Raw genomic sequence first — 72,089 nt, 5'->3', positions numbered from 1 at the left:
TCGAGGACGAATATCAGTTTACTATTATTGTTTCATACTTTGTTTATTTTCAATTGATGAAGTTATTTGGGGATATGTCCCATCAACTCTACAGTTCAGACAGTTTAGAGGCGTTTTAGACGGACGTATTAGTATTAAGTTTTTTGTATTATGATTATTCATAGATGTATTGAACCTTATGGCTAGTTTTCGTATTTATTTCTGAGATTATGCAGTATACAGGTACAGATATCAGTAAAGGATGCTGTGGTCCTTCGAGATCATAAGTAGTGTGACGTCTCGGGATGGGATCTCGGGGAGTTACTATAGGTCATCGGAGTAGAAGGAAATTGCCAATAAGATTTTTCTATTTGTTAATTATCAAGGGCTCACTATGAGGGAATGCCCGTTGCCTATATGTTCTATGTATGGATCGACTCAGGAAAACCAATGCAAGATGTTTCATCTCATTCCAAATTCAAATGATTCCATAAAGGTGGGTACTCCCTAATGTTCAGGCGCACTATAATGGTCTAGTCTCAATCTTTTGCAAAGAATCATGCCAAGACGATATACCGAGTAAAAATTATGCACCCTTCTATTGTTAGTGTTTATCAAATAATCTCGTAAAGGCCTATGACATGTGAGTTTCAAAAATGATCATTTAGCTAATACGTAGAAGTGCAACTATGCTATTGCTACAGGTACTTTTAAGCTTGAGGTAAAACATAGGAATGATATATATACAAACAAAGATTCTATCCTCGTATTTCATGATAATTATATTAATGATGATAAAAAAAAAAAAAAAAAGAGGACATGACACAGGGTGGTACCTTAGTGGCAAGGGAAGGTTTAGATTTACATATCTTTAGTACTTTATTAGCTACATTAATATTTTGATCCCCAAATAATTCAAACCACGGAAGTGTAGCTTTTATTTTTTTAACCATCAATGTTTGCTATCCAATGGGAAATCAATCAGCTAGAAAGATAACATACATGTCAATCAATGACCCATAGGTACATTTAATAATTTATTCAACTAATTTTGACTTTTGCCCAAAATTAATCTAATTTCTTAACAAGAATTCAGAATGAATTCTTTAGTTTCCAACTTATAGAATTCAATACCAAATTTTTTCGATTAGTAGGTATTCCAAACAATTCCACTTTTCTCCTGATTCCATCTTTTCCCTTTTTCCTCATAAACACATTTCAAAATGTTGTGCAAAAATACAGATCAAATAATAATCGACAACTAATATTATACCCCAATATTTATTCTATAATTCAATTTGAATATGGAGTGAATAAATTATCTTTTTGGAATTAACCCCAACTTGGGTTCTTGATAGAATTTAAGAAATTATTTAATGAAAACTAGATAGGATAGTCGTGATATTCCTTGCCTTTATAGGAATTCTTTCATAGCTTTATACTACCAACTTTGATTATTTGGATTACTTTTCCTTGTTTATGTGAAGGAAAGAAATCAGAGGAGCAGTACGTGTTCTTTTTTCTAGAAATACTTCTAGTGAAGTGTAAATACTCCCTTCCCTTTGTCTACTTAGTATTCCTTTAGGAGAAATATTTATAAAGTGGACCCCACCACTTTCTAACATTAACAATTAAAATAAATATGGGACTACACTTTGATTTCCTTACCATATTTGGTAATAGTACACTCTATAAACACAAAGTACAATTCCTTATCAGGTATGTGTACCATTTAATAATTATTTATGGACCAAAAATTTCACTTGTCTAAAGCGCTAAATTAATTTAATTTTCTTGGTGGTGCTACAGTATATCTTCAGCACTAAAACGTGATATGCAGGACGAACAACTGATAGATGTAGAAGTAGGCTAGCCTATATGCCACATCACCATACTTCTGAAGGATCTCAAAAGGGCCAATAAACATTGGACTAAGGTTTCCTTCATTATTTCACCTCATTTCACCCTTCATATGTGAAGATTTAAATAAAATTCAATCTACATACATATATGACACATCGCTAGTTTGACGATTTATATGATTTTTCTACTTACTCTGAGTAGCCAGTAGCCTCTACTAAATCAGTCTCACATGATCCATAGAATCCCTCAACATATATATACCCCTATCCCTCATATCGAAAGAGAAAACCATCCTATGGGGGATCTATACATTCGCCCATACAAAGCTTCAAAAGGCGTCATCTGAATACTGGAATGGTAACTATTGTTGTAGACAAACCTCGTAGGGGAAAGTACTAATCCCAATGACCTCCAAAACCCATAACATATTCTCAAGCACCTAAAAAGTCTTGCCAGACTGGCTGTCGATTAGAGAATGAAACATTATGCTCAAATCAAGCTGAGCACCCAACTCACTCTGAATAGTACTCCAAAACCTGAGGTAAACTAAGTACCTCTATCAGATACAATAGATACTGGGACACCATATAGATAAACAACCTCTCTAATGTAGAGCTTTTCTAACTTCTCTACTATATAATTTGCCTTCATATGTATGAAATGTGCTGATTTGGTCAACCGATCAACCATCACCCTAGTAGACTCAAACTTCCTCTTGGTCGGGGGTAATCCAAATATAAAATCCATGATGATTTGTTCCCACTTCCATTCGAGAATGGACATTGTCTTCATCATACTACCCGATCATTTATGCCTATGCTTCACTTGTTGGAAATTCAAACACTTAGCTACAAACTCTATAATATCCTTCTTCATACCCCCTCCCCTACCAATAATGTTGTGTTGGATCATGGTAGATTTTTTATGCCCCTAGGTTAATGAAATATCTAGAACAATAAGACTCATTCATGATTAATCAAACCCAGCCTCCCACTTTCGATATAGAAGCTCAGCTATTAATACTTAAAACACCATTAAATCAAGAGACGTTTCCTTCACCTCACCACTCAACACCTTACAATGAATTACCCTCAAACTATTATTATCAACTCGATAAGCTCAAATCTGCTCCATCAAAGAAGATCTAGCCTTAACAAAAGCTAATGCATAGTTGGGTATCAAAATATCAAGCTTAACCAATTGGTTAGATAAAGACTGAATTTCTAAGGCTAAAGGTCTCTCCTGAGTCAAGAGATAAGCTAAACTCTTTATATTAGTCTCCTTCCAGCTCAAGGCATCCGCAAGCACATTAGCTTTACCTGAATGATAAAAAATTATGAGAGCATAGTCGTTAAGCAACTCAAGTCAACATTGATGTATCATATTAAGATCTTACTAGGTGAAGAAATACTGAAGGCACCGATGATCAGAGAAAATCTTGTAATGAGCTCTATAAAAGTAATGTCTCCATGATTTCATCACAAATACAATTGCAGCCAACACTAAGTCATAGGTAGGGTAGTTCTTCTCACGAGGATTCAACTGATGAGAAACATAAGAAATCAACTTACCTTTCCGCATAACATAACACCCAATCTAACTGTAAAGGCATAAAAAATTATGGTAAAGCCCACACCCTTCTTGGGCAAGGTTAAGATAGGAGCCGAAACCAACAACTCCTTGAACTTTTGAAAGCTCTCTTACTTGACCACTGAAAATAATCCTTTGATAAGTCAACTTGGTCAAAGGAGCTATAATAAACCAGAAAGCCTCTACAAAATACATATAATAACTCACTAAACCAATGAAGCTCCAAATCCCACTAGGAAAAATAGGTTTATCCTAATCACAGATCGCTTCTATATTACCCAAATCAATCATAATGCCATCCTTGGTCACTACATAACCCAAGAAGGATATAGAATCCAACCAAAACTTGCACTTGGAGAACTTGGCATATAATTTCTAATCTAATAATCTCTGAATTATCGTCCTCAAGTGCCTCACATGGTCAGCCTTATTCTTTGAAAAACCAAGATGTAATCTATAAATACAATCACAAAGAAGTTAAGATATAATCCAAATACCTAGTCCTTAAGCTCCATGAATGCTGCTGAGGCATGATCAGTCCAAAAAACATGACTAAAAACATATAATGATCGTACAAAGATCTACTATTCAACAGGTGATAGATAAATCTCAAATAAATATTGAAAAATATCGAAGCACCCTCAAGTCAGTCAAAGAAATTATCAATCTAAGGAAAAAAATACTTGTTCTTAATTATCACTTTGTTCAGTTATCGGTAGTTAATACACATGCACGTAGAATAATCCTTCTTCTTCACAAAAATGATAGGAGCACCCCAAGGACATACACTAGTTCTAATGAACCCTACACAACATATCATGTAATTGCTCCTTCAACTTAGTCGGGGCCATCCTATAAGGAGAAGTGGATATGGTCTTGGTGATCGGCTCAACATCAATTGCAATATCAAAATCATAGTATGGGAGTGTACATCAAGTTTGTAGCGACCACATTCATAAACTCACGAACAACCTAAATAGAATCCAAGAAAGGCAGTAAGGAGACACTAGTATGGCAAATAAAGGCCAAATAAGACAAACACCCCTTCTCTGTCATGCGATGATCACGTAGAAAAAATATAACCCTCTTTAGGCCCCAATTAAGAGTACCCTTAGTATGATAGAGAGCTAATTAATCCTTACCCTAGATAATATCAAAATCAACCATATCTAGGATAATGAAGTCCACTTACACAAGATTAGTACACCTAATCCATCACTAAAGAATCTCCTACAGAAGTAGAAATATGAGAGGCAAAATCAAGTACTTATAAAAAACATCACAATTAGTATCAAAATATGTAGACATATAAAATAATATAGACATAGGGTCAAATAAACAAAAGCAGATTCATAGCAAACTGGGATGATACCTGTAATAACTGCATCTGAGACCTCTACCTCAGGTTTCCCAGGTACAACTGTAAGACCTTGGAAAATTCTAAGCTTAACTCAGTATTATAAGCTAGCTAACGGGTCCCAGACTTAAAAAATTCTAGCTAAGTATTCAGACTTAGTATTATTTTGGCCTCCATAAAATGGAAAATCTATTTTGCAGCCTCTATCACCTTAAAATGTCAATCTTTAGGTTGATTCATGATCAGGAATGTCAATAGGTGTTCTTGGATGAGTCATATTTTTCAAACCTCGTTTGAACCATGTTTGGGAATCCAAAATAGTGAATCGATACAATCTCAGTGCGGCGCGACAGCTATCGCGTAGATCAATATTTTCCTTGGCTCCTAGTGAAAATTTCCAGTGAACCGACACAGACCAATGCAGCGTGTTGGACATCGCATTGATGCCAATGATGCGGCACATCGGTCTGCGCATTGATAGTCTGGTTTTTAGTAATTAAAGGCCGCATCCTTAGGGGGTATTTGGGTCTTTTCCCCACCCCTATTCAACCTTAAAACATGATATTTAGCCCTCATTGAGCAAAATGTACTTATTTTCTCTCAAATTTCTCAAGAACAAGAACCCTAGGTTATTTAATTTCAAAGCCAAGGCTCAAGTTTTCACCATTTTTTCTTCAAGAATTTAGCAACCAAGGTATGTCAAGTGTTCATCCAAGGGTTCCTTCCACCCTTGGAGTCCAAGAAACTCTTTTAAACTTCAAGTAGCTTGATTTCATGCTTTCCATGATTTGGATTCAAGTGTATTCATGATTATAATGTTGATTGGATTTCTATTCCATGACTAAGTGTAAGATTATGTGAAAACAACTATTATGTATGTAGTATCATGTGAATTCATGTTAAAGCCTTGAAATTGTGATGCTCAAGTGTCCATTAGTACTATGTGAATATACAATGCCTTCCAAGTGTTTGATGAGTTGTTCATGAGAATTAAATAATTAAATTATATATTGTTAGCATGTATTCAAGTTCATGTCATGCAAGTGTTTGCTAGAATGTCCCAATGAATGAATAATGATCAAGTAGTTTTTTATCATGTTTCAAGATTGTGCCATGTCTTATAATTTATGCTATCGAGTCCTGGGGATATTTAATACCCAAAAAATTAGATGATTACCTAGAGCCATGGTAAGTCTCAGGATAGTATCAGTCATGTCATGATCAGTAGTACTCTTATTCGTTACAGAACTCAAGAAAAACTCAGTAGACTTAGTATCAGTCCAGTCCAATTCAGTATTTATTTCAGGCCTCAGTAAATTCATCGAGTTAACAAAATTTAGTAGTATTCTGTTAGTCAACAAAACTCAGTGAACTTAGTTTAGTTCAGTTAGATAGTATAATCAGTAACTGTTCAGTCAAGCCTAGTGTGAACTAGAAATCAGTTTAGTGTCTATTCAGTTGAGGTAGGATTCAGCACCAAGTTAACCCAGGGATGGGGGTATTCCTGCCAGTAAAGGGTTTGACCCTTATTAGCAATCCCTGTGTTACAGAACTATATAGCCAGCATAGGTTGAGATATCTTCCTGCTGGACTAGGGTTGATACATCTTGTACGAGTTTTGTTTCCATTGAGGGTTGATGAAAGAGCTTCCTGTCAGAGAAGGTTAACTCACAGTTGTCTTTAACCATGGTATAGTACTGACACCCTTCCAATTGGGGTTACAGGTTGGATCCCAATCTATTCAAAAAGAGGTATGTCGGTTAGATGATTACCTCCTACAGTCTCAGTTTTAGTTCCAATCTCAGAATAGAACTCAGTTTAATTCTATAGATTTAGGACTGCCAGATACAGTCACTCAGTTTAGTACGGAACTCAGTATAGTTCCACAAGATCAAGACTATTAGATAGAGTCACTCAGTTATCATCTACACAGTATCAGCAAACCCAGATATCACTAAATTAATAATTCAAAACTCAGTATCCAGTATTATCATGATCTCAGTTACAGTATAATTATTCATGTATGTACTCCCATTTCGTTATATTCATGTCATTCAGTCTGTATTGTTCTTGCATATGAACCCATGCATTTCAGCCTACCTTACTTTGCATAAGTACTGATGCATACCTTTTTTTGTTCTATAATGTTTTATATCATAGGTTCAGGAATGCGGGCTCCCGATCATACTTAGCAGCTCAAATATTTAACTGACATAGTTAGTGGTGAGTCCTCTTAGTTCAAGTACATGATGATTATTTTAGTAGTTCATCTTATTTTAGTAGTTCGGAGTTAGTTAGGGACTCCTCCCATCAACTCTATAGTTTAGACAGTTTAGAGGCTTTTTCAGACTAGAGTATTTTCAAGCAGATGTATCAGATTTGGTATTTGTTATACCGTATTCAGTTTTATTACAGTATTAAACCTTATGACATGTTTTTAGCCTAATTTCTACATATTACAGTACTATTATTTAGTTATTGCAGCAGGTACCAGTCATGGGTTAGCTTGTGGTCTTTTGGGATTATGAGCACCGTGTAGCATCCGGGGTACTGACTCGGGGCATTAAACAACATAAATTTATCCATGTTGGCTCCTGGACTAAGCAAACCTACGACCACTACCATGAGCTCACTAAGCTGTACGTCAAGCACCTTTATTACCACCCCTACTACTCTATGAATCATCTCTAACTACAAATATAAGGGGTAAGGAAAAACAAAAGTTGAAAACCCTATTGGGTAAGACCAAATATATGCCGAGGACCATCCTTCACCAAATGAACAACCTCCTCACATAAATAATTCCCTCTACTACCAGAATTAAGCTAAGGGGTCAAACAATAACTAAAATGACTGCCCTGGCCTGATAAACTAAAACTAAAATCTCTTGTATAACCTAGCGCCTGGCTACTTGGAGCCTTAGAAATTGAAGGCCTACCACCTGATCCCTATATGGCTACTTGAACTAGCCTACTATGACAACCACGGGAACCTCTACCAGAGAAATCCCTACCTTGGAAAGCATGAGATCCTAGTTAATCAACTCAATCAATTTAGTATGTTCTATAATACTTTAGAAAAAAGCTCTTAAAACTCACCCTATTGGCACACCTTTTTGGCACCTCCCTGAGATCCTAGTTAATCAACTCAATCAATTTAGTATGTTCTATAATACTTTAGAAAAAATCTCTTAAAACTACAATTTAGGCTATAGCCAACTGATAAGTGTCATCCAATCCCTTGACAAACATCTTGATCATCTCTGCCTTAGTAGAGATTTAGTAGGGATACTAGTGGTGGAATATATGGATAAAGCATAAAAGAGTGTCTCATACTTAGCAATAGATATGTACCCCTACTACAGGTGATCAAACTTATCTCATGTCTAATCTTTCAAACTACAAGACACGAATCTCTCCAAAAAAGACTTATAAAACTAGGTCTATGTTATAGAAGGCAAACTGAAGGACTACAACTGAAAAGAGACCCTCATAACTTTCTGGCAATAACTGTCAACTCATAAGTCATATAAGAAACACCATGAGTGTCATGACTCAAAATAGGCATGTGATGGCACATTTGCACCCTCTAGTACAGGTAAGCCTATCCCAACCCAAAAATATAATTTTAGAATAAAGAAGTGAAATACTAGAGAAACAAACCAAAAATATAAATAACAAAGAAATAATATTCATGATACATTCTAGAGTCTAGTTGTCACTAATACAAGCCTTTAATACAGATTTGAATAAGTATACGAAGATATCTTGTATGCGTAAGTAAGCACTAGATAGCAAGAGAAAGATTTAAGTAAGCTTGAAGTGGATCCTCTACTACTTCGATCTCTACAACGTTAATGTAGTAAGAAATGATCTACAAATTGATACATGAACAAATACATACACGGAGTGTAGAAAACAAGAAAAAGGAAATAAAAGCAAGGGTGAGTACAAAAATCCACGTGAACTCAGCAAGCATTATTGATAATCGATCCTAATCCAAGTGACGGCAAGAACCACCACTCCGGCTATAAAGGTATCCAATGTGTCTACAACCCAACAAAATATAATACTTAATCCTACCAAGGTAACCCAAAATAACGATTAACAACCATAACTAGAATAGGGTAGGAATTATAACCTAAGTAAGTCAACACTAGCCACTTCATGATCCACAACTAGAGAGAAACATTTATCAAGAGTACTCACTACACAACATATATATTTAAGGCTTAATCACATGATATCAACAAACTATTATGGGATCAAATAAGAAGAGAGAGTATATAAAGATTCAATAACATGCTATCAAAGGTGCAATCCAACTATCTCTCAAGTTAAGCTATATTCTTACCTCAACTCTCATAATATCTCAACCCTAAATCCAAATAAGATGGTGTAAAGTAATGCAATGAAGTGAAATAGATACTCAAAACACAATATCACAAACAAGTTTCTAACACGATAATACAGTATAAGAGCAAATACTAACAAAGTATTAACCATACCAAGAAGAAAAATGCAATGCAAGTGATGCATTGCAATGTAGTGATGATATGATATGATATACTCGAGGTTATCAAATAACCTCCATACACACCTACCGAGAAAATCTCCTAAGGTAGATCATGGGGAGTTCGCAACCCATATACAATCTCAAATACTAATCCCAGTCTTAATAACTATTTCTCCTCTCTGGCTCATGGACTACCAAAGAGGGTTTTTAAAGTGTCACATTTCTATCAAAAATTAGTATTTCCATAGTGTTACCAATGTATCATGAATGTATGTTTGATATGATGATTTAATGCTTACAACCAAAAAAGAATAAATATCTCAAATCCCTTTATCACATATACACATGTGCTCAGAATCCACTCAATATTTCAACCATCCATGATTTAACATAAGCAATGTATCATTGGAACAATCATGCATGTAAGGCATCATTAATGTTATTTTAAGCCCCCACTCAGGCATTATGTCAAATACCAAGGCACAAAATACACTTACAAGGCCAATAATATCAGATAAATCCCCCACACAGGAAATACACAACCAATATCATTTTGAGTCACCAACCATAACAATATAAGACCTCACGCAATTTCACAATAATAATAATAGATAATTAAGCCCCCACATGGGCATACGAACCTAATTAATTGTTCAAGCCTATAGATATTTCACATAAGTTCCACATGGAAACACAAAATAAATACAAATCCCAATGAAAAAAATATTGTGAACTACCCAAACCTAGCTCATTAATATGTTAAGCCTCAAGAACCAATACGAGCTCATTTATAATTCAGGCATTATTTAAGGCTCGATCATTCTATCATTTCAATAATAACATGATTGTCTCATAGAGTTTTCTAAACCCCAATCATCATAATAAAGGCTGCTATAAAGGTTCTAAATCCCTAAAGTAATCATCTGATAATAATAATCCAAACCAAAGCTATTAACTACAATTTATTCTAAGGATATCTACAAGAAATCATACTAAGACAATAAACTAACTAAAATACATTATTAAAACTTTGGTACCTGTGGAGATGCTCTCTATATCATCTAAGAGGGACCCCAACCTAAAAAAATAAAAATATACCAACAATCAAGTAAATAACATATAAACACTTTGGAAAAAGATCAAGGTACATCTCAACTTGCCTTAACAAAAGATCCACAAATACAAATACTGTACAAACCCCTAATTGAAAGCTCAAATCTTTAAAAACATCTCCAACCATGAATAAACTATCAAATATGATATCTACAAATCAAAAAAAAGCCAATGATACTGATATTGACAATATTCAAGACAAGTCTAAAACGGACCCCGAAAATGAGTTTAAAAATGAAAGGAGTAAAACCATAATTTTATTTTAGAAAAAAGTTCCACATACTCATAGGAGTCTACATCTGAAAATTTATACAAAAATTAGGTTCAAATCAAAGAAAAATAATTTTCAAGCTTTACCAGCAAAAATCCTTGAAGCCCATTTTCAAATCAAGAATTTAAAGTTGTTTTGGAGATAAAATTAAAGGAAAATTATAAGTATAATAGTAGGAAGATTAACCATGTAAGAAATCTTGAAAAACCCTTTGGAATCGTCCAAATTTGAGCTCCCAAACCCCCAAAATGAAAAAAATGGGGTTTTAATTCTCAACTTGAATAGAAATTATTAAAAATAAAATATAAGTTCTTGTAAAATAGAAAAAATGGAAATATGATTTGATAGAAAATGATTATACGAGAAAAGCATATCGACAATCACCAAAATCAAAGCTTCCCAGCTCCAAAATTGTCAAAACAATGAAATGAGCTCAATTTTGATCTTAAACTCAGCGATGCCTGCTAGAGTGGCACTTTGGCCACTAAAGCATCCTTGTAAAATTTTCAAAGCACCACTAAAGTAGTCAAAAGAGCACTTTAGTGGTCGGTCAAATTATCAATGGCAGCTAAAGAGGTCGACCAACCACTTTAGTACCTATACCCGCACTAACAATTTCAAAAGCTTGTTTTTGACCCCCTAAACTCATTCGAAACCCTATTAACATGATCCAATAAGGAAGATTGATTATAAAACACATTTTGGATCCAATGAAATCATCATATTTACAAATAAAGTTTATTATCACAAAATTAATCCTCGGGACCCTATTTATATTATTTTTGAACCAAAGTTCAAAATAAGATCTGAAAGGCACGAAACTAAATCAATCCCACTACTAACACAAATTCGACATTCTGAATCTACGAGCGAAGTCTATTTCGCTATCAAACACTCAGATTCTTATACATTTACCAAAGTCAACGATTAGCTCTCAAAGCCTCACAATGATCCCAAACTCTTCCAAAACCTTCCTAAAAGCCTTGGGAACTATGCCAACCATTCCCTCAACCCTTAAAATTTATAGCACAACCACAGGGAGGGATAAAATGTTCAAAAAAAATAAAATAGAAAATCATCCAAATTTAGGTCATTACAATGAGACTCAAGGGATCCAAGGTTATGCAAGCTCTCCTAATAGAAAATCTAAAAATTCATAAGTGTCCTATCCAATAGCATTACTAAACTTGGAAGGGTCTAAGAGAATGAATATCTCAAACCTCTTTTGATCATCAGAAGATATCACTAAACCCAAAACAATAAGAGAAAGAGTGAGCCTAGCAGATAATAAATCAACACATGAGAGTAAAACATGTAGGAACCCTTGGGGGTTGCATCATCTCAGGTAATCAAACAATAGAGTGCTAGAAAACTAAAAATAGTATAGGAAGAGTAAAAACACAAGATTTTTACGTGGAAACCCAGGAATGGAAAACCCACGTCATGCCCTCACAAGCACTAAACAAATCCACTATAATCAACCTCCTAATTACAGTCTAGATTTTATCCTACCTTTAGGCTCCTTTTGCTAGTATCAACTCTACTACAAGCTCAGCTTGGTAACTCTACCAAGGACCCTCTCTACACTAATTAACTATAATCAGTCTCACACTTAGGCAACTCTACCTAAGCAGTCTCTACTCAAAGAAAAAAGTCATTACTCTTATTACATGAGTAATTCATTTACAAATCAGAACACACTCAAGAACAATTTCTATTTAAGCACTCATAAATCTAAGAACTTGAGTCATGCTGGAATTGCGTTTTTGCTGCCTCACTTCACTTTTTGTATTTGCAACAAAAATATTTGATGAAGAGGCATCTTTTTTCTTTTATAGTTGAGTGATGATTAGGGCTAAAAGATCATTGGACCAGCTATCCTAATTAGTATAAAATAGCACCTACAAGTTTCTTACACAAGAGGACTAAATTGTTCAGACAACGCATGCCAGCTGTATTGTACCTTGCACATCTAAGGACCTGGTCCCTTGCAGTTCGCTTCTCATCATCAAAACTTCATATAGTAATTTTCCCCATTTTTGATGATGACAAACCAAACATACAATTTTAAGCATCAATCCACATTCATCACATTTAATCAGTGTGATTACTACTTGAAGATGAATGTTCCCCCTATCATCATGTTTCCTCCATCATCATGAAACATAAGGACCTGGTCCCTTGTTGTCATTTGCAGCAAAAACCTCAGATTTGTTCCCTGTGATCACACACCTTCATTTAGTGTATTTTCACACTTCCCCTATACTTGTACGCTTCACCCTATTAGTACATAATATACTTCCCCTATCAACATATTATTCATATTTATCTGATACCTTGTCCCCTACTATATGTACTTATTATTCCTTATTTTTGTGTCATTGAAAAGAATTAATAGTAAACCAAGATTTTTGTACAAGACTATTAACTCATGGCCATTGGGGCAATACTAACATGAAGAACAACTTAAAGTAAAGGAAATCGATGAGTCACTCAAGCAGAAATTCATTCATTATCCAGTAAGATAAGTACTAATACAATGCACCCAAAACATATAAAAAACTATTTGTAAAGGCCACTATAGGGATGGGAACTGGAAACTGACAGAAAAGGATTTAGGTAGAAAGGGGTTTAAGGAAGTGGGATTTGATTAACATTCCTAGTATTGCATTCTTAGAATCATAGGCATCCAACAACCATTTGGTGAGAGTTTTTACTTCAACATTCAATCCTTGTACTTTATCATTTAACTCTATAATTTTGGGCTTGAGTTTTCATTTTCTGCTTGAAGTAATTCAGTGGAACAAGGTCTTTCTGAGGACAACTTTTGATGTTGGAGTTTCAGGTGCACTATTTTAGTTTCCTTTACTTCTAACACGATCATTAACTCTGCTATTTCTTTGTTCAGTCTTTCTTGAGCAGCCAATAGTTCTAATCCTTAACAAGTGCTTCTTCATCTAAATGGATAACTATCCTAGAACTTAGATAGTTAAGCTCAGCTCATCTTTTGAGTAGTCCATGGTATAGTAAAACTCTCTAACTTCATTTTTAAAAACCATGGGAGATGATTCTTCAAGTAGGTGAAGCCACCCTTGATGCCTCACATACTAGACCTGTGCTACCATCTATAGTGTTTCATAGATTTTTAGATCAAACACTCTCCCAGTGAGCACTTTCTCCGTATCCAAGACAACATTCCTTACTTCTCTAGGGACAACTTTTTCTTCCTTTTTTCTTCTTCTATTTGATTCACTACTCGATTATTTCTCTTTATCAGCTTTTCTCTTCGTGGGACTAGTTCTCTTAGAGACTCTCTTCCTTTTCATAGCTATGTACTTTATTCGTCTTACGCCATGACTCCCAGACTTTGGATTAGAGGACCTGGTCCTTTCATTACCATGAACTTCTAGTCTTTTCTTCTTAAATGCAATAACAATATAAGTATCAATATCCTCGTATTCTCCAACCTCCACCACTTTAAAATTTACCTTTGTTACTATGATAGATTTCTCGAGTCTTTCTCTTTTGGTGGTAGAAGACTTACTTTCCTTCATAGAATCTGCTAGCAATTTTTGTTTAGATCCCCAAGTGGAATAGGATCTAGTACCTTGTACACCAATGTCAATTATTTTTCCTTTTCTCTTACTGTTTGTCAGTCTATTTATTTTCAAAATTAGAGGTTGTTCATCCTCATCCTCTCCATCTTCCTTATTTGAAGGTAATACCACTTCTTTATTTCTAGTCTCTTCATTATTTTCCATTACATATTGCTTCTCAATACTTACAGAGCTTTTGTTTGGATTACCAACAAGTAGAAGTAGATTCTCAGCTCCATGTTTGTGTTGCTAAGAGGACAAAATCACTTTATAGGAATTTAATCATCACATATTTGAGAAAGCCTGGATGTTGAATCAGAGCAAATAGAGAAACCAGGTACTAGCAAGTTTTCTAATTTTTAAAAACCTACCAATTCTTTAGGATGAATGGGAATTCACGGGTCATTAGAAGACTCTAGTTTGTTTAAGGAAAGGGAAATTTCTGGTTGATAAATCTCCTATTAAATTGGAGAGTTGATGTCAATATTTAAATCTTCCAAGTCTAACTCATCAAGAACTTTAATGGATACAAGATTATCAACAGGAATTTGTTCACTTAGGGATTTGGGGATTTTAATAGTAGGACTGATGGGCAAAGTACTTTGTGACTCTTGAGGATGATTAGTGGATAATTCTTTTATAGGGTTTGAAGAAGATGGGATTTCAACTATTTTGAACTTTAGAGAAGGAAGAGAAAAGGACCAGTTCTGTTTAGGAAGAGAATAATATTAGGAGTTAATTGAGGATAAAATAAGAGGATTTGGATTTATAATTGAAGAGATGGCCATTTAACATTTAAGAGATACTCTTTTGGAATAGATACGTCTGATGAAAATGGTGTGACTCTTCACATTTTAACAAAAATTGTTAGCTTTTGTTTATATGTCCTTTTTAAATAGAAACTTTATAAAAATTTTAAGGCACATTATTTTGGTACTCACCTGAGAGATAGGAACAGGTCCCTATTTTACTTGAGTGAATTTTCAACTTATGGTTGCAACTATTTTCCTTCCAAAGATGTCCCCTTAGGTGTATACCTGTTGCGCCCAAGCCATATACAAGTGTATGTGGTCTCACCAAGTAGTAAAATGGCCCTTTATAAAACAAGTATCGATCCCACAAGGACTTGTTTTAGAAACTATCAAATTTGATTTTAATGGTTGATATTAAAGTAGTTCAAACATGACAAAAAGAGTTTTTGAGAATTATGATTTAAAAGTAAAGTAAACAATGCGAGAAAGTAAAAGTCTTGGACAATAAATAAGGAGACGCCCAGGATTAAGGCTCTACAAACAATCATACTACGCTATTGAACTTTATTGGTTAGATTACTTATTTAGGTTGTTGATTCTCATAGTTTATAGTAAGATTGTTGTCTCCCGATCATCTAATCTTCTACCTAATTGAATATTACAACTATATCATTTATTGGAGATGTAATAATACATTTAGAAGCATTAAGATGTCATCCTGCTCTATTTACCCCCACATTCTATCGTCTTATTCTCTCTCCCAAGCTCACAAAGACTACAATGGATGTATTTTAAGGGTAGATAATCCTTAAAATAGTTATAAGAAGAATAAATAAATAAAAACATATTATAACCAATCAAAACCAAAACAGTTCAAAGAAATAGTAATCATGTTCTTGGCCTTAACCCCAAAAAAGGGCTTTTAGCCACTCATGGACATAACCATAATCCAGATAAATGAATACATGACAAAAAAAAATCTAAAGTAAATAAAGAAAACCCTATTTGAAGTGTTTTCCATCCCCTCTCAAAGTTTTAAAGCCGTCCAAAGTGTATAACATCAAGTTCAAGTGTCCTATTTATAGGAGGACAAAACTATAGACTTTTGAACTAGGTCCACGTTGCGGAGCTCATAATGGGGTGTAGCGTGGGAGAAACACCCTCATCAAGGATACACAATGTTATGGTTCCATTAGGAAGCTAACAATGTGAGAAACGAGCTCAATATCCATGACTTGGGTCAGCGACATGCCATGGACACCCAAAGTGTTTGTTTTATGTCAAATCTTGTCCTGTGCCTTTGTTGATCCATTCCAAGCCTTTTTGTATTGTTTCCACTTGATTTACAGCTTGTATATCATTAATATATCATCATAATCAACTCAAAAATCATCCTATTGAATTAGAAACCACAAATTAGAGCTCAAAACAACAAACAATCCATAACGGTGAACTAGATATTAAAGCTAAGAACTAGTTTCGACCTATTAATCTTTAGCTTAGTGTTATGACTCTTGGCTTGATTTAGTTGAACTTTAAACATTATAAACAAGTTTTTCCACACATATTTACACAATCATACCCTTAGTAACTCGGTATAATCACTAGAATCCGTAGAGATCAACTAGAAAAACACCTAGCTCAAGCTAGTAACTAGTTTTCTCATTTGAACTCTAAGTGACCAATTTAAGTACAAACTTGTTTGGAAATCACCTTAAACATTGTAATCAATTACTTACACGCTTATATGATCATTCATAACATTATTAATACACTAAGAACACAAGTAGTCCTCAATACAAGGCTAAATAAGAAAGAATAACAATGCTAATGTGCATAAATTCACCTCAGATCATCACCCCACACTTAAAGCCTTGTTCATCCTCAAATAAATCTTTACTCTAAGCATCATAAGATGAGGAAACTCTAAACTTCTACTACAATCATGACACTCAAGCTAGTACTATAATGACTACATTGAATGCAAATTTCTACACTAAGCATGTTAAATACACAATTGAAAGTTCAAGAATACTACTCCAAAACATCCTAGCCTCAAGAATTGACTCACCTAGTTGGAAAGCTCATACATATTGTTCAATTGAAGACATCATACAAGTCACCCAACTATAATTAAATATGTACCCTTACACAAGATAGTTACCCATAATAAATGCTATTTATTACAAATTGGGTACAAGAATCAAATTACGTTCACTCTTACCAAGAATGCACAAGTTACACAAGATGAACAATAGGCTTTCCCTTAGTGTAGTACTCCACTAATATTAGAATGATGAAGCTTAGGATCAAATAGGTCTTTAAAGGTTGTAATGTAGGCTAAGGAATGGGTAGGTACTATTTTGATCAGGAACAATGACTATCTTCCCTAAGTGTTTTAATACATCACACTTTTCATTCGACTCACTTTTAACAACTAATTTCCATCACTTTTGTCTACCCCTATCCTTTGTTTTGCCCTATTTTATTAAACTTATTCACATACAGTATGGAGGGAGTATTTTCTATTAATTTATGATTCAATTTTTACCCTTCCTCACACCCACTTTACGTTACGCACCCCTATGATAGCCACCCTCAAGTTAAGTGATCTTTCTTAGTTGAGGTGCACTATGTCCAAGGAATACTAAGGACAAAATAGGTTTATTGTAATACAACTGGTATAAAAATGGGAATTTTGTTAGCACAAATTTCTCTAACTCCAAACCACAACAAATTAATTTCACACACCAATAAATATTACTTTAGGGCCTCGCTTTCACCTTTCTCCTACTTGAATTTAAAACTCCTTAACTGAATTAATTTTACACTAAAGAGCTTAGGTTATTTGGATCAAATTAAGGTCCATTAAATAAGGGGATACAGGTTATATATGAGGCCGTCAAAGAAAATAAGCTAAAGGCTTAATGGACTTAATAACTAGGATTATGCACAATGGTATGTTTGAAAAATGATATAAACATGGCTATCAAAGAAATGCCTATATCTTCTCTTAAAATCACACTCTTTATTTCACATTGCATATATACCAGGAAAGTTCTAGACATTGCATGCACCAAGGAATACACAACAACCTCACACACACATGAAACATGCTCAACTCAAGTAGGATTCTCATAGACTCTCAACTAAACAATCACATAAATTTTATTATTAAGCCAACAAGTACAAGAGTTATAATCATGAGTCTAACAGTCTCAAAAGTAGTAATTCATACAATCAACACACTTTTACAACCAAAACACTTGAATCATATATTCAAATATAGCACCAATAAGAACATCCCACTTATTCATAATACTAAGCAAACTGAAACTCCTGAATCTGAAGAAACATGAACATGCAAATAAGGGATATGTAACTTACCAGTGACTGTATCAGGAGGACTCTCCTGATCCTGTCGGGACTAAAGTACATTAAGGTTGTTTGGGTGTTGCCCACTGATAGCGCTGGAATTTGCACTATGCTGATTTGGGTGATCGAACTGAGCTAAAGAGCGGAGATGACTCTGATAATCTGACTGGGGGCAATCTCTGACCTTGTGATCTAACTCACCATATCTGAAACACACACCACTGCTGGCTCTACACACACCCTTATGATGCTTACCATATTTTTCGGAAAGCGGATGAGTAAGAATCCTGCTCTCACTACTCTGGGCCTTGGAGCCTGATGCCTCATTCTTATGGTAATTTTTTAACTTTGATACTGAGGCAATAGCTGAAGAGTGAACTGGGGATGAACATTTTTGACACAATTGAGAACGGTTACCATCCTTTGTCTCATGCCGAGCAAAACTATAACTACCTGTTCTAGCTCTCTTACTTTCTCTCTCCTTCTTCTTAAGCTTCTACTCTTCAATCTATTAAGCATATATCATAAGCCTAGATATGTCCATGTCACCAATCAACATCATAGTTCTACACTCCTTAACCACTCTACCTGATACCCCTGACATAAACTTACTCATTTTAGATCAACTGTCTGCTACTACATGGGGAGCTTACCTGGCTAACTGAATGAACTTAAGGGAGTATTCTATTACACTCATTGTACCTTGTCTGAGATTGATGAACTCCAACACTTTGGCTTCTTTTTGCTCTATCGAAAAGAACCTATCTAAGAAAGTTGTAGCAAACTCTTCTCACTCTATGGGCTCAGTATCTATACCCCTATCTACCTTCTACTGTTTATACCATGTATGGGGTATATCTTATAGCTGATAGGTGGCTAACTCTACGCTCTCACTAAAAGTCACTCCCATGATATCTGCAACTTTTTGAACTTGATTGAGAAACTTATGTAGATTCTCTTTGTACTTGGAATTGGTGAATAAAGGAGGATTCACTCGGGTGAAGTCCCGAATCCTGGCTGTAGGAATATTGGCCACTGGATTGGCTGGAACAGTAGTTGGCTGTTCATTCTGAGCTGCGACTGAACTAGATAGAGTAGTGAATGCAGTCCTGAATTCTGCATGGAAGACATGCTCATCTAGGGGATCTGTCTAGACTGGCTGAGGTATTGACTGACTTTACTTTTCCCCCTTCGTTAGCCTTTTTAGGAAGCATGATCTGTAAACTAAGGGAAGAAGCGAATTAGATTGAGAGTTTAACTGGAGCTTATGCTCACTGGCACGACATGAATACTGAAAGAAGGAAAACTGTTCCTAAAACATCTCATAGCCTCTTTCACATAAGTATGGTGCACAACACACCTATGTACAAGACTCTACTAGATGCAGCTTTCAAACTTTCTAGGACACTATTGAACCTTAGGCTCTGATAGCAAATTTTTAACGCCCCAAATCTGATATTCGGAACTCTACACGATGGCCATGACCTTGAAGGACCACAAGCTAACCCATGACTAATATCTGTACCTGTATACTGCATAATATACCACAAAATATGGAAACATAAACTGAATGGGCATAAGGTTCAAAACTGAATGAACATCTAATAAATAATGTCTAAAAATAGTATAACAATACCAAAGCAAATCGGAATTAACTGTCTAACATGCTATAGTCTAAAAACCTCTAAACTATCTGAATAAAGAGTTGATGGGAATGTCCCCAACTAACTCTGACTACTGAAATAAACTGAATTAGTAATGAAATCATCATAACCTCAAAAGATGAGGACTCACTGCTAACTCTGGTTGCTGAACTGGGATGCTACTGGTTCTCTGGAGATCGTGCTTCTAAACCTATGGTATAAGACACGATAGTGCAAATGCGTCAGTACTTTAAATGTACTGGTACGCAGGTGAGGTAGACTGAATATAATAGGTTTATATGCATGAACAATACTAACTAACTGACTAACATAAACGTGAGAACACATGCATACATACGTAACGGTAACTAAGATTGTGCTAGGACTGAATACTGAGTTCTGACTACTGAGTTTTACTAATAACATGGAATTATTGATATCTGAGGGACTGATACTATGTTATTGATACATGAATAACTGTGTCTAACAGTTCTAATTATGAAGAACTGGTCTGGTTAACTATATCTGACAGTTCTGAAGATGAATACTAACGATATGAGTTTTGATAACTGATAAAACTAATAATGTGAATGACTGTATCTGAAAGTACTGAATCTGACAGAACTAGTTGAGTTTCGTTCTATATCTGAGTTGACTGTATCTGACAGTCCTAAAATCCGAAGAACTATCTGAGTTCTTTTACGGACACTGAAACTGTAACTGTGAAAAGTGATCATCTAACCGATATACCTTGGAACTGAACTAGTGGGATCCAACCTATAATCGCAGATGGAAGGGTGTTAGTACCGCTTATTGGTAAAGACATGTTATGAGTATACCCTCTTTAACAGGGAGCTCTTTCGTCAACCCCTCCTGAAAGGTAACCCAAATGAGACGTATATATGTCCCTAAATGCATAGGGTACATCTCAACCTACACTGGCTACATAGTTCTAGAACTTAGGGATTACTTTTAGAGATCTCAGTCCTATCTAGCGGGTGAGTCCCCAACCCTAGGCTCGCTCGATGCTGAATCCTACTCCCATCTGAAAGACACTGAACTGATTAACTGAGCTGAACTGATACTAGTGGTATTATTTAGTGGAGCTAAACTAAACTAAATTTACTGAGTTTCGTTGACTGACGAAATATACTGGGTTCTAAGGACTGACTGATAATACTGAAGTTACTGAGATTGACTGGGAATACTGAGGTTATTGAGATTACTGAGTACTGAGCTTACTGATATTTTTGGGTTTTCCTGAGTCACATGACTGACTAAGTTCTATGGATCATAGCTTTACTGAGAGTATCGTGAAAACATGACATGGCTCTAGGCACATATCTAAATTGTTGGGTACAAGCACCACCAGGACTCGATGGAAAAAAACTGACATAGCATGACTTACGTGAACGCATGACCAATAACACAATTCATAATTCATATATTGAAGCACTTCATTAAACATGTGATATACATAAACTTGTACAGACAAAGGGATTTCATAATATCATGCTAGTTAGGCACTTTTCCTTCATATCGGCATTTAATCAAACACATGATAGGCATAATATATGTAGACACCATTATACAACAATTACACATCATGATTCAACATCTAATTTCATCATCCTACGGACTAATCATAGTTTTATATGAATATACATCTATACAAATCAATTCCACATAACATTAATCACCCAACATGGATTTGAATTCAATTGATCATTCTCAACATAAACAAAATAAACCCAATATGAAGGTCATAAAGAAAATCTAAAATCTTGACTTTAGAAAAGATATTCTTGGGTTTCATAGACGAAAGGATTCCATGAATGAATACTATGCATACCTTAGTTCATGATTTCGTGAAGATTGACGGTTAAACCTTCTTGAATTTGAATCCCCAATAAAAACCCTAGCTTGTTCTTGAGAGAAACTTGAGAGAAACTAGTATATTTTGGGTGAAGAATGACTAAATCACATATTATATAGGGGTATAAAATTGACCCTTTTAACCCTAGATGCGTCTTTAATTTCTGAGAAACTTTTCTGATTTTCATCCTTGTCGCGATCACCAATTGACCCTTTTAACCCTGGATGCGTCTTTAATTTCTGAGAAAATTTTTTGATTTTCATCCTTGTCGCAACCGCCACTATCGCGCTAAGTCACTGGAATGTGAAAAATGGAAAATTATCGCGCTGCCACCTTGTCTGTGACCTGAAAGTTTGGCGCGACACGCCACTATCATAGAGCAACACTGGAAATCGACAATTATTATTTGAGCTATGTCTGCGATGTGTTGAAGGCTCAGGTGATACACTATCTCACTAAAAGGACTCTAACTCTTCACCTAAGTGTCTGATTTGGGCGAATTTGGTATCGATGGAAATCTTATTCGATTCTCCACATGATAAAAAGTGAAAATCTAAAACATACCACATGTACAAAAAGTGGATTCATCTTTCAAAGAAAGCTTCTAACATTCTTGGGAAACTTTTCAAGCTAGGAAAAGTACGGTGTATTACACTAACACATTGTGTCTTGATTTATGAGATATTCTATAAATCTTGACTTAGAGGCAAGACCTCTCAATAACTTTCAAACAATAAGTTTATGTCACATGGGCTTGATTTGACACTACCACATTGTGTTTTTAGTCATTAGATATTCTGTAAATCTTGTCTTAGAGACAAAACTTAGCCTTATGGAAAGAGTTGACACTACCACATTGTGTTTTTAGTTATGAGATGTTCTATAACTCTTACCTTAGAGACAAGTATTATCCCAGTGACTTTCAAACAACAAGTTGCACCCTACCGCAAGAGTTAACATACCATATTGTATCTTGATTTATGATATGCTTTATAACTCTTGCCTCAGAGGCAAGACTTAGCCCTATGACTTTCAAATAACAAGTTGCGCCCCATGGGCAAGATATGAAACTACCACATTGTGTATTTATTTATAAATATTATATAACTCTTGCCTTAGAAGCAAAACTTACCCCAAGGATTTTCAAACAATAAGTTACGTTCCATGGGCAAAAATTGTTACATCCACATTGTGTTTTGATTTATGAGATTTTTTATAACTTTTACCTTAGAGGTAATACTAAGCCGAAGGACTTTCAAACAACAAGTTACATTCCATGGATAAGAATTGATACATCCACATTATGTTTTGATTTATGAGATGCTCTATGCTCTTACCTTACAGGCAAGAGTTAACCCAAGGACTTTCAAACAACAAGTTACTCACCATGGGCTAAAGTTGATGCTACCACATTGTATCTTAATTTTTGAAATACTCTATAATTCTTGCCTCGGAGGCAAGACTTAGACCGATGACTTTTAAACAATAAGTTACGCCCCATGGACAAGAGTTGGCACTACTACATTATATTTGATTTATGAGATGTTCTATAACTCTTGCCTTAGAGGCAAGAATTATCCCAAGGACTTTCAAATAATAAGTTACGCCTCACGGGAATGAGTTGACACTACCATATTGTGTCTTCATATATGATATGTTCTATAACTCATACCTTAAAGGCAAGACTTAATCCAAGGACTTTCAAATAATAAGTTATGCCTCATGGGGTAAGAGTTGAAACTACCACATTGTATCTTGATTTATGATATGCTCTATTAGTCTTACCTTTAAGACAAGGTGTATCCTAAGAACCTCCCAAAACAATAATTTATACTACTTCATTATGTCTTAATTTATGAGATACTCTATAATAACTCTTTCCTTAGAGGCAAGACTTAGCTCAAGAATTTTCAAACAACAAGTTATGCCAACGAGCAAGGTTTCACACTGCCACATTGTGTCTTAATTTATGAGATGTTCTATCTCTTACCATAGAGGCAAGACTAATTTCAAAGGACTTCAAAACAATAAGTCACGCCCTTAAATTTACTTTGATATTAAAGAAAGAAGATCCTCTTAGTGTAATATCCAACTTTCTATTTATTAGCAAAATATAAAGGAAGTTGAGAAAACAAAGAATAAAAAAATAGAAAAGAAAACAATAAAGATTGAGAAAAAAGAAAAAAGGGATAAGAAAAAATAGAAGAATAAAAAATAGAAAAAAATAAATGATTGAGAAAACAAAAAATAAGAAGAAAAAAATAAAAATAAAATTTGAGAAAAATCAAAAAAGAAGAAAAAAATTAGAAAAGGATTTTTAAAAAAATAAATAGTGAATCAAATGTCTTTTTTTCAAAAAAGAGAAATAAGAAACAACAAATATTTGGGAAAAAAAGAGAAGAAGAAAAAAAGTAAAGATAGAGGTAAATGAATTAAAACAAGAAAAATAAAAATAAGATAGCCTGCTTAAGATTTACATTGTAGTGTGTTCTTTTCTATTTCATGACTTTCTTCGATAAATCCTAAAATGTAATGACCTATTTTTTAATGAAATATGTGAAATTTGTGACTTTGTGTGATTTAACTATCTTATCCCTCCACGTAGTTGCATTATGGTATTTCTGGGGTGTTGGCATGGTTCACAATGCATTTGGTACTATTTATGCGATATTGTGGTTTTTGATGGCTTTGAGAGCCTTATTTTGGATTTATGTGGACATCTTTTAATCCGTGCATGGATGGTTGAACAGGCTATGTCAACAGCTCCGTAATACTGATTTTAGTCTAGATAGACCTTTGATTTGGGTCCCAGTGCACCCGAGCTCATTTCGACCTATTATTCGAAAGATTGAAAAATTGAAAATATGGGTGTGGGATCCACATTTGGTCAAACAACCTCGAATAAAAAACTTGACTTTGTCAGTAGATTCAAAACATAGATTTTAGGTGATTTTATGTCTTTTAAATCTCTTTTCGACCCTCGATTTGAAAAATTATAATTTCGAGTTTCAGGGGTCAACTTTGTAAAAATAATTTTTTTTTGAAAATATGATATCTCCATTGAGTCTGGGGCGTCGAATTTAGTGTGGTTATATAGCTTATTTGCGTATATCAGACTCTAAACAAATCGCGGACACCCCGTCAAAGTCCATTTGGACTTAGAAAAATTTGCTAACACTAGCAGATTTTTCTGCAATATATAGTAGTTTTTTTCCTCTTTTTTTAAATTTATTTTGCCCATTCTTTCACCTTGCCTCTTGAGAGTTAAACTCTAAAATAGTGTGAGAACTTAAAAGTGAAGCTTATGCGTTCTTGGGAAGCTAAATTAACATCTATTTCTTAATTCTCTTACGGATTTAAGGTAACAATTCACTTTTTTCTTAGTAATTTCTTGATTAATTTCTCAAAAATCAAAAATCTTAGGGCTTGATTTTAAACCTCAATTTCACTCCTTTTCACTTGAATAATATTAATCTTATAATTACTATTTTTTCATCAATTTAACCTTTAAAATAACTCTGATTCTTGATTTTAACCCGAATTTCAAAGATTTTATCCGATAAAGCTTAAAAATTATTTTTCTTCAATTTGAACCTCATTTTTTACTCGATTTGACTTGAATTTTTAGCTGTAGTTTCGTAAAAATATGAAAAACACATCTTAAAGTTATAATTTTTTCCTTCATTTTCAAAAAACTATTTCGGGGGTTTGTTTTGATCTCGAACCAAAAGTATTCAATATGGGTGGTGTTGATTTTTTTTTAATACGTAGATGTCATATTAGATATTTTTAGTGGAGTTCGAGATTGTTCATGGAAAGTAAGATCGTGGGTTTGAAGTATAGCGGATCGATTTTCGTATTCGAGATAGGTTATAACTTAAATCTTTTAGAATGGACTGGTAGTAAATGATGGTATAAAATGCATGTAAATGGTGGGAACTAATCATAAAAAATGCTTATTTATGTGTTGTGCCCATGTGGGGACCTATATGTGATGTAATTGTTGAAATTGAGATATTACATGATAAGTGTGACTGTGTGGGGTCCTATGTGATATTGATAGCCTTGAATACATGTGAATAATTGTATTGTATTGTTAAAATGCTTAATGTGGTACCATTGGTAAATTGCGATTATACTGTATTTTATTGACATATGAGACATGTGGAAATTCATGAATAAAATGAAAATAATGAGTGGATATTGGCTCACATGGTTATGAAAATATACTAATTATGGTTGGTTGTTTTAATATATCATGTGGTTGGTTGTGAAAATACTCATTGTGATTGATTGTGAGCATTACTTCCTCATATCATAATCATTTATGAAATATTGGTACACCGTGAAAACATTTGAATAACACAGACAACACTTCCCTAAGAGATATGTTGAAGAGGAGATATTGTAACACCTTATAATATCCTTTTTAAGGGATGGGCCAGAAAAAATATATGAGATATGTGGATTGTATACGGGTTGAGGAATCCCTCATGGGTCCTATGTAGGGAGGCTTTCCTCTGTAGGAATATACGGGATTGTGCGATGATCTTGGAGGTTGTACGATGACCTAGTGCATCATCATCATCATCATATACATTTCACTTGTGTTATTGTGTTATGTTGTACTTGTATTGCCATATTGACTTGTCATCTATCTATTTGTTCTATATCTTGACTTGTTAATGTCTAATTATTCTATCTTTCTTTATTTATACCTGATGATCTTGATTATACATGTTCCTCTTTTGTTCTACTTGTATGTTATATTGTGTATATTTGTATTCCTATCTGGTGTGTTGTTGTATTATATGTGGATATTGTAGAACTGTTAGTAATAGCGGTGTGGGAAACCGTTGTTGGATATTTTTCTGATTGCAGGTGGCATTCCCTTAGTGTATATTTTGTATGCCTTATTGACTACTGTACTTGGTTGGACTATGATACATACTGAGTACAAGTGAACCGTACTCATGCCTACTGCACCCTTTCTATACAAGTCCTAGCTCGAGTGCGCCTCAACTTACTTGACTCAAGCGATTGTTGGAGTTTTCAAGTTAGCGGTTGGACATTCATGCGTCTGGAGTTCACCTCTATATTTCTATAGTAGTTGTGTCTTTATTAGTTTTCAGAGACAAATATTGACCTTATGTGGATATTTCTGATGTATTCGACTCATAGTTTGTATTAGTAGCTTTGGAAATGTATGGTATTTGGATATGTTATTTCCGCATTGTTATAATTACTTGCATGGTTTGTTTTTATTCTAGAAGCCTTACCTTGGGGTATTTCTATATTTTTTCTTTTTTTGTATTAGTTTAGATAATAGACTTACTTGTCAAGGTATACCACAACAAGTGCCATCATGACCTTCATTTTTGGGTCAGACAAATTGATATTAGAGCAGCCTGGTTTATTGGAATAAATGGTGTAAGAATGGACTGTCTAATAGAGTCTCGCGGATTGGTACATAGACGTCCATATCGATCTTCGAGAAGCTATAGGACATATTTAGGAAACTTCTCTTATTTTATTCTTATTATGCGAAGTTCTTTCATACCTTGTGTTCTGAGTTGTGTTTTACTCTTTCTGCAAAGATGGTGTTGACTAGGTCCCGCGAGGTCAAAGATGTAGAGCCTTCTCCCAGAGGGTGAGCCCCAAGTCGTACACAAACTTAAGGGAGTAAATGGGCCTGTAGATCATTCCCACCTAGTAAGAGTATTAGGGGACTCTCCTCTGAATCTCATGTTGGCTACTTCCCAGATGGTTATGTTTGGAGCATCTTTGTAGAGCATTCTGGATCACGCCAAGATGATAAAGGGTATTCATCAAGTATATCAAGGTGGTGCTAAGAAGGTTAGTTATTTTTGTAAGTTCAGAGGTCAGTATCCCCGTGGTAGAGATTTTAGAGGTTCTCGTGGATATCAGGGTAGGCAGCAGGCGGCCTTACAAAGTTCAGGTTGTGGATCTTTGGGTTCAGCAGTTTAGGGTGGTAGTCTGGGCCCAGTTATACCTTTTTTGATAGAGTCAAACTGTAGAGGTTTCTTTGTGTGTGATGAGGTTCGCCATTTGTCCAAGGACAGTCCCCACTGTATGATTAAAACTACTCTTATTACAATTGTAAGAGGTAGAGGTTCTACTAGATGTGCGAGGGATAGAGAAAGTGGAGCCTGCGGTGGTGGTCATATGTCTATTCTGCCAGTTGGTGGCCATGGTTAGTGTTATGCTATACCCGCTAGGCTAGAGGCGGAGACTTCTGATACTGTGATTACAAAAATCATTCCCATTTTTTCAGACTTGCATCTATGTTATTTGATCTTAGATCGACTTTCTTTTATGTGTCTGCATATTTTACTTCAGGTTTTGATTCTATTAGCGAGCCTCTTTCCATGCCTATTTATGTATCTACCCCTATAGGAGATTCTTTAGTGGTGGATCGGGTGTACGATCTTGTGTTGTGACTTTTTATGGTCACGCGACTTGGGTAGATTTGATTGTGTTAGATATGATTGGCTTCGATATTATTTAGGGTATGTATGGTTGGCTCTTTATCATGACTTGTTAGATTGTTTTGCTAAGACTATGACTTTAGCTCTATTAGGTGTACCAAGGATAGTTTAGAAGGGTGTGCTTTATTTGGATCCTAAGAGGGTTATCTCTTATGTTCAAGCTCATAGATTGTTTAAGAGGGGATGTTTATCTTATTTTGTCATATTCATGATACTAGTGTTATTTACATCTTTTCTTGGATTCTGTCTATGTTGGTCATGATTTTATGGATGTGTTTCCTACGGATTTGCGTGGTATGCCTCTGGATCGTGATATTGATTTTTCTATTAATGTTACGCTAGTTACCAAACCTATTTTCATCCCTCCTTATAGGATGGCCCCATCTGAGTTGGAGGAATTAAAGGATCAGTTGCAGGAGTTGTTAGATAAGGGATTTATCTGACCTAATGTATCTTATTAGGATGTGCCTTTTTTGTTTGTAAAGAATGAGGATGGATGTATGTGTATGTGTATGTGTATTGATTATCGGTAGTTGAACAAGGTGATGGTTAAGAATAAGTATCCTCTTCCTCGTATTGATGATTTATTCGATCAGCTTTAGGGTGTTGCAGTATTTTCAAAGATTAATTTGATATTCAATTATCACCATTTGAGGATTAGGGATTTGGATATTCCAAAGACAACTTTTTGAACTCAATATGGTCATTATAAATTCTTGGTCATGTCCTTTGGGTTGACCAATGCCTCTGTTGCATTCATAGAGTTGATAAATCGGGGGTTTCAATCGTATCTTGACTCCTTTATTATTGTATAGACGATATCTTGGTGTATTCCAAGAGTAGAGTTGAGAATAAGGAATATTTATGGATTGTGCTTCAGATATTGGAGGGAGAGAAGTTGTATGAGAAGTTCTCTAAGTGCGAGTTTTGATTGGAGTCGATTTTTTTCTTGAGTCATGTGGTGACTAAGGAAGGTATCATGGTTGATCCAACAAAGGTTACAACGGTTCATAATTGGGCTAGACCTACTTTATCCACTAAGATTTAAAGTTTTATTGGCTTGGTAGGTTATTATCAATGTTTTGTCGAGGGTTTCTCTTTTAGTGCAGCTCTTTTAACTAAGCTGACGGAGAAGAAGATTTTCATTTAGTGGTATGATACTTGTTAAGCGAGCTTACAAAAGCTCAAGGATTTGTCGACTTCAATTCATTGGCTTTGCCTAAGAAAGGTATGGGCTTTACTGTGTTTTGCGATGCTTCATGTGTTAAATTAGGTGTTGTGTTGATGCAAGAGGGAAAGGTGATTGCTTATGCATCTCGTCAGTTGAAGCCTTATGAGAGGAATTATCCAACCCGTAATTTGGAGTTATGCGCAATTGTGTTTACTTTGAAGCTGTTGAGGCACTACTTGTATGTGTGAGATCTTCACAGATCATCATAGCCTTCAGTACTTCATCACCTAGCGAGATCTTAATATGAGGCAGCGCTATTTGCTTAAGTTGCCAAGGATTATGACTTGACTATTCTCAACATCCGGGCAAGGTTAATGTGGTTGTGGATGCCTTGAGCCAAAAGTCTACTAGCATAGGTAGCTTGGCGTATCTTTTGACCCATGAGAGGCCTTTAGTCTTAGATGTTCAATCTTTAGCTAACCAGATAGTTAGGAATGATACTTCAACACTTGGGCGCATTTTGGCATTTGTAGAGGCTAAATCTTCTTTGATAGAGCAGTTTCGACCTCATCAGTTTAATGATGTTGGATTAAGGTTGATTCAAGATAAAGTGTTGAGTGTCTAGGAGAAGAAATCCTCACTTGATTCAGATGGAGTTTTAAGAATTAGGGGATGAGTTTGTGTGCTGAGAGTAGGCAATTGGATTAGATTGATCTTGGAGGAGGCCCATTGTTCCAGATATTCTATCCATCCAGGAGTGACTAAGATGTACCGTTATTTGAGACAACACTACTAGTGGGTTGGTATGAGGTGAGATATGGCAAACTCCATAGCTCATTTTCTTTGTTGTCAGCAGGTGAAGACCGAGAATATGAGACTTGGTGAATTGCTTTAGATGTGGAAGTGGGAATGGATCACTATAGACTTTATGACTGGTTTGCCTCTTTTCTCTCATGGTTTTGATAGTGTTTGGGTCAGCGAGGATCGATTGACCAAGTCAGCTCATTTTCTTTCATTTTATGTTTCCTTCAGTGCCAAGGGGTTGGCCCGTATCTACATTTATGAGATTGTGCGTTTGAATGGTGTGCCAATATCTATCATCTCTTATCATGGTTTGGTGCTCATATCTTACTTTTGGAGGTATTTCAGGATGAGTTGGGCGCTCGAGTTGATCTCAGTATAGCATTTCACCCCTAGACTGATGGTCTATCAGAGCAAACTATTTAGGTTTTAGAGAATATGCTCCACGCTTGTGTGATGGATTTTGGTAGCCAGTGGGAGCAGCATTTGCCGTTAGCAAATTTAGCCTATAATAACAACTACTATTCAAGTATCGACATGGCTCCTTTTGAGGAGTTGTATGGCAGGCGTTGACGCTCTCCAATTGGTTGGCTTGAGGCTTCTGAAGTTAGGCCTCGAGGTACAAACTTTCTTCGTGAGTCTTTAGCTATAGTCTGGATCATTCAGGATAGACTTATAGTGGCTCAAAGTAGAGAGAAGTGCTATGCAAATCATAGGTTTCGTGCCTTAAGATTTGGTGTTGGTGATCGTAGTTTTCTTCGAGTTTCACCCATGAATAGTGTGATGAGGTTTGGTAAAAGGGGGAAGCATAGCCCCAGGTATATTGGTCCATTTGAGATTCTTGGATTGTTGGTGATGTTGTTCGTTCAGTTTTTCATGTTTTTATATTTCACTGCTATATTCCTGATGAGTCTCATGTCATTCGTTGGGAATCAACTCAGTTAGATAAGCGGTTTTGTTTTGTTGAGGAGCTAGTCTCCACATTGGCTAGGGATGTTAGGCGGTTACGCTCTATATTGATCCCTGTGTTAAGGTCCAGTTGCGATATCGACCTATAGGTGAGGCTACTTGGGAAGTTTAGTCTGATATTCATAGTTCTTATCCCCAACTCTTCATTGATTCAGGTATTTCTTTGTCTTAGTTTAAGGACGAACTAGATTTTTTAGTGGTGGATGATATAACAACCTGCTTTTTGATGAAATATGTGAAATTAGTGAATTTGTGTAATTTGATTATTTTAACCCTCCCCGTAGTTGCATTATGGTATTTCTGGAGTGTTGGGGTGATTGGCAATATTCTCGATGATTTTGGTACCATTTATCCGATAGTGTGGCTTTTGATGGCTTCGAGAGCCTTATTTTGGACTTATATGGATATATTTTGTAACGCCCTGAGTCTGTATCTTGAATGCCTCACGGTGCTCATGACCCTGAAGGATCACAAGCTAACCCATGACTAGCACCTGCTGTGAGCATTGAATAATAATACTGAAATAATGCGGAAAATAGGCTGAAATGCCATAAGGTTCATAATCTGAAAACAAATACTGAATACTGAAATGCCATAAGGTTCATAATCTGAACATTTGTCTAAAATAATCTATCCTGAAAGCCTCAAACTATCTTAGCATGGAGTTGATAGGACAAGTCCCCAACTAACTCTGATTACTGAATATGCGGGACTACTGAAATACTAAAATGATAACTCTGTCCTCTAACTATGAGGACTCACCACTAAATCTACTGCTGATAGGCTGGGCTGCTAATTATGGCCAGGACCCCATGTGTCTGAACCTATGATATAAGACATCATAGCACAAAAGAAAAAGTATGTGTCAGTACTTTAAATATACAGGTATGCTAAGTGAGGCAGGCTAAAATGCAAGGGTTCATATGCATGAATAATAACTGGCAGAGTAACATGAATATAACTGAATGAGAGTACATATATATCTAAAACTATTGTAAATATTGATTATCCAATGTTGCATGTGAATCTACTTTACTGTAACTGAGATCATTGATAACAGAAGTACTGATGAACGAGTTACTGATATTGGGTGACTATATAACTGAGTTGCTGATAACTGGGTGACTATTTTTTATAGTCCTGATTCTATAGAACTAAACTGAGTTCTATACTAAGTTGGGTGACTGTGCCTGAGAATCCTAATTCTGAAAACTAATCTGAGGTTTTATACTGAGTCTGAAAATAAAACTGTAACTGTAGGAGTATTCATCTAACCGACATACCCGATTATAAACTGAGTTGGAGTCCAACCTATGACCCCAGTTGGAAGGGTGTTAGCACCTTGCCAAGGGATATTAACAATGGCTGTGAGTTAATCCAATCTGGCAGGAAGCCATTTCGTCAACCCTCACTGGCAGGAAAACTCATATAAGATGTATCAATCCTTATCTGGCAGGAAGATATCTCAACCTACGTTAGCTATGTAGTTCTGTAACACAGGGATTACTACTAAAGGTCAAACCCTTCACTGACAGGAATGCCCCCATCCCTAGCTTCGCTCAATGTTGAATCCTATTCCCAACTGAATAGATACTGAACTGATTTCTAGACTATACAAGGCTTGACTGAACTGTTACTGATTGTGCTAACTGACTGAACTGGACTGAGTTCACTGAGTTCTGTTAACTAACTGAATACACTGTGTTCTGTTAACTGACTGAATACACTGAGTTCTGTAACTGACTGAGTACTACTGTACGTGACATTACTGAGACTATTTTGAAGCTACTGTAATTCTAGGTAAACAGCTAGATTTTGGGTATTGAATACCCCCAAGACTCGATAGCATTGAAAGTAAAACATGGCATGGTTATAATATCACAACAATAGTAGCTTGTTAATAATGCTTCCATTTAGATATTTTGTCAAACACTTGAGACACATGCTTTATGCTCATAATAATAACCAACATGCAAGCATCATGATCACAATCCCAACTCACAATTTCAAGGGCTTTTAATATAAATTCACATAACCCTACACACATGTTAATTTACTTCACATGAAACTTGTAATAAATCATAGATTAAAACTCAAATAACATCATAATCATGGATACAATGAAATTCAATATGAAATTCAAGAAAGCAATCAACTTGTAGTTTTAAAAGAGGTTCTTGAACTACAAGGGTGGAAGGAAACCCTTAGATGAACAACTGACATACCTTGATTGTTAATTCTCTGAAAGTTGTGGTGAATTTCTTGGAACTTGAATCTTGAATTTGATGGGTTAGGGTTTGTTTTGGAGAGGATTTATGAATAATGAGTGAACTGCCTTTATAAAGACTTAATCTCATGTTTTGGGGATGATATGAGGTGAAAAAATGACCCAATTGCCCCCTTTGGATGCCGATTTTAATTACTAAAAACATGTCCAGCGACGCACAGACTAACACACAGCGCCGATGGGGTCGATGCGATAGCTGGTGCAACACGTCGAGATCACATCGGCTCACTGGAATTTACACTGGGAACTGGGGAAAATATCTATCAACGTGATAGGCGATGTGACGCATCGACATCGCGTCGATCCACTGTTTTGGACTCCCAAACATGCCTCAAACGATGTTTGAAAAATCCAAAATTCGTCCGAGAATACCTACTGACATTCCTGATCATGAATCAACCTAAAAATTAATGTTTTAAGGTCATAAGGGTCGAAAATAAGTTCATGGAAACATCGAGGCCAAAATAAGACTAAGTACCAATACTTAGATTAAAATTTTCTAAGTCTGGGACCTTTTTTCATGCTATAAAGGACTTAGTTAGGCTAGGATTTTACGGGGTCTTACAATATCTCCCCTTGCAAACATTCGTCCTTGAATGAGGCTGACTAAGCTGAGAATACTGATCGACTGAGCCCACGTATTGAATATGCACAACTGAAGCATGCTTGCATGACTGAAACTACTGATATGCTGAGTTTTCATACTAAACATGCATAACTAAAGCATGACTGAATCCTGAAGTCATGACACATGACTGAGCATAGTATGCATTATATGAGGATGTTATGCAACTGAAACTAATACCGAGTTTGTAAAAGTAATCTGAGCATGGAACTAAGTAGGTTTAAGAAAGACTGTTACCTTGAGTTGAGTTTGAGTTTGCGAAGAAGAGGTAAGGATACTTGGTCCGCATATCTGCATCTGCTTCCCAAGTAACTCCCTCGATGGACTAATTCCGCCAAAGAACTTTGACTAAAGGGACTTCTTTGTTCCTCGGTCTGTGAACCTGATGATCAAGAATTTCGATTGGAACTTCTTCATAAGAGAAACTGTTCTGAGCATCTATACCCTCTATAGGGATTACAACTGCTGAGTCACCAATGTATTTCTTAAGCAAGGAGACATGAAACACTGGGTGCACTGAAGCTAGGTCTGAAGGCAACTCAAGCACGTAAGCTACCTTTCCAAAACGGCAGAGAATTCGGTAAGGACAGACATATCGGGGACTGAGCTTCTCCTTCTTGACAAACCTCTTCACTCCCTTCATAGGAGAGATTTTCAAATACACAGAATCACCAATCTCAAACTCGAGATCCTTTCTTCGAACATCTGCATACGATTTCTGTCAGCTCTGAGCTGTCTTAAGCCTTTTCCTGATCAACTGAACTTTTTCTAAGGTATCAAATACCAAGTCAAGCCCTGCCACTACGGCCTCACCCACTTCAAACCAACCAATAGAAGACCTATATCTCCTCCCATAGAGCACCTCAAACATAGCCATCTGAATGCTGGAATGATAGCTGTTGTTATACGCGAACTCAATCAAAGGCAAGTAGTCATCCCAACTACCCTTAAAGTCAATGGCACACGCTCTTAACATATCTTCTAAAGTCTAAATGGTCCTTTCTACTTGACCATCTGTCTGATGATGAAAGGTTGTACTAAAGTGAACTTGGGTACCAAGACCCTTCTGGAAGGCTTTCCAGAAATAAGAGGTGAACTGCATACCTCTATCTGAAATAATGAACAATGGAACTCTGTGCAATCTGACCAAATCTCTATATAAAGTTTAGCGTAATCCTCGGTTGCATAAGAGGTGTGAACTGGTAAAAATAAGCTGATTTGATGATCCTATCCATTATGACCCAAATTGAATCATGCTGACGACGAGTACGGGGCAAGCCCATCACAAAATCCATGTTTACCTCCTCCCACTTCCAAGTAGGAATACTGAACTCCTGCATAGATCCTTTAGGCTTCTGATGTTTGAGCTTAACTTGCTAACATGTCGAGCACTTAGCTACAAACTCTGCAATGTCTCTCTTCATCCCACTCTACCAATAGACTTCCCGCAAGTCATGAAAAATCTTAGAGTCCCCTGGGTGAATCGAGTAGCACGCACCATGCACTTCTGTAAGAATTTATTGTCTCACGCCATCTACATGGCACACATAGTCAACCCTGGCAGCATACCACACCATCTCCCTCTTGGCAGAAAACCTCTATAATTTGATCTCTGACTGACTTTTTTAGCTTAACTAGACTGGGATCCCTGTCCTACTTTTATTTTAGTTCAAAAACTAGAGATGATTCCAAATTATTTTGTACCTATACGCTACCCTCTACTAAATCGACTAAGCAGACACCTAGTCGATTAAGCTGATGAATTTCCTGAACTAACTTCTTCTTACCATTCTATGCGTGAGTAACACTACCCATAGATATCCTACTGAGAGCATCAGCCACTATATTGGCCTTGCCTGGATGATACAGAACACTCATGTCATAGTCTTTCAATAACTCTAACCACCTTCTCTGATGCAGGTTCAGGTCTTTCTGAGAAAACACATACTACAGGCTTTTATGGTCTGTGAGCACAGTGACATGCACTCCATACAAATAATGCCTCCAAATCTTTAAGGTAAATACTACCGCTGACTCAAGATCATGAGAGGGATAGTTTATTTCATTGGGCTTAAGCTGTCTAGAGGCATAGGCTATGATCTTACCTCTCCGCATCAAAACACACCCCAAACTAACTAAAAGCATTGCAATATACCACAAACCCGTCTAAACCATCTGGTAAAGTCAAAACTGAGGTTGTAGTTAGTCAAGTCTTCAACTCCTGAAAACTCTTCTCACAAGAACCTGACCACTAGAACTTGACTTTCTTCTGAGTGAATCTGGACATGGGGGATGCAATAGACAAAAATCCCTCAACAAACCATTGGTAATAGCCGCCAAACCTAAGAAACTCCTGATATCTAATAGAGAGATGGGTCTGGGCCTATTTCTCACTACTTCAGTCTTTTGAGGGTTAACTCTAATGCTATCACTGAAAATGATATGATCAAGAAAAGCTACTGACCTTAGCCAAAATTCACATTTACTAAATTTGGGAAAAAAATTGATGGGCTCTTAGAGTCTGTAACACTATTCTAAGATAGTCTGCATGATTATGTTCACCTGTGGGAGTAGACAAAAATGTCATCAATAAAGACTATGACGAACATGTCCAAGTACTACTTGAACACATGGTTTATCAAGTCCATGAAAGCTGTTGAGGCATTGGTAAGACCAAATGACATGACTAGGAATTCAAAGTGACCATACCGAGTTCTGAAAGTTGTTTTCAAAATGTCACATTCTCTGACTCTGAGCTAATGATAGCCTAATCTGAGGTCTATCTTAGAAAAGTAACTGGCACCCTAAAGTTGGTCAAATAAGTCATCAATTTTGGGAAGTAGATACTTGTTCTTGACCATGACTTTGTTCAACTGACGGTAGTCAATACACATTTTGAGAGAACCGTCTTTCTTACGCATGAATAAAATTGGTGACCCCACAGGGAAATATTGGGTCTGACGAATCCCTTATCTAGGAGAACCTTTAACTATTTTTTTAGCTCTCTGAGTTTAGTTGGTGCCATTTTGTATGGCAGAATAGAGATAGGCTGAGTATCGGGAAGAAAGTCTATTTCGAAGTCAATTTCCCGCTCGAGAGAGACTCCAGGAAGATTTTTGATAAACACATCTGAAAGTTCACATGCTATTAGAACTGACTCAAGGTTAGGAGTCTCGAAACTAGAATTCTTAACTCGAACAAGATGATAGACACACCCTTTAGATATTATTTTTCTCGGCCTTAGGTAAGAAATAAGTTGACCTCTAAGTGCTAAAGTACTACCCCTCTATTCTAGGACAGGTTCATTCGAAAACTGAAAATAGATAATTCTATTTCTGTAGTCAACTGGAGCAAAGCATGAATAGAGCCAATCCATGCCGAGAATGATGTCAAAATTTGTCATCTCTAAATCTACTAAGTCTGCTAAAGTAACTTTCTGAGATACGATAATCGGACAGTTTCTGTATGCCCGTCGGGCTATGATAGATTTACCCACTGGGGTATAGACTAAGAAGGGCTCTACTAGGATTTCGGGAATGACTCCGAAGTCAACAGCTATATAAGGAGTTATAAAGGACAAGGAAGCTCCTAGATCTAGCAAAGCATAAACATATAAATGATAAACATGTAACGTACCAGTGACCACATCAGGAGAACTTTCCTGATTCTGTCAGGACTGAAGTGCATAGAGTCTATTTAGGCGTTGGCCACTGGTGGCACTGAAAGCGGCACCCTACTGATTCGGGCAACCAGACTGAACTGGGGGACGATTATGTTGACTCTACGAACCCACCCGAGGATACTCTTTGACCTTATATCCTAGCTTGCCACATCCAAAACATACATCACTGCCAGCTCTGCAAACACCCTGGTGGTTCTTGCCACACTTCCAGCAAAGAGGATTTGTTTGGGAACTGCTAACACTACCCTAGGGTTTAGGTCCTCGTGTCCTATCTTTATTGCCGTCTCTAAATTTTGGCACTGGGGCACTGGCTGAGGACGGAGATAGAACTGAAGATTTTGGGTAGAACTGAGAATGATTGCCACCTTCTGACTTAGGCTGAGTAAAGTTAAAGCTACCTGTTCTAGCCCTCTTGTTCTCCCTCTCATTCTCCTTATTCTTAGACTCCTCTATCTACTGAGCATGGACCATGATCCTAGATATTCCCATCTCCTTAATCAGCATTGTGGTCCTATATTTCTTGACTACACTATTAGACACACTCGACACAAACTTACTCATCTTAGATCTGCTATCTACTACCATATAAGGGGCATATCTGGCTAACTAAGTAAATTTGAGAGAATACTCTTTCACTGTCATGTTTCTCTATTTCAGATTAATAAACTCCAAAACCTTAGCTTTCCTCAACTCCAGTGGGAAAAACCTATCAAGGAAAGTAGTAGCAAACTCCTCTCATTCTAGGGCCCTACATCAGCGCCCATATACGCCTTTCACTACTTTAACCATGTATGAGCCACATCATGCAATTGATATGCAGCTAACTCAGCGCTCTCACTGGAAGTCACCTCATAGCCTCTTGTCCATAAGTGTAGCGTGCTACACACCCATACACAAGACTCTACTAGACGCGGCTTTCAAATACCCTAGGACTCCGTTGAACCTTAGGCTATGATACCAAGTTTGTAACATCCCAAGTCTATACCCCGGATGCCACATGATGCTCATGACCCTGAAGGACCACAAGCTAACCTATGACTGGCACCTACTGTGAGCACTGAATAAGAATACTAAAATAATGTGAAAAATAGGCTGAAATGCCATAAGGTTCATAATCTGAAAATAAATACTGATAAACAAATACTGAAAACTAAATATCTATCTGAAATAATCTAGCCTGAAAGCCTCTAACTGTCTGAACATGGAGTTAATGGGACAAGTCCCTAACTAACTCCAATTACTAAATATATAGGACTATAAAAATACTAAAATGATAACTCTATCCTCGAACTATAAGGACTCGCCACTAAATCTACTGCTAATAGGTTGGGCTGCTAAGTACGGTCAGGAGTCCATGCGTATGAACCTATGATATAAGATATCATAGCGCAAAAGAAAGAACATATATCAGTACTTTGAATATATTGTTATGCTAAGTGAGGTAGGATGACATGCAAGGGTTCATATGCATGAACAATAACTGGCTGAGTAACATGAATATAACTGAATAAGAGTACATGTATATCTGAAACTGCTGTAAATACTAATTATGCAATGTTGCATGTGATTCTACTTTACTGTAATTAAGATCACAGATAACATAAGTACTGATAATTGAGTTACTGATATTGGGTGACTGTATAACTGAGTTACTGATAATTGGATAACTATTTCTGATAGTCCTAATTCTGTAGAACTAAACTAAGTTCTATACTGAGATGGGTGAGCGTGTCTGACAGTCCTAATTCTAAAAACTAATCTGAAGTTTTATGCTGAGTCTGAAACTAAAACTGTAACTGTAGGAGTGTTTATCTAACTGACAAATCCCAATTATAAACTGAGTTGGGGTTTAACCTGTGACCCTAGTTGGAAGGGTGTTAGCACCTTGCCAAGGGATACTAACAATGGTTGTGAGTTAACCCTATCTGGCAGAAAGATATTTTGTCAACCCTCACTAGCAGAAAAACTCGTACGAGATGTATCAATCCTCATCTGGAAGGAAGATATCTTAACCTATGTTAGCTACATAGTTCTGTAACACAAGGATTGCTACTAAGGGTCAAAGCCTTCACTAACAGAAATCCCCCATCCCTGGGTTCGCTCGGTGTTGATTCCTACTCCCAACTGAATAGACATTTAACTGATTTCTAGACTGTACTAGGCTTGAATTAACTGTTACTAATCATGCTAACTAACTGAACTGGACTGAGTTCACTGAGTTCTGTTAACTGACTGAATACACTGAGTTCTGTAACTGACTGAGTACTACTGTACATGACATCACTGTGACTATTCTGAAGCTACTATAATTCTAGGGAAACAACTAGATTTCAGATATTGAATATCCCTAAGACTCGATAGCATTAAAAGTAAAACATGGCATGGTTGTAATAGCACAACAATAGTAGCTTGTTAATAATGCTTCCATTTAGACATTATTGTCAAACATTTGAGAGGCATGCATTATGCTCATAATAATAACCAACATGCAAGCATCATGATCACAATCCCAACGAACAATTTCAATGACTTTTAACATAAATCCATATAACCCTACACACATGTTTTTTACTTCACATGAAACTTGTAATAAATCATGGATTAAAACTTAAATAACATCATAATCATGGATGCAATCAAATTCAACATGAAATTCCAATATTTTGGGCTTTGGGTCACTTTTGGGCCCAATAACTTTTAGGGTCTCTTTTGGGCCCATCGTGTAATAAATAGCCCATGGCTATAAATAGCTAGTTTTATTTTATTTTTAGGTAGTTGATGAATGATGAATTGAAATACACTTGAGAGCATTTAGTGGTAACTTGTTAGGAGTCACATTGAATGTGAGAAGTGTGGCTTTCTCGGGTCCATTCTCGTAAGGTCCTCATAAGAGGTTGGTGCTTGTGATATTTTGATAAGAAGGTCTTCGGGTTTCATATACCCTTAGATTGTCCTCTCTTTATCTCATTGTGTCAATCTATCTATCCCCTTATTTTTTATCTTGTTTCTTTATTTTTAGTGTTGTCCTTATTTTTGTGTTTTTTCCAATTTTGATTTTTACATCTCGTATCATTTGATATCAGAGTCGAGCTTAGAATCGTTCCCATGATTCTAGTCTTGGGTCTCATTGTGTTAGGAAATTAAAAATCCCAAAAAAAATCACTATTCATATTTTTGTCTTTAGGTCAAATTTTGAGTATTTGATTTCATCGTTTTTCTTGTGTTTTGGTGGTAGATTCTTGTTCCCTAACACCATTAGAGTCTAAACCTTGAATTTAAGCTCAATCGAAGGTGAATCGAAGGGTTTACCATTGTTGAGAAGCTCAAGTTTGAAGGTTGAAGGTGGAGTTAAAATTTGGAATTTTTTATTGAGAATCTGAGGAAATTGATGCTTGGAATGTGTTTATAAGGTTGAAAATATCCTTGGTTCAAAATTTTGTCACATTCCGATCAACGGTTTAAGAGAGAGAATTTTCAAGTTTTGGTGTTCTTGGTGTGCTTGAGTATTCTTGAGGAAGATTCAAATCTTCATCTTGAATTCTTTTCAAAAAGTGGTTGTTTGATCCTCAAAAATGAATAAAAATGTGTACAAAAGTATTTGTACAAGCACTTTTTTGAAGATCCAAGAGAATATTCCAAAGAAGAGGACAAAGGGGGACCAAAAGAGGACAAAAACGTTACTTTAAGTGAGTTGGTGGCTGACCTGTGTTTGGACTGCCTTGGACCTGCGTTTGAGATGCTTCCACACATCCAAAGCAGATCCAACCAGTAAGGGAACACCGTCATGCATCCAACCTTCCCTCAACCTGCGCCCAACCTGCTCCCACACCTCAAAACAGTCCACCCCGCGTTTGGTATGCGTCCAAGGTGCATCTAGGCAGCCCTAACACATATCCAATGCATCTCCAACTCTCTTGAACACCTTATCAACTTCAAAACTCAACTAAATCAGGTTCAAAACCATTGTTTTCATCTCTTAATTCCTCCTTTCATTTCTTTGATTCTTGAAACTAGTTAACAACTAAACCGTAACTACTTAGTTGTTCAATTAGTTCTTATTTGTTCTTCTTTTGTGTCGTGATTTCTTTGTGTTCTTTTTGTTGTGTCTTTCTTTATTTAGTCGAGTATTTAACCTCCAAAAAATCATCAATTGTTGTTTCATCCCTTTTCTCAATTATGCTAAAGGATTATGGGTGGTGCAACATTGAAAACCATATGGGAAGCCATCATGGATTAGCGATAAAAATTGAATAGTTGGAAAGAGGATGGGTCACGCTTGAAAGGGAACATGAAAAAGGTGACATGTCTTACTACCAAAACCCTACCAAATGTACCCCAACTACCACAATTCCACCAACAAACACCCCATTACCAAAGGCCATATCCGATTCCACCTCAAGAACATGTTCCTTCTACCCAACCCACTACAAACCAAGTACCCAATGACATTGTTCAACCAACCCAAATCCAAATTGAAAAAACCAATTCCAATATGAAACCTTTGTCTCTCGCTAACCATGATGCCAAATTTTACCTAGCACCACTCTTTCATTTGTGCAGGTTCATCAACAAATAATATCGAAGAAGAATGCAAGGAGAATACCATATGAAAATGAGCTTAAAAGCCTAACGGAATTCTTACCAAGGAATTCCAAACTTGAAAGGCGCAATGACAAGTTGATAAAGGAGTTGGATTCGAGGATGAATCCTCTTCAAGGGAAGGATGATACAAGATCAATAGGCTCCACTCCTTTGGGATCGATGCTTCAAGGATCACATCTACAGATTCAAGAGATGGTCATTCTAGGAGGTCAAATACGTGAATGGAGGATAGCTTGGAAAGAAGCTATATTTGGTAATATCCTCCAAGAAAGGAATGGGTGACACCATATTTGGATGATAGCTTAGGCTTCGAGAGAGTATGGGTGTCCATTCTAATATTTTGGGGTTTGGATCACTTTTGGGCCCAATAGCTTTTAGGGTCACTTTTAGGCCCATCGTGTAATAAATAGCCCATGGCTATAAATAGCTAGTTTTATTTCATTTTTAGGTAGTTGATGAATGATGAATTGAAATACAATTGAGAATGTTTAGTGGTAACTTGTTGGGAGTTACATTGAATGTGAGAAATGTGTGTTTCTCGGGTCCATTCTCGTGAGGTACTCAAAAGAGGTTGGTGCTTGTGATATTTTGATAGGAAGGTCTTTGGGTTTGACATACCCTTAGGTTGTCCTCTCTTTATCTCATTGTGTCAATCTATTTATCCCCTTATTTTCTATCTTGTGTTTTTGTTTTTAGTATTGTCCTTATTTTCGTGTTTTTTCCAATTTTATTTTTTATGTCTCGTATCAAGAGATTAGGTGATTGTATTAGGTTGATCTTAGAGGAGGCCCATTTTTTCAGATATTTTATCCATCCAGGAGTGACTAAGATGTATCGTGATTTGAGACAACACTACTAGTGCGGTAGTATGATGCGAGATGTGACGTACTTCATAACTCATTTCCTTTGTTGCTAGTAGGTGAAGGCCAAGCATATGAGACCTGGAGGATTACTTCAGAGGTTGTCCATTCTCCAGTGGAAGCGGGAACGGATCACTATATACTATGTGAATGGTTTGCCTCGTTCCTCTCATGGTTTCGATAGTACTTGGGTTAGCATGGATTGATTGGCCAAGTCAGCTCATTTCCTTCCCGCTCAGGTTTCCTTCAGTACAAGAGGTTGGCTCGTATCTATATTTTTTAGATTGTGCGTCTGCATGGTGTGATAGTATCTATCATCTCAGATCATAGTTTGGTGTTCACATCTCACTTGTGGAGGATATTTTAGGATGAGTTGGGCACTTGGGTTGATCTCAGTACAACGTTTCACCCCCAGACTGATGGTCAGTAGAGCGGACTAGTCATATTTTAGAGGATATGTTCCGCGCTTGTGTGTTGGATTTTGGTGGCCAGTGGGAGCAGCATTTAGCATTAGCAAAGTTTACCTATAATAACAGCTACCATTCCAGTATCGACATGGATCCTTTTGAGACATCGTACGGCAGGGGTTGTCACTATCCGATTGGTTGGTTTGATGTTTCTAAGGTTAGACCTCGAGGTATGGACTTGCTTCATTAGTCTTTGTTCAAAGTCCAAATCATTCAGGATAGATTTAGAGCGGCTCAAAATAGATAGAAGTGCTATCCAGATCGTAGGTTTCGTGCCTTGAGATTTTGTGTTGGTGATCGTGTTTTCCTTCGAGTTTCATACATAAAGTGTGTGATGAGGTCTTGGAAGAGGGGCAGGCTTAGCCCCAGGTATATTGGTCCATTTGAGATTCTTGAATTGTTAGTACTATGGCCTATGAGTTGGCCTTGCCCCCAGATTTATCAGTTGTACATTTATTTTTACATGTTTCTATGCTTTGCCTCTATATTGTTGATGAGTCTAATGTCATTCATTGGGAATCAATTCAGTTAGATGAGCGGTTATCTTTTGTTGAGGACCCGGTCTCCAAATTGGCTAGGGATGTTAGGCGGTTGCAATCTAGAGTAATCTTTGTGATTAAGATCCAGTGGCAACTTCGACCTGTAGATGAGGCTACTTATGAGGTCGAGTTTGATATGCATAGTTCTTATCGCATCTCTTTATTGATTCTGGTATTTCTTTGCCTTAGTTCGAGGACGAACTAGATTTTTTAGTGCTACATGATGTAACAACATACTTTTTGATGAAATATGTGAAATTTGTGATTTTGTATGATTTGACTATTTTACCCCTTCCTGTAGTTACATTATGGTTTATCTGGAGTGTGGGGGTGATTGACATGGTTCTGTATGCATTTTGGTACCATTTATGCGATATTGTGGTTTTTGATGGCTTTGAGAGCCTTATTTTGGACTTATGTGGATATCTTTTGATCCGTACAATGAATGGTTGAACAAACTATGCCAACAGCTCTGGAATATTAATATTAGGCTAGTAGACCTTTGGTTTGGGTCCCGATGCACTCGAGCACATTTCGACCTATTGGTTAGAAAGTTAGAAAATTAGAAATATGAGTGTGGGACTCACATTTGGTTAAAATGACCTCGAATAGAAAATCTAACTTTGCCAGCAGATCCCGAACGTGGATTTTAGGGTGGTAACATATTTGGTGTGATTTACGGCTTTTAAATTTCTTTTCAACCCTCGATTTGAAAAATTGTGAGTTCGGATTTCGGGGGTCATCTTTGTGAGAAAAACATTGTTTTTAAAATTTGATATCTCCATTAAGTTTGGAGCATCGAATTTAGTATGGTTACATAGTTTGTTTGTGTATATCGGACTTCGAACGAATTTTGGGTACCCCATCGAAGTTCGTTTGGACTTAGAAAAATCTACACTATAGCAGATTTTTCTGCAATATATAGCAGTTTTTTTCCTCATTTTTTACACATTTCGCCCATTCTTTCACTTGCCTCTATGATTTAAACCTTAAAATACTGTGAGAGCTTAAAAGTAAAGCTTGTGGATGTTTGGGAAACTAGATTAACATCTATTTCTTGATTCTCTAACAGATTTAATGTAAAAATTCATCTTTTTCTTAGTAATTTCTTGATTAATTTTTCAAAATCCTAAAAATGTTTGGGCTTGATTAAACCCCAATTTCACTCTTTTTCACTTGAATAATAGTTTAATCATATAATTACTAGTTTTTCATCAATTTAACTTTCAAAACAACTCTGATTCTTGATTTTAAATCGAATTTTAAAGATTTTACCCGATAAAGCTTTAAAATATTTTTTCTTTGATTTGAACCTTTTTTACTCGATTTAACTTGGGTTTTCAGCTCTAGGTTCCTAAAAATATGGGGAACACATTTTTGAAGTAAAATTATGATTTTACCCTTCTTTTTTAAAAACTCATTTCGGGGGTCTGTTTTGATCCCAAACTAAGAGTAATCAATATGAGTATCGTTGATTTTGTTTTGATGCGTAGATTTCATATTTGATATTTTTAGTGGAGTTCGGGATCGTTCGTGAAAATTAAGGTTGTGGATTTAAAGTGTAGCAGACCGATTTTGACATTCGAGGTAGGTTATGGCTTAACTCTTTCAGACTAAACTGGTAGTAAATGATGGTAAAATGTATATTAAGGGTGTAAACTAATCATGAAAAAAAATTGTTATCTATGTGTTGTGCCTATGTAGGGGCCAATATGTGATGTAATTGTTGAAATTGAGATATTATGTGATATGTGTGATCATAAGGGGTCGTATCTAATATTAATAGCCTTGAATACATGTGAATAATTGTATTGTATTTTTAAAATGCTTAATGTTGTATCATTGGTGTATTATGATTATATTCATACTTTTTTGGCATATGAGACGTGTGGAAACTCATGGATGAAATGAAAATAATGAGTGGATATTGACTCACGTGGTTGTGGAAATGTATCATAGTGGTTGGTTATGGAAATATATCATATGGTTGGTTGTGAAAATACTCATTGTGATTGATTGTGAAAATTACATCATCATATCATACTCATTCATGAAACATTGGTACCACCGTGACAACATCTGAGTAACACTGGCAATACCTCCCCGAGGGATATGCCGAAGAGGAGATATTGTAACACCTTATAATACTCTTTTCGAGGGATGTACTGAAAAGTAGATATGAGATATGTGGATTATATACGGGTTGACAAACCCTCCGTGGGTCTTACATTAGGAGGCTTGCCTCCATAAGTGTATATGAGGGTTGTGCAACAATTTCGGAGGTTGTACGATGAACCCATGCATCATCATCATCATGTACATTGCACTTGTCTTATTGTGTTTATGTTGTACTTGTATTGTCATATTGACTTGTCATCTATCTATTTGCTCTATATCTTGACTTATTAATGTCTAATTATTCTATCTTTCTTTATTTGTACTTGATGATCTTGATTATACGGGTGTGTTTGGTATGAAGGAAAATGTTTTCCATGGAAAATATTTTCCTAGAAAATATTTTCCATAGAAAACAAGTTGTTTTCTTACTTGTTTTCTTATGTTTGGTTGGTGGATGAAAAATATTTTTCGAAAAATATTTTCTAATATTTGGTTGGTGAATGAAAAAATATTTTTCAAAAAATACATTTTAGTGTTTAGCTAAAGTGTAAAAATACATTTTGGAATCTTTTTTAAAAAGATAAATTAAAAAAATTAAATCCTTTTTTGAAAAGGGGTTTGATAGGCGGGTGGGTGGGGGTGTCAGAATAGGTAGTAGGGGTGGGGTAAGAAAAAGTTTTGAATTTTTTTGTCAAAAAAAATTTTAAAAATTGGCCGGGGGGATGGGGGGAGGGGAGGGGTTAGTAGGAGCTGGGGATCAGGGTAGGGGAGTGAAGGGGAAGGGGGAAGAAAAAAATTGAAAATTTTTTTAAAAGTAAATTTAATTTTTATTTTTTTTTTTAGGTAAGGGGGAGGGGGAAGGGAGGGGAGAAGGGGTTGTTAAGGGGGGGGAGGGTAGGGGCGTGGGGTAAGAGAAAAGTTTGAATTTTTTAATAAAATGTAGATATTATTTTTGGAAGGGGGGCTGGTAGGGGTAAGGGTGGGGTGGGGGTAGGGGATGGAGTAAGAAAAAAAATTTAAATACTTTTTAAAACAATTGAATTTTGGGGTGGGGGTAGGGTAGGGGTGAGGGTGGGGGTGAGGTGAGTGTGAGGTAAGGGTGGTGTCGGGGTGATAGAGTATTGGGAGCGGGGGTGGGGGCGGGTTAGATGATTTTGAGAATTATATGAACATTTCAACTTTAAAGTGGGGTTAAAAGAGAGTTGGAAAATGTTTTCCTTACTTTTTGAAGGAAAGTCATTTTCCTTAGATTTAAGGAAAATAAGTTGGTTTGGAAAAAGATTTTCCAAAACATATAAGTCAACCTAACATAACAAAACTGGAAAATGTTTTCCTTCATACCAAACACACCCTACATGTTCCTCTTTTGTTTTACTTGTATGTGATATTGTGTATATTTGTATCCTTATATGGTGTGTTGTTGTATTATGTGTGAATATTGTAGAACTATTAGTATAAGCGATGTGGGCTACCATTGTGGGATATTTTTTTATTGCAGGTGACGTGCCCTTGATGTATATTTTGTATGTTTTATTTATTACTTTACTTGGTTGGCCTATGATACCTACTGAGTACAAGTGGACCATACTCATGCCTACTGCGCCCTTTCGGTGCAGATCCTAGCTCGAGTGCGCCTCAGTTTGCTTGAATCGGGCGATTATTGGAGCTTCCAAGGTAGCAATTGGACATTCGTACATTCGGAGTTCACATCTATCTTTCTATAATAATTATGTCTTTATTAGTATTCGCAGACAGATGTTGACCTTATGTGGATATTTCTGATGTATACGACTCATGATTTGTATTAGTGGTCCTTACACTATTGACACCTGATTTTGGGAATGTACGGTATTTGGATATGTTATTTCCGCATTGTTATAATTATTTGTATGGCTCGGCTTCATTCTAGAAGCCTTATCTTGGGATATTTCTCTTCTTTTTTTTTTTCTCTTTTTGTATCAGTTTGGATGATAGGCTTACTTGTCAAGGTACGTCGCGACAAGTGTTATCTTGACCCCCATTTTTTGTTCGCCACATAAATCTTTTGACCTTTGTGCATGGCCAACATGGTCGTTGGTCAGCCTTATGACAACGTTGACCAGGTTTATTCCCTTACTTCTATGTTTACTTTCCCTAAGCTTTACAAACCGAATTCACAGACCCCCTAATTTGCCTATAGTCTACGAATTTTCCTAATGATAAGATTATGAATGAAGATACATCGACAGTAAATACTATCATGAATAATGACGGTAAGATAAAGTATACAGATTTTGTGAAACATAAACCTATCATAAGTAAAACTCCTCAGGTAGAAATGGCAATCCCTATGAAATAACTTGCTTACGTAGAAGGTGTTCCTAGCGTCACCTAGACATAAGAAGAGGTTGAAAAGATGAACATTATTAAAAATCTCCAATATGCTATTATTGAGAAATTTTCTTGTGGGTGGCCAAATCTAGAAGAATTGAGAATTCAAATCCCAAAACAATGTAATATCAAAGGGGATTGCAAGATTGGACTTTTACGTAATAGACGTGTTGTTGAGATTGATTCACATGGAGGATTTTGTTAATATCTTATCAAAGAAGTGTATCATATATTAGCCAAAGATAGATACTCTTATCAAATCAGGCCACTTATTTACGATGCAAAATTCAAGCCTACAGAGGAAACATCGCAAAGAGTGGCCTAAATTTCGTTTTCAGATTTTGTGCTACAGTGAAGGTGCACGTGGACGGACTTGCTAAACTATATGAGGCAATTAAGATTGAGGTGGTTATTACTAAATCAAATGAAACAAGACTGCAAATAGTGAAAATTCAAAATGATTTTCTTTCAAAGTATTGTAAAACTTGCAAATTGCAAGTACATGAAGAAAAAAAGTGCAGAACACTGCATTCAGAGCTTAAAAGGGTGATTTATGAACATGACGAAGAGGATACTACAGATCAGTATGCTAAAAATGAATCTAATTCTAATGTGGTAAGAGGTAGAATATGTGTAATTCTAATGTGGTACGATGCAGAAGACGCCAAATAAGAACGCCTATTTGGCACCCTACCAACAGAAGATTCAAAAGAGACGTGCACAAGGTAGGATCTGGGTGCTGAAAGCAGTGAGGATCAAGAAGGGGAGGTGCATAATAATGAGATTAAAATGGCAACTGTAATGACTGAAAGTACCTTTGAAGTGCTAGCAACAATGGAATCTAATGATAACCCCAACAAGGGGTTGAACAACAAGGAGTTGCAATTGCAAAACAACATTGAGGTAAATTCATTCATGGTGATAGTAGCTTGGGAACCAATATTGGTGCTAATGTAGACGATGAATAAGTAAAAGAGATAATACCAGTCCCAAAGAGGAGGAGATAATGCACACATACGTGAAGCCATCAGATATTGATATAGAACCACACATAACTAATACAAGTAAGGGAAAGGAAACAAAATACAGTAACACAAACTTCAGCAACAAGGTGATAGCAGAAACAACACACTCTTCAAGTGAAGATGATACACAAGCCTAAGATAATCCTGCAAAATCAAAATAATGTGTTAGTTGGCTGTGAGGAACATGAGTGTACATCAAAGGAGTTGATAATACAAGTAGATAAGAAAGTATTTTGAAAAAGTTAGAAGAGGCTACATATCAAGAAGCTTTACCAGATGCAGTCATCAAGTTTGCTTGATGAGGTGTCATGTTATCTATCTTTAGCAAAAAATCATCCACAATTAGAGAATAAGAGGGAGAAAAACTTGTTAATATCTTCAGGAGAAGTGGTTACAAAGAACAGTCCAATAAAGAACCTACATAATCTGATTACGCACAATATTGTAGAAAATGAGTAGGTTGAGAAAGGTTAGGAATCAGAAATAGGTATAGAGGATAAGGAGGAAGAAAACAGTGACATCAATTTGCAAAATGCATACTAGATGAAGATGTTTTTATTCCATCAGTGAACGGGGACGACCCGGTTCATACCTACTCCGTAGGTGTCGGGGAGGGGGGGGACCACTCCGGGCCTGACTTACGCGCCCTCACCCCAGCTTCGCTGGAGGGGCGTTTCGAACCCCCGACCCTGGTACACCACGGTAAGCAAGCTTACCGCTGAGCCAAGGCCATCCCTCTATTCCATCAGTGAACAAAGATAGAAAATGCAAGAATCAAGGAGAAGGCAGTAGAAAACCAATAAGGGTTAGTGCAAGGAGGGTTGAAGGCAAGTAATAAGTAAAGTACAAAGCACTAATATAAAACATAAGGTCTGTTAGAACTCAAAATACTTTTCACAGAATTCAAATGCTAAAAAGACATCATAAATTTTATTTTATTGCATTAAAACATAAGGTCTGCATCGTAGGTGGTGGGTTTGGAGGTCTTTATACAGCACTGAGGTTAGAATCACTCGTTTGGCCTGATGACAAGAAACCACAGGTAAGTTTTATCTTTAAAGCTTGAATTCTGTTAAGAGTTTCAGATGGGACTTGGCCCCCCTTATGTACAACGCTTTAGTAAATATTACTCGCTGAGTATCAAGTAAAGTTCTAATTTAGAACTTTTAAAAGAAGAAGAAGCACTTATTAAATTTTTAGTTCTGGAATGATGTGATATTTCATGAGATTGCCATTGCATAGCCTCCTCTGGACTTTGGTCATTCTTTTATTTTAAAACTTTTCATGGCTCATCCCCAAATATGACTGGGTAAGATTACATTCAGTCTAGCTTGGGATCAAAACCACCATGTTCGTACCTTTGTTTTCGTTAGCCCCATACGACACTATTCACAAATTGTTATAAACTGGTTTATGTTTATTTCCTTCATCTCTGCCTCAATATAGGAGTCTTTCTGAGCTCTTATCTTACCGAAAAGTCTGTTTCCCCAGAAGATTCATTTTGATTGTGATCTAATTATAGTTTATACTTGTGAGTTTGCTTAAAACTCTCTTTTTTTGGTAACAAATGTAAATATTACCATTAACAATGAAAACAATACACCTAAAGAGCACCTAACCTCATGACCATCTTCTAGGAAGAGTATCATGAAAATTAGGCCTCCAACAACCTCACGTTACACAAGAACTTCCGAAGCAGGTTACTACATCTACTAGCCTTCTATGACATCCTCACTGTATCTAGCCTAACAACAAACTCCTATTTAATTTGTGCAGTTACTATGTCTGTATTTACACTGATTCCTGAAAATATCTTCCTATTCTAGCCTGTCAAACATGATAATACAGCTCCAAAGGCCTGCTATCACCTCCTTATGAAACTGTTTCCACCTTCCCCTTTAAATTCCTTCTAGCACATGGTTTGTATCTCCTTGTGGCCATTGCACTCCCGCCCATTGAGCCAATGCATCTCTAAATGCAGATTGGTTGTCTGCTACCAGATGGTTTATGGTTCCTCTTGGCAGAGGCGAAGCCAGGATTTCAACTAAGGGAGTTCAATATTCGAAGAAAACCTAGCCGAAGGGGGTTCAACACCTACTATAGATACATAAAATAATTTTAACCATGTATAAATGGTGTATTTTTTCGTCGAAGGGGAAACCCTAACAAGGCCTGGCTCCGCCCCTGCCTCTTAGTCTCATGCAAATCATCTTGCTTATACATTTATACAGAACATTGCAGCATGCAATAGGTCTTTATTGGCTAGCAAATTCTGGAGCAGTGATCTTTGGTATCAGGGCAATGTTAGTAGTGTTGAGTTGCTTAGTAACTTCCTATTCCTCTTATTCCTGAAGAATTCTGGTATTGCTTCTATGACATCCTGTCCTATTACCCCCAAGTAGCCTGTAAAAACCCACTACTAGAACCATCAGGGCTGGGCTCTTATTCTGTCAACTAGGTAGTAATGGCCCGTGCTAGTGTTGGAACATTTTTCTTAGCTAAACGGCATATATTTACATGTAGATATTATATGGTTGACAAGTGTTATATTGTTTACATCTATGACTACATTATTTATATCACATATCTACATGCTATACTATTTATATATCGGAAACTGGGCATTCATAGGGTCAGATTGCAGTTTCTTCTGAGCAAGTATCGATGCTTCCTTATCCTCCTCAGGCTCAGATACAATATTCCTGTAGTGTTGGGAGTTCAACTCTTTTAAACCCCGCTTCAACAAATTCAATCTTCTTGCCATATTTTATATCCCTCTAGCTGAACATTCCATATGGCCTGCACCTTTTCAGTGAATTTAGGATGTAGAGACAGAGCATTGCAATACTGAATAGTGCTCTTTGGCCTGTGAAACTGATTTTGCATAGTAAATTTTGCTGGGCAGTGATCACTTAGACCACCTTCTGGCAAGTAGAAAGCTCTACAAGAAGGCATGCAATTCAGCCAAATAATATTCATATACATCCAATTTATTTATGAGTAAATTCTTCTATCACCACTTCTGTTATTCGAGGTATACTTCTGCCCGTGTTGAGCCACTTCAACCTTTTTTCTTTTTATAAGGTAAATAATTTTATTAACATTTAGGGGGAAACCCCGTATACATGTACTTAAAGAAGAGAGCATGCACCAAAATATGGTTCTGAACAAAAGAGGTCCAATCCTCTATACAAATTGAGACCTCGCAAGTACACCAAAATATGTTATTTGCGGATGATGTAGTGCTGATTGATGAGACACGGGGTGTGTGTGAATGAGAAATTGGAGGTTTGGAGGCAAACTCTGGAATCTAAGGGGTTCAGGTTGAGTAGGTCCAAGACAGAGTATTTGGAATGCAAGTTTAGTGACTCGAGTCAGGAGGACGGTGTGGTGGTGAGGTTGGATTCTCAGGATGTTTGTAAGAAAGATAGTTTTAAGTATCTAGGGTCTATGATTCAGGGAAATGGCGAGATTGATGAAAATGTCTCTAAACGTATTGGAGCAGGTTGGATGAAGTGGAGGCTCGCCTCGGGAGTGTTGTGTGATAAGAAAGTGCCCCTTAAGATTAAAGGCAAATTCTACAGAGTAGCAGTCTGTCCAGCCATGTTGTATGGAGCGGAGTGTTGGCCAGTCAAGAACTCTCATATTCAAAGATTGAAGGTGGTGGAAATGAGAATGTTGCGTTGGATAAGTGGCCTTACTAGAGGGGATAAAGTTAGGAATGAGGTTCTCCGGGAGAAGGTGGGAGTGGCCTCGGTGGAGGACAAGATGCGAGAAGGAAGGTTGAGATGGTTTGGGCATATAATGAGGAGGGGCACGGATGCCCCAGTTCGGAGGTGTGAGAGGCTAGCTTTGGATGGCTTCAGGAGGAGTAGAGGTAGGCCAAAGAAATATTGGAGGGAGGTGATTAGGCATGAAATGAAGTTGCTTCAGATTACTGAGGACATGACCCTAGACAGGAAGGCGTGGAGGGCGCGGATTAGGGTAGACGGCTAGTGTGAGTGTGTAGGTTGTGGCTAGGTGTTAAGAGAGTTTGGGTGTGGTGGGTCTATTAGGTCTGTGAGTGCATGTTACTATTACATGGGTATCCGTTTTCTGTTCCCCTATTCCGTATTGTTCGTATTCCTCTTATTTCCTATTTCTCTGATACTTAGGGTTATTATTTCTTATCTCTTATCTCTGTTATTCTATACATCCAGTTTCATGTCTCATTACGACCTTGGTATATTATTCTCTATCTTGAGCCGAGGGTCTATCGGAAACAGCCTCTCTACTTCCTCGGAGGTAGTGGTATGGACTGAGTACATTTTACCCTCCCCAGACCTCACTTTGTGGGAATACACTGGGTCTGTTGTTGTTGTTGTTGCATTAATGGAATTTTTTCAAGTCACAAAACAAATTCAGAAGTTTAAAAAAAGACTGGGAATGCAGTAAGTGAACTTCAATATTAATGGGCAAATTTGAGTCTTTGTTCAAGACAATATTCAGGTTGGGGTAATTTTTGATTCCAAGCAACAACTTACTCTTCAATTAACGATGGTGGATGAGAAGAAGATGATGATTATTATGATCTATGCTAAATGTTCTACTTTAGAGAGGTTGAGTCTTTGGGATGATATTTATGCATTAGGGCGGTCTATTTCTATGCCTTGATTGGGGAGTGGTAACTTTAATGTAATCTTGAGAGCTGAGAAGAAAATTGGTGGTCTACCTATATATCCTCAAGAATATGAGAATTTTGCATTTTGTAATTCTTGTGATCTATTTGATATCAATTTTCTGGTATTCCTTTTACTTGATGGAATGGTAGAGCTAATGAAGAATGCATATTTAAGAGATTAGACAGAGTTGTTATTAATCAAGTTGTTATTGATTTGTATGGAAATGTTTTGTTGCAGCACTTGGCTAGAACTGAATTTGATTATTCCCCTTTACTATTTTCCTGTGGAGGGGAAATGCAACAATATTCTAAAACCTTTTAGGTTTTTATGATTTTGGACAGAGAAGGAGAATTTCAAAGATGTTATTAAAGAGAATTGGGTAAATACTGATGCTGGTGACATCTTCAGCAGGTTGAAGCAGAAATAAAAGAAAACTAAGCAAACATTGTCTAAGTAAAGTAAAGAAAATTTTGGTGACATCTTTAAGCAGCTGATTGTTAGAGAGGACATTGATAGAATAAAAGAGGATCTATTTGAGGAGAACCCGTATGCAATCAACAGGGCAGTACTGCAAAAGGCATAGACTGGGCTTAAACAATATATTCACTATGAGGAGGAGTTTTGAAAATAGAAAGCCAGTATTCAATGGTACACTGAAGGAGAGAAAAATGCTAAATTTTTTCACTGTCTTGTTAAAGGCATAAAAAAAAGATTGCAGCTAAAAAGAATTAAGAGATCTGATAACTCTTAGGCTGAAGGAGATGAGCAAATTGCAGAGGAGGTAGTATGCTTTTACAGGAACCAGTTCTCAGGCTTTTCGTATTCTGATGAGTTTTCTTTGTTGCAGCATATTTTATCCATGATTATTGAGGATGAGAATAACATGTTGAATGCTTTTCCTAATGAAGAAGAGGTCAGAAAAATAGTCACTGAGTTAAATGGTGGTAGTGCTTGTGGTCCTGATGGATTCGCAGGTCATTTTTATCAGATTTGTTGGGACATCATGGGTAAAGACATGTTGGGGGTTGTTCAAATTTTTTTGAGGGATCTACTTTACCAAAATTAATTACACATATTAATTTGATTTTATTACACAAAAAAGATGTTATTCAGACATTTTCAGATTTAAGACTAATTAGTTTGAGTAATTTCTTAAATAAAGTGATCTTTAGACTGCTGTATGACAGGCTGAAAGATCTTTGCCTAATATTAACACATAACCAATTTGACTTTGTGAAAAGAAGAAGCATCACTGAGAATGTGTTGTTAGCTCAGAAAATCATTACTGATATTGGGAAGAGAGAAAAGCCAGCTAATATGGTATTAATTTTGATATGACTAAGGTTTATGACACAGTAAAATGGGGTTTCTTAATCAAGGTACTGAAAAGATTGGCTTTGATGGACTTTTGATTGATCAAATCTAAAGACTTGTGGCTAATAATTGGTATTCTATCCTGATTGATGAAAAATTTCATAGATTCTTTCATTTTACAAGGGGTGTTAAATGGGGAGACCCTTTATCCCCAACATTATTCATTTTATCTGTTGAAATTCTATCTGCAGCTCTTAATAATTTGTTTTATAACAATGATTTTAAGGATTTTAGAATGCCTAAATAGAGTGACTATCTGAATCACTTGGCTTATGCTAATGATGCCGTAATCTTTGTAAATTTAGATAAAGTATCTTTACAGTTGCTTATGGAGGTATTGACAAAATATGAGCAGCAGTCGGGTCAAAAAATCAATAAGGGAAAGAGTTTTTTCTTTATGTTTAGCAAGGCTGCAAGATTTATTGTTCAAGAGGTGGAAATTGTTACTGATTTGAAAAAGGTAAGTTCCCTTTGATGTATTTGTAGCGCCCAATTAGGCATGCAAAGAAGAAGAAACAGCACTTTGCAGAGCTTCAGAAGAAGGTGCAAAATTAGTTACACACATGGAAGGGCAAATTATAGTCTTTTGAAGGTAAATCTGTTTTAGTTAATCATGCATTGCAAAGTATGCCCATCTATCTTTTATCTGCAACCATGCCTCCAAAATGTGTTTTTAAGGGTCTACAAAAGATTTTGCTAAATTTCTATACAATTTTAAATAAGAAAAAAGCGCAAATTATTGGGTATCATGGTTAAATATTTGTCTTCCTAAAGAGGAGTGTGACTTAGGATTCAGGTTTCTTTTTGATGTCTCCAAGGCTTTATTTACAAAGTTACAGTGGAATTTTAGGACTAACAAGTATTATGGGCTACTTTTTATGGAACAAGTATTGTAAGAAGTTTAGACCTAGGGGTTGAGTGGAAGGGAGACTCTCGGATCTAAAAACATATGATATTGGCTAGAGATTGCATTGATCAGGAGATCTGGTGGGAGCCTAGGTGTGGGCATTCTAGTCTCTGGTTTGACAACTAGACTCACTCAGGAGCTCTTCACTTATATCATTCTCTTAATCACTACTGTAATGAAGCTTTTGAAGATGTGAGTCATCAAGGTAATTGAAAAAATAAAGTGATGATAGACCTCTTGAATAAAGAGGTGTGTAATTATGTCAATCAAACAGTTGAACCTGTACATGAGATGGAAGAATGGGATAAGTCTTGGTGGATGCTCAGTTCCATAAAAAAAAATTATAAAAAATGCTTGGGAACTCTTGAGACAAAGAAGAGATTCTCAGGATATGATTTTGAACATTTGGGAAAAGGGCATTCCTTTCAAAGTATCCTTCCCCATATGGAGACTATGGAAAAATAGAATTCCTATTAATGAGGTTCTAGTAAAGATCAAGGTGGTTGATGATGTTACTTGTTGTTGCTGCCACAATAATATTGAGGAAACTTTTAATCACCTATTCATTGGGTGCCCTGACGCTAAAAGTTTATGAAACATATTTTCAGGAGATGTGGGAGTGCATGGACCATTTCTACAGATTAAAGACACCATTCTTAAATGGTGGAAGGCTGATTGTATATGTAAGTTGAGAACCTTTGCATAAAACAGTTTCAACTTTTATCATTTGGCAAGCCTGGAAAAGGAGAAACAAGATCAGAAATGGTGAAAAAATGTCTAAGCATGCTGAGATTATGGAGATTAACAAGAGTCTACAGATAATGGCTAAAGTCAGATACCCATGAATGCAGAAAGTTCAAAGTGTGTGGCTGTGAAGCTACTGGAGTAGTACACTCCAATTATTTCAAGGAAATTAGTGAGGGGGACGCTTTCCGAAAGGGAACACTATAAACGCAATTCAGATGGTGCTAGCAAAGGAAAACTCGATCCTAGTGATTGTGCATTTCGTTTTCGAAATAGTGAAGGTGAATTGATTTTCGCTGAATCAAGAAAAATTGAATAGTTCAAGTCTTAAAGCTGAGGTGGTTGTCATGAGATTGGGGTTGGAACATTATATAAATCATAATATGGTACCAGTAGAGTTGGCAACAGACTCACTCACCTTTAAGAAGATTATTGAAGGGACATGGGAAGTGCCTTGGTCAATAACTATGGAGATTAAACGGATTAAGTTCTTGATGACTAGTTACACAGTGATGATCATGCAAACTTTCAACACAGAAGGTTCCAAATAAAGCAAAAAAAAGCATTATTCAATTGGAGAGATACAGAATACCAAATTTAAAAGTGAAGAAATATCAAAGTCGAAGGTCAAACATGCATACATGGACAAATAACAGCACTACCAACAACAATCAAAGACAGAGACTAATATGCAATCAAGGGCAAACCCAACAAAAATTGCAAATTCGAAATTAACGCACGATATTAAGGAACGACAATCGATAACTGAGGATATACCATTTAGATCTTTATTCTTTTGCAGTAGTATTAGCGCTTGAGAGCTCATTCTGCAGCGGGAAAAAGGGACAATTTTAAAAATCCGTCAATGAGGCGTTCATTCTGAAAAAGGAAGCAGATTGTGATCTTTTTCTAAGATAATTATGGAAGTACCATTTATGAGCTGAAGAAGCCTTCAATGAGACTGAATTCATGGCATCAGTGAGAGCTTGTGATGCCTAAGTGAATATCGCTCAAGCTCAATAATTATGTAGTCTCCTGATAACTTGGAATATGGATAGTCTAGATCATGGTGGAGCTGATGACCCGAGCACCACCAGAGTTTGTTGAAGATTCAGCCATGAATCTAGAGGAGCTCGTTTGAGCTTCCTCACTTTTCCTTTTCTTGATGTAAATAATATTTAATGTTTGTGTCTGGTCTTTTCTTTTTCTTTTTTCTAGGATCAAATATTGGTTTTTGGCTATGTTTGGGCCTTAGCCATTCTGTATAGACTTGATTTTTTTATTTTTTTTTAACAAATAACATAAATACCAATCCTACATTTTCTCTCACTTTTTAAATTACTTTAATCTCTCTTCCTATTAATATACATAACATAGCTAATATATACATAACATTCTGTATATATATTGAGATTTTTATAATATATTTAAGAAGTCGAAATTTTTTATAATATTGAAACATAAGTTGTGTATTTGTAAATTGTGTATTTGTGTAATTTTTTATTTTTTTATGAATAAATGAGCATCTAACTCATATTTAATTAAAAATAAATTTAAAATAAAAATAGAAGTTAAGAGATAAATGAATATCAAAAGTGTAAAAATATTTAAAATGTAAAGGATTAAAAATGTATTTATTTTATACAAGCCAAGTCTTTAAAACTTTTCTTGTAGTAACAAAAAAACAAAGGGAAAAGGACACTTTGTAGCACTTTTTAAAATAAATAATCTAAGCTTGACATTTTGCAAAAAAGTGGCCAGTCGAATAAAGTATTTTCACTTTATAGTCATTTCTTAATTTGGGTCATTTTGACTCATGTAGTTCAGATACAATCCATATATAATACTGATACAGTTTTCGACTTGTGTCATTCGAACCTTTTAAAAATATTTTAGTTTTTTTTGCTATAAATTTTTTAACTGAAAAATATTCTGCTTTTTTTTATTGTTTAAAAATATTAATTAAATATAATTATATAAAAATGGTATAATGGTTATATAGAAATATATCTATATAAGTATATTAAATCTTTGACGTGCCCTTTGTTCGGGTAAAAAGATTAATTCTTCCATACAGTCATTAAGCTATTTGAAAATTCTTTTATATTTCAGTTGGTATTTTGGTTCGGTATTCCGACTAGCGCTTAATTCGATATTTGGAAGCTAGTCTGACAGGCGCCGCGGCTTACCCGCGCCTGACAAGATCCTGCTTTTTGGTATCAGAGTCTGGTTATTTTATAGTAATCGAGTAATAGATGTGAAATATTCAGCATAGGTATGAAGTTTTATAATTGATGGATATGGGAGAAGTTAATACGAAAAGTACTAAACTTGAAGAGGTAGATTTACTTCAAAATATGGATTTATTAAATAAATGGACTATTCCAAAAGTAGATATTAAAACCATTTATGAATATGACTTTCTTGATAAATTTAAATATAAGCAGATAATAAAAACTACTGAACAATCTATTGTTTTAAATGCTGACAAACAAACCATAAAATTACTGAATAAAAAAGATATTGATACGTTTAAAAATCAGTATAATTTTATGCATAGTGGTTTAGTGTGAATTGCTTTTAAACCTTTAACCTTGAAAGGTCTTCCAAAAATATTTCTAGTTGCATTACGTGATGCTAAAAATTTAAATTTCAGACAATCTCTGATGGGATCTATAGAATCCACTCTTACTTATGACCCTGTATATTTTAACGCTCAGCCAAACTTACAACTATTTTTGACTGATATGAATATTCTTGATGCTTTAACTTTAAATATGAAAACTCATGACTATAATTATGTGTCTGGATCTGAACTTATATGTTTGTCTTATCGTAGTTATTATCATTTATTATCTATTTTAAATCCTCGATGTAAATTGATCGAAGATGCTTCTAATTATATTATGCTTATCGAAACCAATTTTGCAAGATCCAAGGTCATTACGAGGAGACCTATTAGATGGGATAAGATTAATTTTCCAAAAATATGAATTTTAAATTCAGTCATTTCTCCAAAATAACTTGCGGAGGATGTGACAAATTCTGAGTTAACTCGTGTAACTCAAAATACAGATGGAAGAATTTGTCTCCAATTTGACGATAATTCTACCGTTTATAATCGAAATTTCTTTTTTATACCTAGAATGTTACCTGTTATGCATCATATCTCTCCAGTTGAACTAGTATATGGTCCGGCTAGAAGTCGTGTTGCATCTTTACATACTTTAAATTCTACAGATTCGCATATTCCATTCAAAAATATTAAAAAATTAAAATCAATCCTAAAATAAATATAGTTCAAGATAATGACAATATCCCAGATAGAGATAATCCCACTCCCTCCGAAATGGAGTTTGATGTTAATTCTTATCAAATCATGATACAACCACCATTAAATAAATCAATTGGGAATTGAGTCTTCAAAGACTTTAGAACAAATCTTTAGAAACCAAGTATGTTTATATTTAATATTGTTATAATATAATATCTGTGTAAAGGCTTTTATATAGTCCCAATAAGTGAAGGCAATTCTTGATCCTTTCATTGTCATGGCTTTTTCTGTCATGGAGGTGGTTCCCCAGTCTTCTATCGAGATGAGTTTTTTAATAACCATTTTGGAATATCCATGAACATCTGGAGTCGTTTTACCCATTTGGTGGTGTTACCATAAAAGCATCATCGTAATCACAAACATGACTATTACAATCAGTGCAAGCATTAGCATTAGCTTTCTCATGATTCTCATTGTCAGTTGAATCAGGTAATTCAACATCATTTTCAGATTCAGATTCATAATCAAATTCAGAACCTGAAGTATATAACAAACCATAGACCTTATCATGAATCTCATCAGAAAGTCCTAAGGGCTTGAGTTTTTGAAGTTTACAATTTGGAGTAATGTGACCAAATTGACCACAATTGTAACACTTAATTTTTTATAAGTCTCTCTTAGATCTATTTTTCGTAAATCTAGTAGACTTATGATGGGTTTTTCTAACTTCACGCGCTTCTTTGGATTTATGTCTAGATCTTCTTTTTCTATAGGGTTTATCTGGATCATTGAATTTTATATGTCTATGACCTCTTTTTCTAGAGGTAGAAGCCGAGATTTTCATACCAAATTGTCCAAAGAAATCACCTAATTGGGATCTTTCTTTAAACCTATCAAACTTAATTTGTCTAGACAATTTTAATTCATTACAAATTTTTAGACCTTCTTCGGTACAAGCTGCTATAAGCTGGCCATAAGTGAAATCCGTCCAGGAAATGGCACCATATTGCCCTTTGATTGATTTTTTAACCCTTTCTGCAAAAAAAGGTGGAAGTCCATCTATGAATCTAGCCTTTTAATGTTCAAACCTAGATTCGGGTAGATCCATAACTCTACTAATGAAAGTATCCTTGTACCATTTGAATTCTCCTAAATGTTTACACATAAATCCATTTAAGAGGGTACGAGTATTTTCATGTTGGTTGGTAAATCTACCTCTAAATTGTTGAATAATAGTGAGCATAAGGGTATATACAACATCTTCTCTACCTTCTGGTAATTCTCTACCTAGGTTATCAATACTTGGCAACATATTTTTGGCTTCAAAAATTTTATTTCTTTCTTTGTTAGAAAGAAAACTGTTCCACCAGCCACGAAGTTGGCCAGTAAAACTTGCAACAATCATTTTGCATATAGTAGCATCTGTTCGAACGGGGTTACTCTCAGTATCTTTAGGACTAGAGACTTTTGCAATAGTAGAATATATTAGCATGCGATTGACTAATATAGATAATTGTCTTTCATATAATCCATCCAAGTTTCATTCATATATATGATCTCCACTATATGACGTATTTGTCAATGACCACTCTCTTTCCTCTATCAGAATATCTTAAGGAGTTGGTCGTGGATAATAGGCAGTTTACGTACGGGGAATATCAGCATATTTTTTTTTCGATTGTTTTTTTACCAATTCTTTAAATTTATTTAACTCTGAGTGAATTTTCGCTCCCATGTTCGAAATTGGAGTGGACTTTATATCATCAAAATTATTAGATAGAGATTCAATAGCATCAGCAAAATTATTGGACAGATCCATGAGTTTTATATTTAAACTAGCAAATTTCTTTTCAAGTAATTTTTCAAGTCGTTCTAAATCAGAGGTTTTTCAAATCCTTGAATACCAGGTGGTCTTTGAACATGAGGCTTAGCTGTCAAATCTTCTATTTTGCATTTTGAGGTAGAAGCAATATCAGATGACTTTTCACTATCGCTTAGCTTCTTAATCAAATCTGTCATGATATCTAGTTTTTTTATCAAGAGAAGAAATATGTTCTTCAAGAACTTTCACATAAAGACTCAAATAATTATTTTGAGCAATTAGACTATTTATTTCTGAAATAGTGATTTTTTCAACTTCATTATCAATAAATTTTTTAAAAGCAAAGAAAGTTATTCCTGTATTATTCGATAATATGAAAGGTGATTGATGAGGGTAAATGGCCTGAGTGATGGTGCCATTTGCATCTTGGTACGATCTCTCAATAAGTTTTAAATATAACGGCAGATATACAGATATAAACCATGGCACAAAATAAATAATTTAATTATATAATGCTCCCTCAGAATTTCAAAAAATCATGAATGATATATTTAATCCATACATGAATTTTATAATAGTATATATTAATGATATCCTTATATTTTCTAAAACAATAGAATTACATTTCAAACACCTGAATATTTTCAAACAAATTGTAATGCAAAATGGCTTGGTCATTTCTAAATAAAAAATGTGCTTATTCTAAATCAGTGTTCGATTTCTAGGAAATAATATTTGTCAAGGAGAAATCGAGCCTATCCAAAGGACTATGGACTTTGCAGAAAAAATTCCTGATATTATTACTGATAAAACTCAATTACAAAGATTCTTAGGAAATCTTAATTATATTTCTCCTTTCTATCAAAGTTTGTCTCGTGATTTAGCTCATTTGTATGATAGACTAAAAAAGAATCATAAAGAACCTTGGACGACTTCTCACACTAATCTAAAAAAAAAGATTAGTGTATCATACGAAAGAATAAATATCCGGACTCTATAGGATATTCTATATCAATTTTTGAAAAAAACTAACCAGAAAGGACCCCCTCACTAAATCCCACATGGACGAGACTTACTCGAATCTATTAATTAAAAAATTGTCGAATACTCTGTTGCTCCATAAAAGAAAGTTGTGGACGATAAAATTCTAAGTTATATCTCTAGAAGAATTTTTGTTCATGGAGGAGACAAATTAGAATTGATTGAGAATATTTAGAAGAAGTCCGAAAAAATTTGATAAAAAATGTAGAGCAATGTTCGGATACTTCTATGAAAAGTCTTACAAGTTAAGAAACTAAAGATATCCAAGAATCTCCACCACTTCCGCTAGAAAATATTCTCAATGACGAAGAAATTGATAAAACTAAGGAATTACTCTACCAGATGAAAAGAAAAGACAAGATGTGATAGGAAGAACCCATCTACTACTATGTTTTATATGTATGGGATCAAGATGTAAGACCCTTTGTAATAATAAAAACACTATTCGCTATTGTGCGTAGATTTTTTTCTTTCTATATATATTCTATACCAATTTTTGAAAAAAACTAACCAGAAAGGACCCCTTCATTAAAATTCCGCATGGACGAGACTTGCTCGAATCTATTAATAAAAAAATTATCGAATACTTTGTTGCTCCACAAAAGAAAGTTGTGGACGATAAAAGTCTAAGTTATATCTCTAGAAGAATTTCTGTCCATGAAGGAGACAAATTAGAATTGATTGAAAAATATTTAGAAGAAGTTCGAAAAATTTGATAAAAACTGTGGAACAATGTTCGAATACTTCTATGAAAAGTCTTACAAGTTAAAAAACTGAAGATATCCAAGAATCTCAGCCACTTCCGTCAGAAAATATTTTCAATGACGAAGAAATTAAAAAAAACTGAGGAATTGCTCTACCAAATGAAAAAAAAAAGACAAGATGTGATAAGAAGGACCCGTCTATTACTATGTTTTATATGTATGGGACCAGAATGTAGGGCCTTTTGTAATAATAAAAACACTATGCGCTATTGTGCTCAGATTCTTTTTCTTTCTATATATAGACGCCTCATTTGTTAGAGAGGCAGCAATTATTTTTCTCTTTCATTTTCTCTCTCTAAGTTTGCTCTCCCTGCTCTCTTCCTCTCTTATATAATATTTCAAGGCTTTAATAAAAGAAGGCTGCTAGCCGATATTTACTATTCCGGTCTTGCACTCGGCCACTTGTAAGTTATTTATTTTTTTTCTTCTGAAGTACTTTTAATACTTCTTCTTCCTTTCCAGTCGTGACTATGTTCGGCTAAAAAAATTTTCATGCCTATATTGGAAATCTAACTTCTCTTACTAGATTATTATGAAAAATTCAGACTTTATCAAAATATGAACGAATTTTTCTATGGTTTCTTGACTTGGTTCTGAAATGGTGGTACAGTCAAGTTTAATATTGCTTATGTAGGCTTTGTCTCAGTGACTACGTCTAGTAAGTTGTGCCTTTTTAGCCCGTAAAAGATGAAGAAAAAGGGCAACTTTTGCACAGTCAGAACTTCTAGACAAATGGGTTCAACATAAGTATATTAAATCTCTGACAGACCCTTTGTTCGGGTAAAAAGATTAATTCTTCCATACAGTCATTAAGCTATTCGAAAATTCTTTTATATTTCGGTTGGTGCTTTGGTTCGGTATTCCGACTATGGCTTAATTCGATATTTGGAAGCTAGTCTGGCAGGCGCTGCGACTTACCTGTGCCTGACAAGATCCCGCTTTTATGGTATCAGAGCCTGATTATTTCATAGTAATCGAGTAATAGATGTGAAATATTCAGTATAGGTATGAAGTTTTATAATCGATGGATATGGGAGAAGTTAGTACGAAAAGTACTAAACTTGAAGAGGTAGATTTACCTCAAAATATGAATTTATTAAATAAATGGACTATTCCAAAAGCAGATATAAAAATTATTTATGAATATGACTTTCTTGATAAATTTAAATATAAGAAGATAATAAAAACCACTGAACAATCTATTGTTTTAAATGCTGACGAACAAATCATAAAATTACTGAATAAAAAAGATATTGATACGTTTAAAAATCAGTATAATTTTATGCATATTGATTTAGTACAAATTGTTTTTAAACCTTTAACCTTGAAAGACCTTTCAAAAATATTTCTAGCTTCATTACGTGATGATATAAATTTAAATTTTAGATCAAAGGGCATAACATTCTACTCATATTGATCAAAAGACATATTAAAAACAGTTCTATAAGGATTTTTATTAATAAATTTTTTTAAAAAAATGACTAGAAAATAGAATTTAAATTTCATAGTCACTTTCGTGAAAATAGTTAAATTTAAAAGTGTTGTTTATATCTTTTCCTCCATAAATAATTTCTTTGAACGAAACTCAGTTCGGCGACGGGCCGGCCCACAAACGGAACAAGCCAGTTCGGACAGTCCAATCCGGTAAACCCAGTTCCGGACCAACTCGGTCACTGGCCACTGGGACCAGTTCGGAACTGCCGACCCTCTGTTCCGGTAGGCCCGTACCTATCCGTTGCCAATCTTAAGATGAAACACAATTCCTATGTTACTCTAAAATTTCCCAAATAAAGTAGGAGTAATTTTTTTGAGTTTTCCATGGTCAAACATTACTTTAAAACTCTGCTTCTCCCACCAACTATGAAAATCGAAACAGGAACAAATTAAGGACCTATTCAAGCCCTTCCGCAACTGAAACGGATATAAAGGGACTAGTAAGTTTTTCTTCATATTATTGAAGGTCATTTCTTCAATAGGGATTATTAAGAAGCGAAAATGATCCAATCGTACTTTTTGTCTTTGTACCAATTGAGTTATTCTTAGTCATGTTATTGTCATTCTATAAGCAACACATCATGCACTGTACTTCACCATCCCAACCCTATTAGGGCTCGTTTGGTAGATGGATAAGGAAAGGGATAACTAATTTTCAGTTTAATTTTAGCATGAGTTTATTCCCTGCTTGGTTGGGATAAAATTGTGAGGTAACTTATCCTGGCCTTGTAGTGTTATTTTTATCCCACATTGATGGTGAGATAACAATCCCGGGATAACTTGTTTCCCAAGGGTTTATTGTAAATTGATGAGAGGATTTAGGAAAGGGTCGAACTGCAAAGGTTTATTGTACGCAACCTTACCTTGCATTTCTACAAGAGATTGTTTCCATGGCTTGAACCCGTGACCTCCATGTCCAAGGTTTGTAGATGGCTGCTCTATTAATTTCTTACTGTAGCAGTAAAATTTGTATTCTTTCTGATTTCTAAAATGAATAATTAAATCTTGGGTATGATGCTAGAAATTAAGCATAGAAGCTAAGATATTCGGTAACACTTTTGATATTTGTGTGTATATGAAAACACTTCACTCCTTAGTTACAAAGACCAAAGAAGTAGTACACCAGGCATCTTAGTATCTGAGTGTGGCAGAACTACTGTCGTGAAACTTGAGGTTACCAAACCAAGTACACCAGACATCTTAGTATCTGAGTGTGGCAGAACTACCGTCGTGAAACTTGAGGTTACCAAACCAAGTACACCAGGCATCTTAGTATCTGTGTGTGGCAGAACTACCGTCGTGAAACTTGAGCTTACCAAACCATAATTTGATAGGAATTCAGTTTTACTTTTCCCCGATTGATATATTAAGACGTGCTTTGGAACAGTGTTCAGGGAAGCGTGATGCCAAAAAATGCGACAAGCCTCTGCATCACGCATTAGGCAAAGCATGAAGCGATGCGAGCGCATCATTGAAGTGAAGCAGTGAAGAAGTAGCAATAGTGGTAGTCGCACAGTGAAGAAGAAGAAGAAGTCGCAGCAATGGACTTCAAATTAACCTTAGAAAATTGCAGCAGTGGCAATCACCGTACTAGACTTTAAAAAAAAAAAAATTAAAATTGACCCTAAATATAAAATCAACACGAAGTGACTCTTTTTTTAATTTGAAATTGACCCGAAAAATAAAATCAACATGATGCGCTCGCATCAGCCACACGCACCGAGAGGGGCTCGCATCGCTTTGCATAATGCGCAGCATCGCATTATGCGACGATGCGAGTTCATTCCTGAACACTGTTTTGGAATTCTTAATACCTGAAAGAGAAAACTCTATGCTTGATTTCAAGATTTTGTATCCTCACTAGTTAGAGATCAAAAGGTGGATACACTCGAGATATTATTTTTATGGAGCTTTCCTTGGCTGATTTACAAGTCTGCAAGAAAGTCCAGCTTTTGTTTTTTAGCTCTTCAGCTGCACGACATTTCTCCTTAACTCACAAAAATTTCAAGTGTATCTATATTCATCCCACACTAATTGATGACTTCATTTGTTTACCTAGGTGCTTTGTATGTTTACTTGCTGATAGACGCCCCATTCTCTTTGCTTACATTTGTGCTTTATATATCAACTTTACAACAAATTTAATTTTTAATGCTACAAATATTCAATTAACTAATGCATAAGACAAATATAATTTTCAATGATATACACCACAAAACCGAAAGACAAAAAAAAATATAACAAAAAGGGTACTGCATGATATCATAGCATTTGCAATTTCAGTGATTATGCCTGTTGGAATTATCATTTGAATACTAATTATTGTGTCTGTACACAGCAATCAAATTCCTACATTTTCTGCTTCGGGAGTCTTCAAACCTCAGCTCACCAGCGACGGCTAGCAGCAGTAAATGGAGTCAAATAAGAGCAAAATACTGATAATTGGAGTAACAGGCCGTCTGGGTTTTGAACTGGCGAAGGCCAGCCTCAATTCCTTTCATCCCACTTTGGGACTTGTCAGAGACTCAGCATTCTCTGACCCAAATAAATCCCAAAAGCTTCATACCCTTTCCGCAGCTGGCCTCACATTAATCAAGGGTTCATTGCAAGATGAAGATATCCTGCTTAAAGCACTCAAGCAAGTTGATATCGTGATTTGTGCCGTTTCATCTAAGCAAGTCCATGAACAAAAGATTCTGATTTCTGCTATCAGGCGTGCTGGTTGCATTAAGCGGTTCCTCCCTTCAGAGTTTGGGGCAGATCCTGACAGAACTCAAGTTTCTGATTTGGACCACAACTTCTACTCAAGAAAATCTGAGATTAGGCGTATCATTGAAGCTGAAGGCATTCCTTACACCTATGTGTGTTGCAACTTCTTTACAAGTATTCTCCTACCGTCACTTGTTCAACCAGGTTTGAAAGCCCCTCCAAGAGATGAAGTCAGCATATTTGGCGAGGGAACTGCTAAAGCTGTCTTTATTAAGGAAAATGATGTTGCTGCCTTTGCCATAAATACAGCGGATGATGCACGTACTCTGAACAAAGCGATATACCTGAGGCCAAAGGGAAATGTATATTCAATGAATGAGCTGGTAGGGATTTGGGAAGGAAAAATCGGGAAGACACTAAAAAAAACTTACATCTCTGAAGATGAACTCCTGAAGAAAATCAGAGAAATCCCATACCCTGAGAATATGGAGTTGGTTTTCATATACTCTGTGTTTGTTAAAGGAGATCAAACATACTTTAGCATCGAGTCTTCTGGTGGTTTGGAAGGGACGCAGCTATATCCACAAATAACATACACCACAGTAAGCGAATTTCTGGACACTTTGTTGTAATATTTGTTGCATATACTTGTCTGACCAAAGAAGTGTTTTTCTTCCTATAAACTTAGAGATGCACTATATTCCTGCCTGGTGCAATTACTTGACATGCAATTTTCCAGGATTTGACTCGTAAAGGCGCTCTTCTTTTGTGGAAAAACAATATCGAATTCCATGATGTACTTTGTTGAATTGCGCATTTTATTTATCTTATCTTATTTTGATAAATAAAATTACATGTTTCCATCATTGTTGTTCATATTGAACGTAAGCATTTATCGTCTTAATCCTCTTCTCGAGCACTTCTATAAATAAGTGAGTATGCTATTTTTATCTGAATTCAATAATGTTAGTAATGATAATGCATTTTGCCATTGATGGTCATGAATATAATTTTCGTTGGTGTGAATATTGTTAAGACTCAATTTTTTCGTATTTCATATGTAAAAATCCATTTTTTTTTTTTTTGTAAAAAATAAATATTAACTTAATATTGCGGATGCAAAAGTTTGAAGTTGCAGCGGCTTAAAATAGTGAAATTATGCAATGATTGTTAGTCTGCAATGTTGGGCTTCAACTAAGGAGCACTGAGGGCCATCGTAGACCAATTTATTTTGTAAAAGGCAAGTGTGGCTGGGAATGATATGACGGTGTACTATCTCGGATAGAATAAAATTTTCAGAATGAATGAACACGAGATAGTACTGTTACATGAACCTTTTTTTCTTGTCATGCCTATCACTGTGTATAATTATGTGAATGCTTTACTCTTTATCAATGACACTAAAGTGATTAAACATCTGCATGCATGATCTCGTCTGTGGGAATGATTTCAGAGTAGATTTAGTTTACTAGCATGAAATGTTCAGACGAATGGTGAGGCTTTGAAAAGGCTTCTGGGAACGAATCAACACCAACAAAGCTTCTTCCTCAATGATCCCAAAGCTTGTGCCTACAGTATCGACGGGGTGAGAGATTCTACATGTTTCATAGAGAAAGCTTCCCCTTCAGTACATATCTTGGATACCCAATCTGTGTGGAAAGGAAGACGATCTCATACTTCGACAACTTGGTTACTGAAGTAATGAAGAGGCTCAATGGGTGGAAAGGGAGGATGTTTTTGTGGGTGGGTGCGGGTGGGGGGGTGTTCTGATCAAAAGCATTATACAGTAGTCAATTCCCACTTATGCTTTCACTACTGATATCCCCCCCCGAAAACCATCTGAACCTAAGATAGTATCTGTTCGAATGCTTCTGCCTGGTGGATTGCTATGCATCAAAATGCTAAAAATCTATCGTTGAGCAAGGTATGGCAGCATTCAATTCCTTTCAAATTCTCTTTTTGGATGTGGAGGCTGTTAAATGATAAAATTCCTTTAGAGGAGGTGATTCCGAAGCTTTGAAATCAAAAGGCATCTAGCTGCTTTTGTTGCTCTAGAGACACTATTCGCCATATGTGCTGTGAAGGGGAAGCTGCTAAGTATATTTGAACTACTTTGGGGCTCCAATGGGGATTAAACTTGGTGATTGGACATCAGGAGAATTCTAAGGCAATGGGTAGAGGGTCAGAGCAATCAACATCCATAAGCTAGCTGTCTGTAGATTCTTCCAATTTGCATTTGATGGGAAATTTGAAATCTTGGACCTTGCTAGCATTGAGAGCAAAAATTATTTTCCAACAATAGGATGGAGCATCAATACTTCCGTACTGACCTCAAATCTGCTGCCATTAAAACTTTGGAAAAAGATCTGTTGCTATAAGCCCATCGATGGTAGAATTAAGATTAGGAAGATTAATACTGATGAGAGCTACCTAGTTGAACAGGATACAGTAGACGTTGGAGGTATCATTCGAGATAGCTTAGGAGAATTTATCTATGCTTTCTCTGATGCTACACCCAAGTTCCAGTAACAATCATGCAAGAGGCCTTTGCGGATAATTTTGGCCTTTGCAACTCTTGACGTAGAAATAGATTCATTGGAGTGGGGAGCCCCAACAATCTCAAGCTAAAAGAATTGATTGATGTCACTCGTCAAATGGCTTCTGGAGTTGATGCTAAATTTCTTACATTGTTTCAGGGAGGCCAATTTTGTAGCGGATTTCTTAGCTAGGCCAACTTCGTAGCGGATTTCTTAGCTAATTAGCCTCCCAAAGTGGAAAATGGGTACCTTCTTCAGCACTCTTAATCAAGGGAAGGGACTATTTCAGCTTGATAAATGACAACTTCCTATTATTAGGAGGAGATATGACAACTATCAGCACATAAATAGGGTCAAAATCCACTCTTTATTAGAGTAACTCGAGAATTTTTCTCTTAATGAGATTCATTCTCATTTAATAATAACTTAAGTAGCCTTCAATTTAGGAACTTAATAGTAAAAAATTAAAATAAATCTCACCATTTGTGGTATGTAATTTCCCCATGAACTGGTTCATATTGGCCCGTCTCCAAATTGACTCTTGACACTGGCTTCTTCAATAGATTGTTACCAATTTGTACTAGTGGCTGCATGTTTCTTGTTCTTGCTATATCCATTGATGCAGCATCCCCAACAAATTATCGTCCCGTTCAAAATTTCAAAAAGTCAACATTAAGGGTGTGTTTGGTCTGGTTTTTTCGTGTTTGGCTGATCATATTTTTTACTGTGTCTAAGGACAATATCGTTTGAAGTAGGTTCTTCTTTTTGATGAATTCCCAAAGTCACCAATTTCCTACCTCTAGATAG

The 72,089-nt window shown here is 35.9% G+C and overlaps 1 protein-coding gene, 1 long non-coding RNA gene and 1 pseudogene across 4 annotated transcripts; 1 reads left to right on the top strand and 2 right to left on the bottom strand.

The window, feature by feature from the left end:
* Positions 1–49,872: 49,872 nt before the first annotated feature.
* Positions 49,873–58,861, bottom strand: LOC107868053. Its single transcript, XR_001673615.2, has 3 exons — positions 58,572–58,861; positions 58,419–58,468; positions 49,873–50,099 (listed from the first exon to the last, which is right to left on the bottom strand). It is a non-coding gene; the product is annotated as an uncharacterized LOC107868053 (long non-coding RNA).
* A 5,940-nt stretch (positions 58,862–64,801) lies between these two features.
* On the top strand, positions 64,802–69,611 carry LOC107868054 (probable pinoresinol-lariciresinol reductase 3). 3 transcript variants are annotated; one of them, XM_016714617.2, is made up of 2 exons: positions 64,802–64,946; positions 68,375–69,611. In XM_016714617.2, exon 2 carries the CDS (start codon positions 68,448–68,450, stop codon positions 69,375–69,377), a length of 930 nt encoding a protein of 309 aa, XP_016570103.1. In that variant the 5' UTR covers positions 64,802–64,946; positions 68,375–68,447; the 3' UTR covers positions 69,378–69,611. The 3 variants fall into 3 exon arrangements, with proteins under 3 accessions (XP_016570103.1, XP_016570102.1, XP_047266762.1); XM_016714616.2 differs by lacking the exon at positions 64,802–64,946 and adding an exon at positions 65,956–66,476; XM_047410806.1 differs by lacking the exon at positions 64,802–64,946 and adding an exon at positions 66,073–66,957.
* Positions 69,612–71,491: 1,880 nt separating this feature from the next.
* LOC107868989 overlaps positions 71,492–72,089 on the bottom strand; it is a 45,100-nt pseudogene continuing 44,502 nt past the window's right edge.

This window comes from Capsicum annuum, chromosome 4 (genome assembly GCF_002878395.1).
Source record: "Capsicum annuum cultivar UCD-10X-F1 chromosome 4, UCD10Xv1.1, whole genome shotgun sequence".
NCBI classification, from domain to species: Eukaryota; Viridiplantae; Streptophyta; class Magnoliopsida; order Solanales; family Solanaceae; genus Capsicum; species Capsicum annuum.
Note: the sequence above shows the minus strand (reverse complement) of the source record. Positions and strands in the feature narration are given on the sequence as shown.

Coding starts and splice junctions, on each gene's coding strand:
- LOC107868054 (XM_016714617.2), top strand. CDS start 68,448: ATGGAGTCAAATAAGAGCAAAATACTGATAATTGGAGTAACAGGCCGT.